General features: G+C 36.6%; 2 protein-coding genes across 12 annotated transcripts; both read left to right on the top strand.

The window, feature by feature from the left end:
• Window positions 1-7,275: 7,275 nt before the first annotated feature.
• On the top strand, window positions 7,276-41,498 carry LOC139821540 (luciferin 4-monooxygenase-like). 4 transcript variants are annotated; one of them, XM_071792640.1, is made up of 9 exons: window positions 7,276-7,800; window positions 37,619-37,786; window positions 37,872-37,997; window positions 38,355-38,562; window positions 38,763-39,253; window positions 39,802-39,979; window positions 40,185-40,406; window positions 40,662-40,891; window positions 41,167-41,498. In XM_071792640.1, exons 2-9 carry the CDS (start codon window positions 37,754-37,756, stop codon window positions 41,323-41,325), a joined length of 1,647 nt encoding a protein of 548 aa, XP_071648741.1. In that variant the 5' UTR covers window positions 7,276-7,800; window positions 37,619-37,753; the 3' UTR covers window positions 41,326-41,498. The 4 variants fall into 4 exon arrangements, with proteins under 4 accessions (XP_071648741.1, XP_071648742.1, XP_071648743.1 ...); XM_071792641.1 differs by having other exon boundaries at window positions 7,276-7,702; XM_071792642.1 differs by lacking the exons at window positions 37,619-37,786; window positions 37,872-37,997; window positions 38,355-38,562; ... (3 more) ...; window positions 40,662-40,891; window positions 41,167-41,498 and adding exons at window positions 27,074-27,202; window positions 27,325-27,532; window positions 27,882-28,369; ... (2 more) ...; window positions 29,666-29,895; window positions 30,382-30,764 and having other exon boundaries at window positions 7,291-7,800.
• Window positions 41,499-41,787: 289 nt separating this feature from the next.
• On the top strand, window positions 41,788-46,610 carry LOC139821541 (luciferin 4-monooxygenase-like). Of its 8 annotated transcripts, none has more exons than XM_071792646.1 (10): window positions 41,788-42,327; window positions 42,857-42,984; window positions 43,085-43,234; window positions 43,800-43,928; window positions 44,011-44,218; window positions 44,514-45,007; window positions 45,133-45,310; window positions 45,690-45,911; window positions 46,024-46,253; window positions 46,373-46,610. In XM_071792646.1, exons 3-10 carry the CDS (start codon window positions 43,199-43,201, stop codon window positions 46,520-46,522), a joined length of 1,647 nt encoding a protein of 548 aa, XP_071648747.1. In that variant the 5' UTR covers window positions 41,788-42,327; window positions 42,857-42,984; window positions 43,085-43,198; the 3' UTR covers window positions 46,523-46,610. The 8 variants fall into 8 exon arrangements, with proteins under 8 accessions (XP_071648747.1, XP_071648748.1, XP_071648752.1 ...); XM_071792647.1 differs by having other exon boundaries at window positions 42,857-42,903; window positions 42,985-43,234; XM_071792651.1 differs by having other exon boundaries at window positions 42,920-42,984.
• Window positions 46,611-72,089: the final 25,479 nt, after the last annotated feature.

The following is a 72,089-nucleotide window of genomic DNA, read 5'->3' on the forward strand; positions in this document are numbered from 1 at the left end:
CTTATACCAATTTTAATTTTATACAATAACGTTCTCTCTGGATGTTACGTCTAATGGGATTACAAGGAAGTATACTCAGCGAAGAAGCCAGTTTTTTTACTTCACATGTATCCGTATATACCCGTATATAACCGTATATACTGTGCTAGATTCGACGTACACGCAACAGTTTCTTCCCCATTCTTCCGTTGCATATACTTGCACACCCTCATCGTTAAGCTTACCGCCCTTGTGCCTCATTTTCCGATGTTTCGCCCCGGCAGCATAATTCTCAGCTTCAATGAAACGACTGGACGAACGTAGTCGAAAAAATCGCGTCCGTAGCCGGAAAGCTTATTCTCCGTGCTCTCGTGGAAATTGCTCGCCGATACGTAAGATAAAAAAAAAATGCTAAGTATAACGCGCGCTCGCGATCGTGTCCGCGCTCGTATACATGCAAATGCGGCTGGCACGAGTTTGCTCTCGAATTAATAACGCTTGGCCCGTAGCGCTGTCCGCTCTATTTTACGTGGGGAACGCTTGCACAGCAGTTCCCGTATCGGGCATTCCGATTTAACCCTATAATGTATGACGTTTTCAAATCACCGCAAAGAAAAACTCGCGAAACTGGCACGCAAAACATGCAAATTTTTAAGAGAAAGTAAAAAAAATCACTATATCTATCTTTCCATACTCTTTTTCTGTGTGCTCTTTTTTTTATTATAGAATCGACAAATTTAATCATTAACTGTCATAAATATAGAAATAACAAATTAAAGCCATAATAATCAAGAATAATTGAACGGTTTGCATTTAGCGTACGCGCAAAGTCGTATGTCCTTTTGAATTTCTTATCCTTCCACATTCTCTGACTCGTGTTTCTTTTGACAATCTGCAGGATTACCATAATTCCAAAGCTTTCCTTCTTATCCGACGCTTTTAAAGCGACAGGCGCAAAAACTTTGAGACAACGGACGAACAATCGTTGAAGAGGACGTTGGGAGAAAAAGAGGAGGGACACGTAAGAAAAAAAGAAAAAGTTTCGAGGCTCCGCCTCGGACTCGTAATTCATTTTCGTCCGCATTCGAGCCATAGAAAACGAAGAGAAGACCGCGACAAAACTTTCCCATGCCATTCGAGAAAGCGCCTTTTGATAAATGACGAAAGCGTCCCCCTAACCCGAATGCCGTGAAGATTCAACCCTTAATCCGGCGACTATCGTTCATACTGACGATATACTTTGAAAAATTCATCGGTCGCGAGGGTATCGTGATATGGTGCGAAAATATAGCTTGCATATATCACATATTTATCATTAAATGTGTAGAATGTATGGATCTAGATATTTTTCAACATATAATCGTTTAAAAATTAATTAAATAACAGTTTATTAATATGAGAAAATAATATGTAACTACTCTTTCAGATTCATTTGCTAACTGATATAAGATTAAGAATTAAATTGAAACATGTATGTTTTTTACAGTACAAAAGATATAAGAACAATCTAGGATTTTTGTGAAAAACTTCATATTTGCGGTTGATTCTTTCTCTAAAAATAGATATTACACAATAAATTCAGACCAGCTAACAAAGATTCATTGTGTTCGATAACTATTACGAGTTGGAAGAGATGTCGTTGCTCGCCATTACGAGGCTACGTGTAATCCCTATGGTGCCATATCGCCACGAAATAAGACTGCAAAGATTTCTTTTTAAAAGCTAAGACGGGATATCATTTGTCCGCATAACTCATCCATGATTGCTGATTGAAATGTTCAATGTGATTGAATATAGAATTTCTTACATTTTTTAAAACAATTAAAACCAGTTAAAATCTGAATATAAAAGAAAATAATATTAAAAAGATTCTATTAATGTATTAAAAAATAAAAGCCTGTTGTTTCCACATATGTATAAATAAATTTCTATTTAATAAAGAATACTATTTTCTATTTTGCGCCCTTAATTAAAAATAGCATTGACGAAACAAAAGAATGAATAATGCCTCTATTGATAGCAATCAAATTAATTTCTTATAATTTTCTCAAGATTAATTAAAGCTCGAGTTTTCTAGAAATAGTTTTTCATCTCGCGCCGCGCGCGCGTCGGGTGGATATATATTCCATTAACCACGAAATTATAGTCAACCGAGTGAATCGAACGCGGCTGCGAGGTTGCATCGATCAAATTAAGGATCGGGCTGCATGTTTAATTACGTCCCGTTCTTCCTATGTGCCCTATTTCTCCCCGCTCTTTCGTCAGCGCCTTCTTCCGTCGCTTTTCTTAATGGCTCTTTGATCGTCTCGCTATAAAATCGAGTCTCGTATTAACGCCTCTGCGCATTTCCTTACAGCCACCATAATTCGAAGCAAGTTTACGTGATCTCGCGCGTAAATGAGAATTTTTCAAGAAACGAGCAACAGCCTTATAGAAATTCATGCATATAAAAAAATTATATAAATATAAATAATTCATATAAGTTATTCTTTTCTCCCGTAATAAAACATAGTTATTCCAATAAATATATATCTTTTACTTTCTATAGTAAATAGAAAATGCTTTGTAATAATCGGAACACGAGTGATAAAATCATTAAACAAAATATTACAAAATTACATAAAGATAATTGCACAATAGTAACAAAAAAAACAATCATGCGAAATTACGAGAATCACAAGAATCACGTAAATTTTTTTCTTAATTTTAAGAGGTGTAAAAAAATAAATTCTAATTTTCCTTATCTTGTTCCATTTATCTCATATGCGTATAAAAGAGTTTAGTTTTTATTCTTACTCTTTTTATTATTTTTAAATTAAATTTTCTCTTGCTACCATTTTCCCTACCTATCCCGTTTATTGTTCTGTTATATTCACGAAAAAGTGTATGTATATCTATATTTGAGTGTACATGACGTGTAAATGTGTGTGAATGTCCACAGTGTATTGAGCTCGGATCCGTGGGTTCACTAAGCCCAAATGACTGTGCGGATCAGTCATCCTTGCTGGGAGGAATCACGTATAAATCTGCAGATGTCGGTGGCTCCAAGTTGCGGAACATTCCTGGCAACCGGCAACGACACAGCAACGGAATTGTTACCACGAGCAACGCCAGGAACACTAATATCATAACGGTGCTATCAGATCCATCTCGAGTGTTTCGGTGTTTTGTGCAACAAGCATCTTACATAAGGTATGAGCGTTTGCGTGGAGCACGTCGAAGTTCCACCGATCGAATTAAGCTCCGTACTACATGTTTAATTACATCTCACCGCAACGCGGGCGTCTTCCACACAACTCTGCGTGAGACCTACCCGTTCCTACTTTCCTTCCTTCCTTCCCGCCAGCTTGCACGACCCTGCATATGTTTGCCTTGTCAAATTCATTGAAAAACTGGATCTGTATCCCGAAAAGCTAGCGCGTGACCGAATCTCGTGCTCGCCTCAGTCGAGCAAATGTCACCGGATATAGAGTAAAGTAAAAAACCAGCTCACGAAATTTTCCCGTTATTGGAGGACGTCGAGATGTCCTCGGAGTTGCGACACGCGAGACAACTATATTGCCCAAGTAATACCGCCCGATTCGAAATAGCGTGCGCACGACTGGTTACGGTGTTGTTCTGTATTCGCAATGACTGGCAATGTAACAGCAAACATCTTCCGAACCCTCGCAAAAGAAAGATAAGAAGGAAGAAATAAAAGTTCAAGCTATCTTACACGAGGCTGGCGCAAATTTATGAATCAAACATATTAAAAGTTTGCATTTATTAAAATATAATTTTGATTTTCGATATTTTATTTTTGTACTAATTATTTGATAAGTTACATCGCTGAATTGTAAGAGTCGCAATGAAAAAATATTATCAAATAATGCTCTTAACGTCAAGATATCAATAACTTTTAAATTGAAACTTCCAGCGTACCTTATTAACTTAAAAAATCGAAGCAAAGTGAAACTATAATAGATAAATTGAATAGATTGTAAAGTAATAACTTTTACATCAACACATTATCGAGAAATTATGTATCATTTGTGACATTATTATTGCTCAATCAATTATTCTGCAATCTTGCCGGATGCTGAGCGTGTTTTCTTGTCGCCGCGTGATTTCATTACAGGACCGTAAGCGCATCAATCGAAAATATGCTACAGCTCGCGAAAATTTCTCTTCTTGATCAGAAAAGTTGCGAATAGTCTCCTCGCGGCGCGCTCCATCGAGTTCATCGTCGCGTCCGTGACTGGTCGATTCATTGATTTCTGCTGCTACTTTAGAAACTTTACTGTCTATTATTACGCCGGTCGTTCTCTTTGCCTAGCCGCAATCAAATACTCGCGACCGGATGTCGACCGATTTTATCATCAATTGCGCAAATCATCGATCCAATCTCGCTTTACGATGCATCACACAATAGCCACTCGAAAACTCTCGATTATATAGACACTCGAACATTGCTGGTACAATATCCTGTTTTTTATCGTTTTATTCCCAGAACTCATTGTGTTAATAGTCACGTCGCCGAGTCGATTGAGTAGAATCGTTTTTTATCAGATTGCTTGAAAAACTTATATTCCGTACGCTTGATAGCACCATAAAAAGTTGATAACGCGATACGCGATAGCCTCTATTTTTTTAAAGTTACTATAAGTTCAAGAACATTAGTTTCAACTTGGAAAACGAGCAATTATATAAATGTATTATTCTGTTCATTTGAAAAGAAGTGTGACATATTTGCAATTGTTTATTCCTCATTAAAATAAAATTTACAGAAAAAAACATAAAAGATACAAAAAGAGACTAACAATCTCATTAATATTATTCAGAAGAGAGGCAGATCGAAACTCGGTTCTACACATATCTCGAATTTGTAATCAAGCTGCGTTTAATCTACTCTTAATTAGCGAAATAGATATAATCGAAAATCTATTTTTATACTAATCTCTAAAATTCAATAAATAATTCTTTGCCAGTGATAAAAAATAAAACACGAAAATTTGTCGGCCTAACTGGCAATAAATTTATTCAAGACGACGTTTCGACCTCTACTTTGGGTCCTTATCAAGTTATAAATTATTTAGCAATGATTGAATTGCGCGTCAGATTCTGAATCTTATTATCATCGTTAAAACAATGTGGTCCGGAGGTATAACAGAGTGACCCGTCACGGTCATGTCTCTAATGTTCGCTCTGTTATACCTCCGGACCACATTGTTTTAACGATGATAATAAGATTCAGAATCTGACGCGCAATTCAATCATTGCTAAATAATTTATAACTTGATAAGAACCCAAAGTAGAGGTCGAAACGTCGTTTTAAATAAATTTATTGCCAGTTAGGCCGACGAATTTTCGTGTTTTATCTCTAAAAATTCTTTAAAAAAGTATTGAAGCACGAAACATCGCGTGGTGACAGAAGCGCCTTTTTATTTGCATCTCATCATGCTCCCACGCTTTAACGAAAATGTCATCTCTGCTCCTTAACGAGTGCTAAAGTGCCCGATGAGCTCCCCTTCACTAAAAAGCCTACTTTGCTGTGCCTATTACATATATTCTTTATGTTAGTTTGCTAGATGCGATTTCTTTGTAATTGATCTCGTTGAAATTCATCTGCATTTGTAACGCAAAATTTATGCAATGGCATTTCGCATAGCGGAATAATGGCCGGATTTCATTCAAATAAAATATAAATTGAAAAGGAACGAAATATCGCAGTGAGATAATTGTAAAATAATTTATTAACATTATTAAAATCAAATTATGCATATTAAAATAATTGGTCCGTAATGCAAATAAAATACTCACATCATACTGTACACATATATTTTATCAAACAAATGTGTTTTCCTATCCTCTCTTCCTATAATATTTGGAATTTTTGCCAGTAAAAAATATTAACTCTAATCGAACAAATTCAAGCATAATTGTTCCTGGTAGAAAATAAAATTTATGTTTATACTCACTTTAGTCAAATTTAAAATTGGTAAAAGTAACAATGCTGTAATTTCATCACTTCATTCTAAGGACTTTCTAATTCTAGTAACGCGCAATGAAACCCGACAGATGTTCTATGAAATAAATGCAACCGACAGAAAATAATTCATAAATATTTTAAATTGTTTACACGCTTTTTGGTACGGTTTTCCAAAGGATCCGCAATAAGACTCGTAAATGGGATAAATGAAAAGCGAGCGAGGTAGAAGTCTGGCTCGTTATGATCGTTTAAAGCGTTAGCATTTCTCTCACACGAAGCTCATTAATGATTGAGAAGGTGGGAAAGTGAAGTAATTCATTTTCGCCGCCGCGCGCGTGGTTTCATAATCTACAGGGTATAAGTCAGTCGGCTCTTTGGTACAGCAAAGATATAGTCACTTGAATCCCGCAAGGGTATTTGCCGGTATTTGCAATTAGCAAGAACAATGAACAATACCGCAGAGAAACACTGCTTTTATTATTTATTATATCCTGCATTATATCGTTCAAATATCGTAAAGTTTCTCGTTCAAATAACTTTTAACGTTACATAGTCCGCGAGAAATTTTACAAAATTTCGAAAACACGAAGCCAGATTAACACGTCATAAATTTTTGCGTGTGATGTGTGATAGTACAATATATATATATATACTAAATAAAATAATGCAATAAAATAATGAATTGCATGGCAGTTATCATAAATTTTCAAATAACTTTTTTATAAAAACAATTAGTTTGTCATGTGTGTGTTCGCATAATATAAATAATTTCATAAAAGGGCTAGCGAACAAAGCTCGTTTTTAGTGCTTATAATTATATATTACAAGCGACGAATATACATATATTATCCAATTTAAAATAGCGAGCCGATAAATGTCGGACTGAAACATATCAGCTATCGTTACCGCGACGATGGGGTCGGTGATAACCTCGGCAGGTCATATTTCGAAGCGCGAATTAATTGAACGTAGAAAACGTTGGATAACGGGCGTATGACGTCGTGCGACAGTCGAAGGATAATTGTGAGGCGCCGCATCCGAAACGGACGTAGAGTTCGGAGGCGACGCAGCCGGAAAACTTCATCGCATGTATAAAATATTGCTAGCGCATAAAAATATAATGTATTAATCACAAGGAGAACGGGTCACACTTTATAGAGCGGAAATTTCCACGTAAAAAAACGCGGAATGCGAGCCTATTCAAGCGGAGACAAGAAAAACTTGTTTTTCACGCTTCGACGTGCGATTACGTACGCGTAATTATAAATACACGACAATTATGCGTGATGGCACGGAGTGGGGCAACACAAGGATCCACGGTAAAGGCCTTCACACATAAAATTCCGTAAGGACATAAAACGTAAGCGTAAGAAGATCACACAATACTTGATTGGGATTGGTCGATTTTCTTACGCTTAGGTTTGACGTCCTTACGCGATTTTATGTGTGAAGGCCTTAACCAACGAACGAAAAGTTCCCCGCCGGGCAGCATACGGTGCAAACGTGCGTATGTCTTGTCCGCGATAACAACGGGTACCCCGCGAACAGCGCGATAGCCGAGACTGGTGATAGCGGCGAATATATTCGTTAGCGCGACATTATAATCGTCCGAGCAGTTAACGCAATTTACACGCGAACGCGATTCAAAAAGGCTTCGTAAATTTTGCACGATCAACGACCATACTCAGTCAACCCGAGTGCGGGAATTTGTACTTGAGATTTACAATAAATATTTTGTCTTAATTATCGTATACGGTGAGTGCAAGATCATTCTACATAATCCGTGTCACGTCCCCATCCACGACTTACCCACCTGTCGGCGTTCCAGATTCCAGATTCGAATCCTGGCTGAGGTAATATTTTTCGCAATAATTTCTTTACAGTTTTTAGATAATTAAATCGCGTCGATTTAATTCCGGGGAGGGAAGGGTTTTTAATGTTCCAACGATAGCTGTGTTTCAGTCCAACATTTATCGGCTCGCAGTTTTAAATTGGTATATATATGTATATTCGTCGCTTGTAATATATAATTATTGCACATGCGATCTTTGTTTAGAGTGCGTACTTAATTTACGTAATACAGACGTTCAAATAAGGCTTTACCTTGAATCCTGTACGAAAAATTTGACACTGATTAATTACGAGATACTAACTATTGATAATAGCGAACTACGTTTGTTTAATAGCTCAGTGGCATGTGATGCATCAAAACCGATAAAAACAGTTCAGCTTTCTACGTAGCTTGTAGAACTAGCGAATTGTACAATTGACGTACAAACACACGCGCGCAGAAAGACTGACAACGAACCGTAATCGAACCGCAGCGTAGCTGCGAATGAAAAAATAATCGGAAACTCTGACAGTGACGTGTTCACCTGTTCGAATTTTAGATTGACCTCGGGAAAGAAAAAAATTTCGATGCTGTGTTACAATCAGTCTTGATCGGGCAGTGATTATTTGCACATGCTCCTAGCTTAAATTTATTAGCTCATATTTGCAGCCTGAAGAAAGACGCGCGTCGATATAGTAATTATTTCGTAAATCTGTACACACATACACACACACACAGTAAATGTCTACATGGAGAACTTCATGAAAGTCTTTTAGCTTTAAAATATTTTTTATCGAAGATTCGCGATCATTTGTTTGTCTTTATTTTAGGAATTCACGGGAATTCATAAGAAGTTAGAGTTGAAATTAATAATATCATATACACAAGAATATCCTCCTTAAAGTTTCTTTTATTTCTTCTTTTGCTCTTTAAATCTCCTATATGCGGCAGAAATTAGAAATTTAAGTAGCACTCGAGAATTTTCGACAACGATACCGAAAGCGTGCGATATCGATCTGAGCATAAACGATAAGATGTCGGGAACGAGCCAAATTGCGAGTTAATAAAATTGGAAAACAAAAAAAGTTGCACGACTCACGGGACATAAAAGTCGTGCTTCCTTGACTAGCTTTCGCCGAAAGATTCGAAAACTTTCCACATCGGAACAACAACTTCACGGACCGCTTTAAAATGTAATTTGCACGACCAATTTAAGTCAAGTCACCGCGTGCACCGGCTCCGGCTCTTCTTCTAAGCGTAACTCTTCGAAATAATTAGCAACGTCTTGCGTCCGAGGTAAATCGTGCCCGGCGCGACTATTCGGAAAGAGAGCGAGCGATTTACGTTGGTCGTCTCGTTAAAATTCGCTCTCACCTTTCCGCTGCCTTCCTCGGGAGGTAACTTTTGTCGAGCGTGTAATTAAATTTCCGGATCCGCTCCGTTGGGGTCGGCCATCGGTTCTGTTTGCGGCCTTTATAATAGAGTTCCATGCGCGGAATAGAGAGAAAGAGAGAAATTATATGCCCGGGCCTCCCGCGCAACAACGAATAAATAACGACGCAGCGTAAACCTAAACACGCGGATAGGGACCAACAAACGCTATAATTGTTAATGCCGCAAATGGTGGTCGTTTGTCGAGACGGCCGATGGCTATTTAAACGGCAAACAATCTGTTTATACGTTGCATTTTATCGCATACATATACGTTTTCGCGCGGCACGGTCGTTCCTGGTAATTGTCCAGGCGCAAACTCGCACACGCGAACACGTTCGCAGCTTTCATACAATTCGATTTTGTTCACGCTGTTGCCGTCACACCACATCCCTCGCGGATTAGAACATCGGGGCGTGTATGCTTTCAATTCCATTAAACAGAGAGTATTGTATTTTAAGAATTATTGGCAAAAATGGTTATGTGTTTGAAAAAAATAATGGATTGTATTATCTTGATAATCTATAATTATTTAAAAGAATTTAAAAATTAATTAAAAGAATTAAGTTTTTATCTGTGCAAAAAAGGAGAAATAAAATACATCCTTTCTTAATAATCCCTTCTTTACTGCAACGACAATGACCTGATTGATCCTCAAATTAAATCTGTATTTATAGAATTTATTCATTTTTGAAAATGCAATCTCTCTATCTAATTTTTATCATAGTATGAGAATACTTTCCTTACTCCTCAACACACTCAAACTCAAAGTTAAAGAGATAGTAAATATCACAAGATAAGATGAATAAGCAATTATCAGTAATAAATATTTAATTACGAAATGACGAAATAAAAGTAGCATAACGACATTACTTTTTAACGAAAAAGTGTCGCTGGAATATTTCCTTAAGAAATACTTCGAGAAATGTACTTGGAGAATAGCGCAGCGACTATACGGAGTATTCGTCGACCTTCGAAAAATCTCCGTAACTCGGATAAAGCTCGCCCGCCGCTTGCAAATCGACCGTCGCGCATTTGACTATTCGAAGGCAGATATTAAATGAGTACCGTATCAAGCGAATTGAAAACGTGCCCGGAAAAGGCCGCGCGGAGAAGAAATCGGGGGCTCGCGAGCTTATTTCGCATTCGACGTTCCGGGTCGCGAATATTTCAGCGCGCTTAATGTTTGCGCGCACGAACGCGCGCGCACGTGAACCGGAAATATTTCACACTGCGCTGGGAATTGCGCCGAGTAAGAATCGCGGTTCTAACGAACGTTTGACGAGAGCTCCAGGGGATGAATTGCGGAGCTGTTTATGCTCCGAAATTAAAATAGTCGCGAAAGACGAAGCGTTTCCGTATACTTCTTCGCGCGAACGTTCCGCGTACGTGCAAGGTGTGCATGAAATGCATTTACATATCCGCGAATTGCAGGAATATGCATAATTGGATTTTCTGATTGAATCCACATATGGTGGCTTGCATTAAGATATCCAGATACTATGATGTTTGATAAGTTAAAAATACTGTTCTCAGCTCCAAAATCAGCTATTACACAAAAGTACCAGTTTTTTTTTTATAAAAAAATTTCATAAAGGGGCTAGCGAACCAAGCTCGTTCTTAGTGCTTATAACTTAAACTTGTTCCAGTTACAGAAAATAGAAAATAGTTTTTTAAAAAAACTGTTTCAGAATTTACCAAATATCTCGACGAATTTAAAATAAATAAAATTACATAAAATACTATTTGGCATTACATTAAAAATTTTATAAGTAAGCATTTGATAAAAATAACAAGACATTAACAAATAAGATTAGTATTTAATTTTTTATCAAGAAGGCAATTCGAAAATAACCTACTAAGAATTTTTTCTCCCGTTTTTTAATTTTTCATCTCGAGAATAACGTATAGGCCTACGCTTAAGCAAACAAGCATTTCTTTGCTTGTCGCTGTCTCTCGCAACAAAATCAGAAGGCGGCGGTTCGTCGAGCTGGAAGTAGGAGATGTCAGGAAAGGCGCGAATCCCCGGCAAGTAAGGAAGGAGATGTTTCTCTTTCAAACGCAAATCCTTGTAATTTACGGCAGGTCTTTAATGTCACAATGCTTCTTCGCTACATGAAAATTTGTGTCGGCAAGAAGGAAATGTCGTACGTCGAACAGAGGTCGAGGATGGGATGGCAGTAATGTGTGGTGGAAAATTGCAAGACAGTGAGAGAGATGTCCCTTTTACATAGGAAAGGGATGCACGCGATGGTGCTAAGAGGTAAGATCGAGACATCGGCGGTAAGGGGGTAAGGACGACGAGAAATGGAAATGCCAGATTGGTAGATGCTGATGAGAGAGGCGCCCGCCGCGTCGTTGCGCCGAAGGAGCCTGAAAGCGCGACGGGAATGAGCTTAACGGCGATGCAGCGCTCGTCCCCGCGTGTATTTTCAAAAACATCTTACTTTAGAGCGAGCAGAATAGAGAGAGATGGAGAACAACACGCGCCGCGCGACGCCATCAGGGAATTAATAATAAGCTGCTGCTGGATCATTCCGTCCTCGCCGTCGTGGGAGTTGCCTTGTTACGTCGTCGCTCGCTCAAATTTGTTCTTATAGATGCTGCAGAGCGTGGCTGTTCTGCGCGTCGAACTAATTCCGCGGAAGCGGCTTGACGAAAGCGATTTAATACGCTCAAACACGAAGCAATATAACAGATAGATACACGTAATAAAGAAAACGTTATGAGAAAAGATAGGAATTAAACGTTTCTCTGTTGTGATTTCCACGTTGATTTCAAATCTATTGTATAATAGATTTGAAATCCCGCTCGTCCCGCGTAATAGCAAACCTTGGTAAAATAGAAGCTACTGAGTATGATTTCGGTTTTATTTAACAAACGTGTAATTTTTATTATAGCAACTTAGCGTCGCTCGGAGTGGCTCAATTGAGCCAGTGCCTACTAATTAATTATTAAATGACTGACATTTAATGCGTCGGGAGAATTAACAGAAAGCAAGCGAATCCGCTGTAATTTATGACATTATCTTCTGCACCGCAATAATATAAGCAGTTCCATTAGGCCAATAATGATTAATTAGCAGGGTGATTATTCCGTCAAGCTCGGCCAATAATGCGAAACACTCATGGGGAGGAAGGACGTGTGATCGTAAATTACACAGATCCATTAAATTAATAATATGAAACATCTGGCGCGCATTTTAGTTCGTGTAAAAGAGTGGATGATAATTTTATCCGCGTGATTAATCCGACCGATAAGAATGGAAAATTCGTCGGAAATTTCTTGCCTGTTAAGTTTCAATAGTGACGTTAAATGCTATACAACGCTATGGCGTTCTCAAGTGTTGCTTAATTCCTCTACGTATCCTACGGGAAATCCTGCAGAACTGCCGATCCCCGTAGCTAGTCATTTATAAGTCGCTTGTGGCCGACGGCTCATTAAAAGAGATTTAGTAAGTCGTTAACTCGCCCGGCCGGGCCACAAATGAAATTTATACAGTTTATTTAAGGGACCGGGATTAAACTTTATTCACGACCGAGTCATGACAGCATTATTCAACGTCGGTTTGTTCAGAATTTTTGAATTACTGTTATTTCTGCTTGAATTATTCTCATGCAAGGTGCTGCCGCGACTATAATCTTAATAACATATTAACATCTATTTTACTAAAAATCTTCCATAATAAATGGTCAACTCCATTCAATATTTTCTCAAAATTAAGTGGATTTAGAGATTTCAAGGCACTTTCTATACATCGCGTTATACGTCATACGTTTAGGGAAAAATAATGCACAAAATATAAAAATATTTATAAATAAAAATGTTACAATACTATTTACATGTATTTCTTTTACATGTGACTTCATACTATGTAACTCATAATTAACGACGACATTACTATAAAGAAGTCTGAATATTACGTAGACAGATTAATCTTAAAACATCATTCTAAAAAAAGTTGAATCGCTTACGTAATTAACCCAGATTATTCTTCCCTTTTATAAAGGGAACCGTTATACTTAATTGGCATTAATTAAGAACGCCAAGGAATTCGTTATACCTGCCATCGTTACGTGAGGGATGTCATCGGCGTGAACGTTAATTAAAAAGGGTGTCCATGAAGAGAAGACGAAGGAGAATTGGATACACGCGAAAATCGATCCTCGACAAGCGTGAAATAAATCGTATATGAAAATCTAATAAAATACATTGTAACATCAAATTCTTTATATCGTATATATAAAAAATTCTAGATCTTATTCTACAGATATTTTATACAGCCTTAAAATTCAACAAATATTTATACGACGATTTGTACTCTTAAGGAAAGATCAACGCCAGAGAATTTATTCGGATAAAAAGAACAGCGGTGTATCATGCGAATTTATCATGTTTTACAAATCTGCACTACACTTTTGTTTCCCGGACTTTCCGATAGTTATCGAAACATATTGCAAAATCTCTCGATGCAATCGCGACGGTTGATGCGACGCAAAATGGAGATCGCGAGAGACAAACGTGCGCGGTCGCGCGTTTGTCAAACGAGAAACAAAAAAAAATCTAGGGGACGACACTGGACGACACGTGCTGGCCGTAAATCAGCAATCAGTCCAGTGGATCTAGCGTTATCGGCGAGAAATGAACAGTGACAAATCCGACGACGCTAATGAAAAATCACGAGCGATAGAAATCGTTCGCGAGGATGGCGGATTACACGAAGGGTAGTGTCGAAGGGAGTCGATGAAGGGTTCGGGTGCGACGTGCGACGGTAACGAGAGGGAGAAGGTCGATGGACGTCCAACGGGCTAGCATAAAGCAGACCACGCTGCTGACTTTATGGATTCGATTATTCGCGCTTGCTGCCTGTGCAGCAGTTCTCTCTCGACTCGGCATCGTCGATCGCTGTACGGAAACGAGAAGGGATGGGAAGGTGACTTCGTGGAGCATAATTTAAATTTATATCGAGCCCGGCCTTGGTGAGTTGGCAAGAATGCTCTACTAGTGCCATATAAAAGCGATTGTGACGGAACTTGACGAGTTTTTTTCGCAAGTTTCGAACCCGTTCTTCTCAGTGCCCCCTCTCCTCGTAATTATTATTCATTTTTTTCTCGCTGCAATTTCGCGCATCATGTTTTATGCAATATATTGTTATATATGGTATAGAAGACGGTCGACGAGAACGACGATAACGACGTGCGTTTACAATTCTGAACACAACAAGTAATGGAGACAACATGACGACATGCCGCTTATATAATTTATCACGCTCGACTTGATCCACGCGCAAACCTCACCACTCCGAATATAAATAAATGTATAAATTAATTAATACACGGTACTGAGCCATATCTCGGCTAATGCTTCAATTAATTTTACACGCTCCGTGTTCAACTATTTTCGCGAAATTATATCATACTTCTAGAATTTCGATAAATGACAGAATTATTACCTCGAAGAATCGATCGCTGATGTGTTTTAAAGAGTTTTGTGGTAATTAAATGTAAAAATAAGGTTCCGAAGATATACCTAAGGCGTCAATATTGCATTTTTATTATACGAAAATTATCACGTTCTTATTTCAGTTACTTTCAATTTAAAGCATTTTTAACAAAATTCTTGGAATACTATCTAAAATTTTCTATCTAGGTTTTAACAATTATCATACGATATATCTGTCCTTGTTAGATTGCAACATCATGTACACTGGGTGTGTACATAAAATCTGTTTGAATGAAAATCTTTCTTGGACTTTAATCTTTTAGTTTCAATGGTTCAACGCTATTCTTTGATCAAGTCCGATTAGTGAAACACTTTCGATTTGTATGCATAACCTATATAATTTGTATATTAATTAAGCAAAAGTTTCCATGAAGTGACAGCTTTATGTACAAAAGGTACAACATAAAGTAATATCAATTAAATATAATTTTTCCAATTTTTTTTAAGTTTTTATTCTTCAATTTACCATTCTATCCATTATTTCGGTATACGTACTTTAATCGTGTAAATGGGTTTTTATGGGTTTTAATTCTGTAAATCCAATTCGACGAAAATCGGGCACTTGTGAATATCGGTAATTGCCGTCACGCCAGGATCCCCTTAATACGCGACGTGCAGTTTATGAAACAGAAAAATAGCGTAAAATATTTGCTCGGATAAATATCCGTTGCTCGATATACATTTACGAGTCGTTAATCGCGAGAATTATTTAATTGGGCGAACCAATCGTTAATTGATCATAAGAAATTATCGCGTTTGGCGTGTGGCGTGTGAAACTTGTCGCGTTTTCGAGGGCAATAACGCGCGGCTCACGCCGTTACCTGCATGTCTGTTCGAGCGCGATAGGCATCACAAAAAATGAGTATCGAGCGTCGAGAGTCAAAAAACTGGGAAATATTAACCTATGAAATATTTAAATGTGTCATACTGCGAAAATGTGCCGGATATTGTACTCTCCGTGTTTCAGATTAAATATCAGCACGCGATCAATACATCACTTTTCGTTACTTGCGCGACACGATCTGATGATTCGTATATCATTTCGTTTATCGCCAGTCTCGAAAAATAATAAATAAATTTAACTTAAACTGACGAAAAACTTAAAGCACAATGCGAAATATTTTAAAATTGCAAAAAAAAAGAATAATTTCTAAAATTCCGATCTCTTTTCGCTACAATTCTTCCTTCGAATAAATAAATCGCGCGAAACATATATCTATGTCAGGAATTAGGTATTATCTCGATACACGCATAAAACGTTAATCATGAGAGAGATAATTAATTGCACAAACTGACATTCCTTAAGAGATTAGAGAAATGATCTCGTTTTCTCTTCACAATTGACGCGATCTTGAAAGGAGTATAAACACACAGTACGGAGAGCGGCTCGCTCCACTACCTGCCTGCTCGAGCGTCGTCGCACGAATGCAGAATGGTAACACAGCTTACACAGCAACCTTGTATATAAACAACATTCAGCACGCTACGTGCGTAAACAACAAATGCAACACGCTATCAACCGCTACGAAATATTTAACATATTGCAATCTAAATAGTAAGTGTGTGCCAAAATATATTTCGTTTCTTGTATTTCGTATTAATTTCGATGAATACATTATTATCGAACATTATATATATATGTACTTATATAAACTTATTTAAAGGAAAGTCAGAGCTCTATCAAAATTTCTGAAAATAAGTTATTAATTTTATAGAAGTCACTCCTTTTAATACTTCCAGTCATTTAATACTTGCACATTATTATGAAAATAAAATTACATATTATATAGATGTAAATTTAGATATATCATCTTCCATTATATAATGTATCTATCATCTATTAATTTCATTATCAAATGTTATCAATAAATAAATGTAATGTAACTTTTATATTTTACGTGTATAATGTCTGCATTAATTATCAATTTTTATTATTATTAGATTGCGGTATGATAAATAAATAAGTAATTTCTATTCATGCATAATTTATATGTATCTGCTACTAATTATTATTATTTATTTCTTTAAGTTATCATACTACATATATCTTGAGTTCCTAGCAATATTGTTCCACGCAAAATAACGTGTCGCTTAAATTATCGAACATCGTCTAATTAACCGCCGCTTTATTAATCACAAAGACAGATCGAATGCAGTATAATTGAAACGCGACACGCAACGTTGCACTGGAAATTTCTCTCGGTGTTTTCGCGAAATATGATTTCTCTCAACGGCAGCCTTTGCTTTCAGACCATTAGAGAGGCAAAAGGGACGAGAATAAAGACTTTTCAATCGGGTTTATTCAGACCGGCGGTATACACCCACAGACTAGCGCTTGGCTCACCTCTTTGGAGAAATTGGAAGAACACAGAGGAAACGGAACCTGAAACGCCGCGTCGTCTCGGAAAAATGGCGCACCGGAAATTGGGATTGTCCCCTCTAATTTTACGTGCCAGAAATGACTTGATCGCGAACCAATCGAGGGAGAACGCGACGTGACCATTCGAATACAAATATCTCACCGCAAAGGACTCCACTTAGCGCGGGATACAGTTAGCGAGATCACGTACGTGACTCGCTAGAAACTTTAAATAAAATACAAATTTTATCTATGTGTATCCTCTCGTTCCTTTTTACTTTTAAATAAGCAATTTCTATTCGCGCACAATTTACATTCATCTGGCTTTAAATATATTGCGCGTGGAATGATTTGCAGTTTAAAAAATATCGATTCTGCATTGCACATGCGACAAGATACTAAAAATGATCTTTAACAATCGAATAAAATAATTCCATGGATAAACTACAGTTTACTTCCTATTGCATCAAGTAAATTATGCAAAAGATATTCAAGATATATAAAGGATTCAATTTCGCTAAAATGCTAAGTTACGTTTTCTTGTTTCTTAGCAATGTGAATAAATTATGTCTCATAATCTTCCATAGATAACTTCTGGAACATGAATAAATTTACATCGCGATAACAATACCAATTCTAAGAAAGTATTATAAATTTTGATCAAAAGTATGAGCTTTGCACTCCGTTTCTTGCGTCGTGAAATTCGTATATGTTTGTTAAGGCTCTTCTCAATTTCCTTCTGCGCACTCTCTACTCAGATTATCTCAACCTCGAGTTCCGCCCTACGATGAAAACCGCCGTTCAAGCCTTCCGAGGGAAATCCACCGACAATCGGAGTTGCAACCCACTCCCGGCGATCCACTCGCAGCGTTTTCGATCCGCGTCTCGAGCCGGTTTAGCTGCGGAGTTTCGCGCGACGCTGATGGAGGGGCCGTCGTCGTTTCGTTTCGTGTAATCTAGCGCCGAGAGGAGAGAGGGCATCGAGACGCCGCAGCTACCGTTCGGTCCATCCCGCGGACAAAGAGGGATTAGCATGGGAATTACTTCCGGCCGAACGATAAAGCCCCGACGCGCGGAAAGTTCAAAGCCGGCAACGCGGCTCGTTCGTAAGCGCCCTTCGTTGCATGCCATGCACGGCAAGAGAACCCGACTACATTTCGACGGAGGAAATTGACGCTCGCCCCCGATATTATTCCAGTTGCGAAAGGGACTTCAGCTCTTCGCGCTGGATGTACCGGAGGGCCAGACCGATCGGATTCTCGATGCGGCGTGGCCTGGCTTTCGTCGCCGATGACGGGATCGTTCGATTGGAACGATCGGACGGAACGAGGCGGGCGGGAGATTGAATTCTCTTCTTTTCCTCCCGGCTTTTTACCTTTTCCATTTTCGCGTTTCGTATCCATCTCTTTTTTCTTTCTTTTATTTTTATGCGCGCATATAATACGACAACGATAAGAACCGCTTCATCGATCGTGTTATCATACGGGGATTGCGTTAGATAGTCGGACTTTTGGCGTCACTGTTACTGCGAGCGGACGAACTACGAGAGTAGAATAATAACATGCAGCGATCTCGTCTGTCGAACGAGAGGCTCGTGTGCTCTGTAAATTGCTTGTCGAGCGAGAATTTGATACTTTGCAGCATGTGCCATGTAAAACGCTGTTTGTTTGCATTGTCGTTTATTGCGAAACGTGACTGTGAGGAGGGAGGAATTCATTCGCATAGTCGATGATCACGCTGTCAGATTAATGACTTTTTACACCCTTGATTTCCTTTTGCTAGCTAACTGAGAAGAAATATGCAGGAAAAACTAAATAAAAAGGCATAAGTTATGCATAAAAACAAACTTGCTAAACTCTCCACTTTCCCTTTACTGTTATTCATTTAATAACTAACAGAAAACTCGATGTTTTATGGTATCTGTGTAAAAAGATTGGTTTAGTTCATCTATTCCATAGAGACAATATGCTTTTTCACCGGTCATTGCAAAGTTAAATATAAAACGCAACACAAACTTTTATTCAGTAAAAAAGTATACAATAATATCGCCGCAGATGACAAACTTTGTTCTTGCGTACTGCACGTAAAATACATAAAATGTACGTAAAAGATGTAAACTAAATAAAAAATAAAAAGATACCTTACGATTCTTCAGTATTCGCGTTTTGAATTTCACCTAACTCGTTTTTCCACCACAAATTTTATGTTCAAAGAGAAAAGTTCATGGAAGAAAGGAAAAATGTTATTACTCAGAGAGAATGACATCAGACATTTCATGAGCTCGGATCGGAAACGAGGGTTTCCGTAGAACGGGATCGAAGACCAAACACGCGGAAAATCGACGCGTAAAATACGAGAAACAAAGACGATAGATGAGTAAAATTTCATTCGATATGTAATCAGACGCCATTGCGGTCGTTACGGGGATATTGGCGAGAAATGAAGTTTATCGCCTCAAACTTCATCATCGTTTCACGATCAAGAGAGCTCGGATCAGTGGCCTGGTTTTATACAGAGAGATTCCCGAACGGCAAGGAATATCCTCGCGTTTAAATGGATTCGCGATGAGGGGATAAAAAAGCAGAGGAAAAGCGAGGAAAAACACGTCAGTACAAGTGAAGAGACGAGAATGGAGAAGCGAGTCGCACATGGTGACATTTGCGGAATATTATTCGAAATATAGCGCGACGTTAATATTCTGCTTTATATCGAACCGTATATAGAGACAAAGTGAAAAAGTTTTCCCTGGCGAAATGAGAAAGGCGTCGTTTCCTTCGCTCTTTCGAAAGTTCTGCTTTCCTTTGTTGCGACTTGTCGGGAAAAGAAGGACGTCGAAAGACGGCGATACAGTAATTAATGTTATCATAAAACGGGATTAATAAAGCGATATTGTTCGCGAATCTTCGCAGCAAATGTTATATTTGGCGAATCGATTCCTCGTTTTATTACATTATATTAAATTAAAGTACGGAATAAAATTCCCTTGGGTTTACAATACGTTCTAAACTTTAATATCAAAGATTTCCACCAGGAAACTATCATTATCTTAAGTTTTATGAGATTTTTTTTTCATAAATTCGCTATCGACATTCTCTTCTTCAATGAAAGAAAATATATGTAATAACCAACTCTTCTTGATCGTGGTGATCGTGGCGCAGAGAAATGTGCACTGGTCTTAATGAGCCGGAGATTCGAGTTAAAATTCGATCAAAAATTGTCGATTTTTATTAGACCGTCACCTGTCGCGAGGTGATGATAACCCATCGTGAATATCTTACCACGTAAACCTCTCTGTATCTGTAACGTACATTAACATTTCAGAGAAAGCTGAACTTGGTAATGTATGCACGTATATTGTATATTTCTTAAGATATTGCTACTTTACATTAGATATTAGATCAATACCAAAAGATAGTGATCTAATAACTAATGTAAAGTAGCAATATCTTCTAATAAGAAATATATATGCATGCATACATTAGCAAGTTCAACTTTCTCTAAAATTTTAATGTACGTTACAATTCGATTTCAACTAAATAACTAAAAAGTATCGACATGATCGTTATCGTGACTGGAATAAGCACAATAAATTTAATAGAGCTGATGGCTCCCTGTCGCGATTCGTTTATTTCGAGCGCGGTTCGTTCGAAAGATTCGGCGGGCTCGCGAAACGGCCTTTCTCACATAATTTATAACGTGTCGTTGCGAATGAGGAAAGTTAAGCGGTCGGCCGCGTCGTATCTCGGAGTTGGAAATGCCTCCGAGGTCTTTAAAAGTCCCGCAAACTTCATTAAGAAATTCGGCGCCCCGGGGCACGAGCGCATCCGTTCTCGCTATATAATATACGAAAAGTCCGGCGCGACGGAAAAAGAACTTTTAAATTTAGTTGGCTTAACTGACTCCGCCCGGCAGTTTAAATGAAATTACATGATTTCGGAACGGGACGAGAGACTTAACGACTTGCCACTCCCCCAGCGGCTCGCTCATAACGTAACTCCCCGGTTGATATACATCGAAACGAGCCGGATTCCCGGGATGAACTAGAAAAGTTGGCCCACCACCGACCGCCGTCATTAAGTCGACCCTGCTAACTAACTCGTAACATCTTTATCCATCCGACGATGATAACGGAATCGATAAAAGCCACTTAGCATGCTGCAAATTATTCAAATTGAGCTGAACATGATAAAATTAACTGTAACGAATTAAGATTAAGATAAATCGAGATTTACGGACATTTCTTATTATTTGATTTTCATTTATTACATTTCGTAAAAATTATGAAACTTTTTTATTATTGCTTGTAGCATCACTTCGAAGAGAATACGATATTCCTTGCTTCGAGGAATGTAACCAATGGACTGTACAGCACGACGACAATTTAAAAAATAAGTGTATCATTATTTTTCGAGATTTTATTTCATACTAATATAATGAAAAGATCCTTTCGTAGTTTAATTAAAAAAATTATCCGTTATGCAAAAAAAACAAATCAAATATATCTAGTGTCATCGCGTGCTTTCGAATCGTCGATTAATTTGTGGTCGATTCTGTTCCAACGACAAAATAAATATAAATTTTTTTCTCATAGTTTATCTACTTTTATTAAAATAATGTCAACTTGAAATAGCTCTATCTATAACTGTAATTTCAAAGTTAATAAAATTTGTTTAATTTCTTTAATGAAAATGGACATGATAAATAATACGTAAAAGAATTAATGCCTATTTTTTTTCAAATGGTATAATACTATCCTTATTTTATCTTTATAATCTCAAAAGCACGCGACGATATCCAGAACACTTTGCGTATATTCCAATTCATCTCACAGTCAACAGTGTTTTCGTCATATCGATTGCTCGTTGCAACCTATAACTCGATTTATGCTGCTCGAGAGCATTGCTTGTCCGTCGACAAAGCGGACGGCCAGCCGCGAAAAAAGCGAGAAACGAAACGGCAGTTCGACGAGACGAGACGCTCGTGTAATCAAGGAAGCGATCAAATTATAGCTGCTTGCTCGAAAGGCTGATTGCTCGTCCACGGGGAAATTACCCTCTCTTTGTTCGGTCGACGTTACTTGGCGGCTCGAACCTTTAATTGACACTCATAATTAAGCGTTTTCTTTTTCGTTCGACCCAATATGCGACACGATCGTTCCGGAACGGCGCATACATGAGAAATGCAATGCAAAAAACAAGACAGCGATGCAACGTGCTCAACGTCTGATGCTTGAAAGTGATCATACGCGATTTAGATCGATTACGCAAATTCATGAATCACCGTGACGCGCTGGATTTATTGCAATATGTGGCCAGTGTGAAATACAGCCTTATCTCTCTGACAAGCCTATACTGGAGTTATTTTATTTACTCAAATAAAACAAATCGCGCGAATCTTACTCTATCAGTACTACATTTCGTTATTGCTACTCAAAAGATATATCAGAAGAAAAGCAAATCTATTGATAAACTTATCTACATATATTAATAAGCTAATATCAATAATGTATTTGCTCAACAAGAGTTAATGTGCTGTTGTAAAAAATGTGTCTATTTCTGTCAGCATCTGCTATATACTTTAATTCGACGACATAATGCTACGTTGCTTTCAGAAAAGTGAAGCTAATAGCGTGAAATAATGAGAAATAAACAGTCGTTACAGCCGTAATCAGACTACGGATTGGGATTGAGATTGGATTGAAATTTAATCAATCAGAATAAAGAAAGCTAACTTCAAGTTTAGTGAACTTTGCTCTAATTGGTCAAATTTCAATCCAATCTCAATCCCAATCCGTAGTCTGATCACGGCTTTACAATTCCCGCTGTTATTTCGACTGTCGTCAATCGCGGATTGAATTTTTAGGTTTATAGGCAAAATTAATCGAAATTAATAACAATGAGAGGAGAGATAGACCGACCACGTGAGAAAATCGAGAAGTAGAATCCTCATTTCATGAATAAATTCTGACAGCGGTAAAGTATCCAAAAATTTCGAATTTTTCAACGCGAGTTTCTCATGCGTCATCATAAATCCAATTACTTAACACATTGAGCCGCGTGAATGGATTCGAAGTTTAGGAAACATTTGATCAGGCGACGAACGAGACCGTAAACCACGTGGAGAAGTGACGTGGAGAATTTTATTTCCGGTCGTTTCGTTTCTTTCCAATTAAACTAACGTACGTTCGCACTTTATGTATTAAAAGTATATTGCGCAATTTGCTCAGATATATAAAATCTCAGATCAATAAAGATGTCAGTGAAAATAATCGCTTTTGATTTTTCGTTCCGAAAATGTCGTATACAAAGTGATTTGAGAAAAGTAAAAAAGAACATTTAGGAAACGTTTAATATATTTATAAAAATACATAAAAACCTATGGACATTAATTAGATAGATGTTAGTGCGATAGAGCATCTATTTTCAGCGGAATTATCGAATTAACAGTGCAGCCTAAGTACATCCTCGTCTAATTAGCTGTCGTTGTGCGCGTCGCGTTGTCGTGTAAACATTCGAACATGCTTGTGTCGAACAAAGCGTGTCGAGACGATTAACGGCCTCGAATTGAATTCCGCCCTATCGCAAGGGTTTCAGGAGGGACACGAACCAACTTGGATGGCCGCGGGATACGCAAGGACCATAATTACGGACCGCGTAAGCGTATCGAAAGGGGCCGCGTATCGATAACGGGGAAGAGGGCACGGAAGCAATTCCACAGCCGTCAGCAAGCCGTAGTCCTAAGGCGGGTCAACTATCGGGCGGAAACGCATCTGATCGAAGGGAAATCCTAGATTTCCCCCGAGGACTTCTTCGGGAAACACCGATAGTCGGACAGACCGATGCCTTGCGCGAGTCCCTTCCTCCCCGCTGCTTTCATGTCGCACCACGTACTATCCAATACTCGAATTCAATTTGAACCCGCGTCAATAGTTTGCTTTGCCGTTCGAAAATGATCAAAAGCAAGTGATTTTTCAAGAAACAAAATTAAAAGACAGTGAATATAAAAATTCTTATATAATATACATATATGAACGTATAATATTTTATGCATTATGTTAACGTGCATTTTATTTAGCATTTATTTAGTATTCTTCAGTGCGTTTTGTATGTTATTTATATTGACCGCAATCTCAACAACCTTAAGATAGGTACATATTCATCGGAAACAGTTCGCTCGACAGTTCGCGAACTGCATTAGCAAACTATTTGTAAATATTACTCGATGTGTTCGCTAACAGCGCAAAAAATTTGCGGTCTTGAATAATTGTTATTGAATAAGAACGGATTTGAATAATTAAACGGGCACAATGACTGCTCGTGAATTCGCATTGTAATATGTCATTAAAGATATTACTCATTATAAACAACAAAAATCATATTGCACAATCGCAATAACACATTACAGTATTTTTTCATTTTAAATCTTTTAAAAAATTGCAAATTAATTCAGTAGGTAATTTAAATCATAAGTATTAAGAAACTTTGATTAATTTTATGTCTGCATTGAAAAAAGATTACGATACATATCGTTATACATAATATCATCATATTATATAAATATATTTTACCTATTACATACGGAACTATCCGTGCAATCAAACAATCGGAACAATAAAAGAAAGACAAAGATCAAGCTAATGCAACCTCAGATTGTTTGACGAATAGCCATGTGACATGCCCCGATGAATTAAATTCTTACGACCGTGAGATTTTCAAAGCTTGTTAGACTTTTTCTACTCTATACTATCTACGATTAATGAAAAATTTTGGTTTCTTTTGTGGATGAGCGGAATAATTCGCATCGAACAGGAATCGAATCTACAATAAAACAGAAATGAGCAAATGCACATGATACAGAAATTTGACAGGCTTGAATCATTTTGTTCATATTCGTCGAATAAAATAAGTTGCAACTCATTTATGCGATACGATCAATTGATAAGATCATTCTTTGTTTGATAAACGGAAACTCATATTAAGATAACTACATTCATAAGAATTTTTATTGCACGATTAACGTGTTTGTAATTTCATTGTGTTCTGTGAACGAGATATATATAATATCTATATATGTATATACGCATAATAAAAATCTTTCCGATGACAGTCTCGAGATTGTGCGAATAGTTTAAACATTAACGCTGTGAATAAATGGACGAGAATCGGCAGAAGGACAACGGCAGGATGAAGCGAGAACATCGAGATCATCGATACCAAAGGAAAGTTCGAGAAACAGAACATTCTCACCACCTTGAGTCGGTGGCCGAATAGTGCACTCTCGTGTCACGCTGCCGCATTCATAAATTGGTTAGAACTTAGTGGAACTGACTAACACTATCCAATTAGCTCTCCAATGTCGTTCAATGCAATAATAAACTATGCCGAAGTAATGAGTAGAAGGAAAGAAGTGTGACAATGCAATTACAAGTATATTTAAAGTATATATTGTCCGTCTAATTCTTGTTAATATTATAATTAATTAGATGTAATGTAAATCTTAACTTTTGTCATAATGAAAACAATTATACACAGTTGGAAAATTTGTGTTAAATATAACATAAATCACATGTCCAAAACGGTCCACTCAAATTTTTGTGTTAATTTAACATAATATGGATGTGTTAAGTGGTAACACTGATATTATGTTAAAATATTTCAACAGAAAGGAAATGTAATTCTGATCGTAATTTGAAGTTAATTATGTGTACAATTAACATAACTTTTATGTTGAAGTTGAGATTGTAAGATAAAATCAACACTCTATTTCTGTAAATTTTTATTCCTACTTCTTTTATAGAGTAAAATCAACATTCTTTTTCTGTAAATTTTAACACATTTAACAAATACGTTCAAATTGTGTTACTTTAACATATTTTTTAAGTTATTTTAATTATTTTACATTTTGAATTTGTAAAATTCAATTAACATAGCAGGCATATGTTAAATCTACACACGTATGTGTTGATTATTTTACACAAAAATTTTAACAAAAACTTTTTTTAACACACAGGACCTTTATTTTCAACAGTGTATATTTAAAAAAATATATATATTTTAGAAGTTTTCTAGAAATATTTTTATTATTATATATAAATATTAAAAATCTACAACTTCGCGAATTTAGCAGTTCTTTAGTAAAATAAATTTTTGTTTTTTGTTCCTTCCTTGTATATACAATTTTTAATTCTTTTTAAAGTACAGAGTTCTTTTCTCGGCATTTTATGGAGGCATGTTAGGAAAAAATGGAGTCAGTTACATTAAACGAATGGCTTGTTCCCGGGCCATAGAATTATAAAAATTCAAAATGTATATAAAGAAGGTAAACATTTAAGGATGGCACATTTAAATTTGCAAATATTTGTCTTTCTTCAGTGAACGTTTCTTCTTTATTTCGCAATGTGTTTGCAAATGGGGCATTTTTCGCGATAAATCATTCTGCAGTTTCTCATCTTAATAATATCAACAGTACAAACTAATTTCCATGTAAACATTCATCACGAAACCATTTATCTCCTTCCGTCTACATGTCAGAGGTGGGGTTTTTTCCATTGTATATATTTCGCGAAAGCGTATCTCATTGATATGTTATCGTAACTCATAATTGATGAAACATTCAATAGCTAGATATATAAGCTAGATAATAAAGCGATCGATCGTGAAGACACGGTTTAGTCAGTTTTACCTTATGCTATTAATCTTTTACGTGTATCAAGTAAGATTCCACGATGCACCTGAGAAATGAGAACAACACCGAGGAGGTATATGCAGCTATAATAAATTTTACTGAAAATTTGTGAAGTGTTCATTCGTGTTGGATTTAAACTCAAGATGTTTTTTAGACATCGCAGTCAGGTTTATCGAAGTTTATTGTTGCAATTTGAATACTGTAGAAGTGTATCAAGCTTATCACGTAGATTCATTTGCAATCTATTATTCGCAATCCATTATTGACGGCATTTGAACTATAACTTCTTAGTGGTCGGCTTATACACTCATATTTTCAGAAAAGTCTCATGTTCAGAACAGAGAACAACATTTTGATTGGCAAGGAGGTACCGATTCACAAGACATGCACAAATGTCGGTGCGTTGGTATTGGAGAAGATGCGAAGCAGGCCGGAGTTCGTCGCTCAAGTAAGTAGACACGGTCGACTTCCGCGAGAAGCTGTCGATAGAGGCATCGTCGAATCGATTTCAACATAAATTTCGCCATGATTCACCATTTAACCCTCGCTCGTTCGATCGTAATCCCGTAGGTGGAGGCGGTTACCGGCACGGAAACCACTTTCGCAGAAATGACGGAGAAAAGCGTGAAATGCGCGCTGTGGCTAAGAGAGCAAGCTGTTCAGCCGGGCGACATAATCGGCATTTGCACTCACAATCACTTGGAATCATACGTACCGCTGCTGGCGGCACTCTACGTTGGCGCCATTAGCAATCCTTGGGACAACGAACTTTCCCCAAGTACGTTACTTTCCTCCAGCTTTTCCCAGCTTGTTCTCGCTTTTTCTCGCGTCGTGCATTAAACCACCGAACGAAATCGGATTTCCGCGCATCAAGAGCTACGTCATTGCAAAGCATTCTGTTTTCATTTTTATTTTTTTCTATTTCTCTTAATCAAAAAAACATCATGAAAAAAGCATTCGTTGAAAAATAGTCGGACGCGCCTTTCTGCTTTTATCTGTGTTGCGAGTTCGAAACGTCGTCGCAATTAATTCGCGCAGATATAACAACAAAAATAGCAGCGCCGTCGAATTTCTGATATATATAAAATATTTACGGGAAATATTTACGAATCCTTCCTTCGTTTTAGCGACCGCACGTTATTTCCTCTTGCTGACAAAACCAAAAATAGTGTTCGTGAATGCCGAGTCGGCCAAGTGTCTAGCGCAGGTTGTCGAAGAAAACAATCTGAACACCAAGCTAGTAGTGTTCGGCGAACTGGCAGGCTTTGAGGATGCGTCTCTGACGAGCGTCTTGCGTTCTCAGGACGCCGCAGGGATCGACAAATTTGAGTGTGCGAGGCTGACCAGCCCCGATCATATCGCCACGATCGTTTGCTCGTCCGGTACCAGCGGCTTTCCGAAAGGCACCGAGATCAGCCACGCGTCCATGATCAATTACATGGCTCACGTCAAGATCCACGACCTCCGAGAACACGTGTCAATGTGGATGCCTTCTATGCGTTGGTACTGTGGTCTGTTCATTATTATTAAAGCTATTCTGGATTGCTCGAAGAGGGTCATAATTCCGGATTACGACGACGACGAGAAGATATGTTATTTCATCGAAAAATACGAGGCAAGTGACGAGAGATTGGCGGATATACTTAATTGCATATTAATGACAAATCGATACATCGTCTCTCTAGCACGTATCAATAATAATGATAAATTAATAAATGGTCATCAGATACATTTTTGTGAATACTCGTGCAATTTCGTGTGTACTTTTAGCGAGCGATCGTTCAATGTATCGGTTATTTAAAACGCTTTGTAAAGCATTCTTTTAATGACGCGCGCAGCTCGACGTAGAAATTAATTACAAGTTTATGCGATGGAGGTTTTAATATTTGGCAATATCACCTGATTTACCATACACTTTTCATCACGTAGCATCCACGTTATTATTTTCATTTGGGGGATATTCTTGCAACGGGGGTATTTCACACGATATTACCCTCGCGCGTTTGCGTTAATTTATGTTAATTTATGTCGCGCGGCGAATTTGCTAAAGGATAACATGGGCTCGAATTGAGGCGCATCTACAAACGGGCGTGATAGTTGTACCGCGTGATTTATTGCCTCGTGCAGGGGTAATACCGCGGGAGCGTTCGAGTTTAACGGCGCGGGCGTCGTTTTGCATTTAGGTATCCTGGTTTAGATGCGATTCCTGCTTCCCCATTCGACTAGTGAAGTTCGGCATATTAAGCAAGTACCGACTACCAACATTGAAAATCCTTTTGTTTGGCGGCGCGCATTTCCGGGGAGAGCTGCAGCAGACTCTGGTGAAACTTTTGCCACATACCAATGTCATACTGAGTTACGGTAAGTCCCGATAAAGACTCTTATCGAGATGATAAAACCGTGATCGTTATCGTAGTCCTATTTCGTTTATCGATCAATGATATCGATCAATGATTAGTTACACAATGCTAGTCAATGTTTCTATTTAAAATACATCCGTTGGACATGCAACGTGAAGGAAACTGATTTTTAAATTGCCCGCAGGAATGACAGATTACGGTGGATTATGCGCCCGTCAAACGAGACACAGTAAACCGGGCAGTTGCGGATTTGTGTGCGAAACAGGACGGTTGAAAGTGGTCGATCCTAACACGGGAGAGACCTTGGGGGTCAACAAAACCGGAGAAATATGGGCCAAATCGTCATACATGATGAATGGATACTACAACAATCCCGAAGCCACAAAGAACGCTATCGATTCGGATGGTAAGTATGAAATAGTTTGACATTTGTCATTATTTAGAGCAGAGATTTTAATTAATAAAATATACTAATATATATAAAAGCGATAATTTCCACGTTATATAAAAAATTACAAAACTTTAATATGCCCAACGTGTGTAATTTTCAGGATGGTTGCATACTGGTGATCTTGGTTATTACGATGACGAGGGCGAAATCTTCCTCGTCGACAGAATGTCGGAATTCATCAACTATAGAGCCATCAAGATATCGCCCGCGGAAATCGAAGCTTTGATTCAACAACATCCGGCAGTCCTCGAAGTCGCCGTAGTGCCAGTGCCGCATGCTGTCGAGGAGGAACACGCCATGGCTTTTATCGCGAAAGTACCCGGTAAAGAGGTAATCACTCTGACAAATATTCGCAATGCTTATTTAAATATTTGTCAATTGTTCTTATATCCTATGTGTTCTCTTAATCTGTTTATCATAGGAGATCTTTTGGATTAGCAGAAATGTCGGTCCTTTTTCCATAATAATATTAAAAATAATTTTCATCCGTCTAAATTTTTCTACATTAAATTATTAGCAAAATAATATATTAAACATTAGACTAGTAAAGTTTAGAGTTAAGTCCTATCTTTCATCTCAAATTTCCTGTACAGTTATCAAATATTTTGTGTAATATCCAAAGTTCACATATTTTATTAACTTATTCTCTTTTTCAAAGAAGAGATTAATTATAAGTAAATTTTTTATATTGATTTACATTTTATAAAAAAAAAGATCGACTTGCATTTGTGCGCGCAGCTTCAATTTACTGCAGGCCCTAAGTTTCACTGTCTTGCTCTACATACGTTACATTACAATTCCTCACGTAAATTTCAGGCGACGGAGCACAACATAACCGACTTGGTGGAGCAGAACATGCCGTGGTACTGCAGGTTGCATGCGGGAGTTAAATTCATGCAGAGGCTTCCTCGCACGGCTACAGGGAAGATCGCTAAGAAGGAACTCAAGCAGATCGCTAAGAGTTATGCGACAAATTAAAATAATATTGCAATTATTGTCATATTGCTGTTATATTTAAAATATATGTACTATTGTGGTAGTTACTGCCTTTTAATATTTGAATGATTTAAAATCGTTTAGTCTTTCTGTAATAATATTTTATAGTATGTAACACAATAATCTATGTGTACTACAACATAATGTGAAAATTCTCTTTATATACATCATATAATATCTAATAAAGTAATTTGATGCAACCATGCAGTGTGTTATAGAGATTCACCCTTTATCAAATTTATAGAGTATCGTTTTATCGCGTACTCGTGACTCATGTGTATTTGTTAAGTGATTATCAATGAAATATGATATTACGATAGTGTCATGATACATTAGAATACGTATCGCTATATACAGATTTATAATAAACCAATTAATAAAGCGATATCAGATAAACGGTTTCAATAGAAATAAACGATTTTCTGAAGAGCTGCACATAAATTGATTGCTATTCGTGTATATATGTATGTATGCATAAGCATAATACAAAACGCTATTCACAAATATAAAATGGGATTTAAAAAATAACTTTTGATATTTATTTTTATCGCTCGTTATCGTGAAACACAAATGAACAGCATAAGGTGCATAGGAAACATCGCCAGATAAAGTATCGTTATAAGCTTACAATTGAAAATAATGGAAATCTTTGTGGAAACGTTAGAACGAAACCCAAGAGATTTTTCCGAACGCGTCTTTGCTCGTCTATTTCGCTTGTCATTGTTGAGGGCGGATTTTTCCGTCGCAAGACATTCATGTTATATCGTCCCTATTACGTACGTCTGAGTACCACGATGTAACTCAGTATATGCATTAAAAAGAGAAATTCGAGCGAATCAAGAGGAGCTCTGTGCACAATACTGCAAAATACGTTCGACCTGATTGCTTCCAGTATAAAGGAGACAAAGAAATAAAATAAAAGTGAATTTTCTTATTCGACGAGAATGTGACAGCGTAAATGTACGGCGTGATATAATGCACGACTGCATTAACAAGTACTTGAAGGATTGCATTGCACTATAAGACACAAGCAATAGAAAGATGCATACGAGACACGATTAAAAGCCGATAAATTATATTTATCATCGTATTTTATATAATTAGCATAAATGGTTAATAAACGTGTATTAAAGTTCTCCATCGTTTAGTAATGCATTTGCAAAATTAATGTCAATTGCAATGAACCTCGTGGAACAAAATAATCTTTCCTCGTTTTAAAATATATCGGTTTAATTATTTTCATACCAATAAATAAACACATACGCCCCAGCATGTTTAATTTCTTGAAAATACTTGAGAGAAATGCACGCAAAGTGGCGGTTGCCGTGGTTATACCTCCAGTAATCGCCTTCAAATGTAAAGTACGCAAAACTGCGGCGAAGTTTTAATATTTGCTTTACGGCGTGTTTAGTCCGGCCACGCTCTCTTCGCTCGACAAGAAGAAAACTCAACTAAGTGTTCGCAAGTAAGTAAACGCGCGAGGCTCAAAAAGAAGCGCGCCGAGATAATTTCATTCTCTCGCGCAATCGCCCAGCTTTAAAATCAAAGTGGTTCAGCGCACCACGGCCGGGCTAGATTAAATAAGTCGGATTTAATTAAGTTATTGCGGCCCGCGCGGAACTAAAACAACCGTAAAATAAACTTCACGTCGCACGGTCGTCCGTGATTAAGAGCAAGATGATTACAGGTACCGGTTACAGGAAGAACGCAACGCTCTTCGCGCGAAGAAATCGCACCACAGTCGGTCTTCTTTAAGATAAATTTATCGTTTGCAAGTGACGGCCGAGAAATTGATGGAGCCGACGTAGGGAAATCGAGAGGATTTCTGCAGACTTCACGAGAACGTTAAATTCATCGAGACACTACCGCGTACGAAAAATTGATAAGAAAGATTGAAACAGCTTGCGCGGAAGATTCACCGATAGATTCAATAACTGTGCAAAAATACTACTATTATTAATTTATGAGATTGTATTTAACACTATGCAAAATATGTTCAATTTGTTTATTAATTTGTATATCATGTAATATCAATATTCGTAATTGTGCAATATTCATCACTCATACAAAATATCTCTTCATATGCAATATTCATTTATACAAAATATCTGTTTAATTAATGAAAATGGCTATTTTATCAGGTGTCATCGAAAATTTATTAACATTTTAATCTTGATTCTTATTATACAATAAATAATTAAAATATCCCGAATTTTATATGCTATTGAATTAAACATAACTTTTTTATTTCAATCAAAATTAATTTTTAATTATTCAGAATCATGAAACAGAAATATATCTTTGAGAGAAAGGCTGGGTTTCTTTTAAATATATATAAAATTCTTTTTCTTTTACTCTCTAAATTTTTTCGAGTGAAATATCATTCTAATCGAGTGGAAATTCACTTGAGCAAAGAGTGAAAATTGAACATATCTTATTGAGTGAATATTGACTCAGTTTGTCGAGTATAATTAAATCACACTCGCGCGCTCGAGCGAAATTTGACTCGTGTATTTTAGTGAGAACTTGCACTCGATCAGAGTGCCTTTTTTAGGTGTCTGATTTTGCTGTTCGCTCGTTCTTAGAGTAAAGTTTTACTTAAAAGGCGAACATGTTTCCTAAGGCTCACCACATAGCATTTCTACCTGTTATTTTAGAACGTTGATTACCTATTGATAAACTAACTAATAGTTAATTATAAGGAAAAACGAATCGTGAAGCCGCGAGTTGCGGTCGCACGCGAGGAGGAGGCTCTTCGTCGACATCAGGACGTGATGCACGACGATCCTGTCCACGGGGAGGCCCGCGAGGCCGTCGCGGCTACGATCTGCGCCCGCGGAATCACCACCGTGCGAACATGACCGCGACGTCGGTGACGAGCCTGACGGCCCTGACGGTGAGCACCTGGGTGTGCGACCAGTGCGACGGCCAGAAGCCGGGCACCTCGATCCTGTGGAAGACCGTCAAGGTCTTTCAGCAGCACTACACGGAGAACTTCGTGTAGGCGATACTGGACGACCTGGGCGATCAGCTGACCGGCTGCACCCTCGTCGTCGGCGGCGACGGGAGGCCTTAGCAAATTAACCTAATCAACGTTTTAAAATAACAGGTAGAAATGCCGTGTGGTGAGGTTATATCAACCTTAGAAAACATGTTCGTCTTTTAACACGATATTCACAAAATCCACGCACTAATATCCACAATTCTTCAAAATCTTTAGGCAGACAAACACAAATATACACGTAAGTCCGACACGTCACGTCTCTTGCACGGGCTACTCAACTGACATGAGCCACGTTCAAGTAAATTTTCACTCGTGTAATTCGAGTCACAGATTTCACTCGCTTCGAGCGAAAATGAGTGTAAAGTCACTCTGTGAAGAGTTGTTGATAGTGCATTCCCTCAAGTCAAGAATCAAATTTTCAATCAAAAAAATTTAGAGAGTAGAAAAGAACCAGAACTCCATCATTTATATTGAGATTTTGAAAATACAGATATTAAGTTAATAGAAATATTATAAGATATTAAAACATAAAATAGGTTGCTCAAAATATCTAGAAAATAATGTTATACGATTCGAATGATGGTTGCTGCCATAAAATTACTAGGAAATGCAACGTGCTTTTATCTCGGTTTAATATTGCTATCTAATTTTAAGACTGACATTTATAGTGACATATAATGCAATGATTTTAACCGAGTAATCTAAATATTTGATGCATGCAGCGACAAATATGATATCCTAAAATCTAACTAAAATTGTCTATTCTCGCTGGATAGTCAGAGGAAGAAGAGAGGAATGTGACAACAGCGAAGGACAAAACTACGTAAAAATGAAGAATCGAGAAAAGATGCGGCCATAAGGGTGAGAAATATGACATTTCACGTTAGTGTATTCGACAAGAGATCACGATTCGAATAAGAGCCTCTTGCGAAATCGATTTTTTACAATCTCACTGGAATTACATCGATAATTACCGGCGTAATTATCGATAAATACATATCGCGCAAATTTGCTGACAATAACAAAAACAACTGCATAAACGATAAGATACGTGATAGCAATAAAAAAATCTTCGTAAAGAGAGATAGATGGCTTATCTTGAGAGAGTGTTTTATAAGCAAGAGTTCTCAAAAACTCTTAATCGAAACTGGGTTTCTGATTTGCATCTAGAAGAAAAAGAGATATTTATATAAATGTAAATATAAATATAAAAGTAAAAGCATTAATTTTTATAATAATTCTAATAATTATACACGATCTGTCCTAAAAGTTCGAACTTTATTTAAAAAACCAATTTTATGTAATTTTTGAAATTTTATTTATTATTTATTCAAAATACGTTCTATCTGAAGCAATAATCTTTACAGCGTTCGTATAATTTCAGGGAACATTTTCAACTTCAAAACAGAAAATAGCTATACCGAGTGGCTGAAGCATGCATATGGTCGGTATTCATGGTCGCATCTTAATTTAAGACCGTCTTAAGTACAATCGTAAGATGTCATAAACTAATCACAAAAGCCGTATTAGCATCTTAAGACATTACTTAAGACGATCTTAAATATAAGATCCGACTATGGCCGGTATTCAGTCTTCAAGATCGTTTTAAGTAATGTCTTAAGATGCTAATACGGCTCTGTGATTGGTTCATGACATCTTGAGATTGAACTTAAGAAGGTCTTAAATAACTATGAATACCGGCCTATGAACCTTTACTTGAAAGGCCAAAACCTACTTTCTTCTGACGTCACAGCAAATGAATAATGTAACGTAAAGAAACGCAATTCTACATGATCAGAAACAAAGTGTCATAACAAATAATTCCATGTTTCAATAGATGGTCTAGTTGTACAGTTAGAAATAAAATTAAAAAATTTTTGGAACAGATATATGTCTTAAGTTGAAACAATAAGATTAGCAAATAAATAGCAAGTAAAAGTACTTTTAATGATATTGATAATGACGCGATTCTGAGAGACAGAATATTGCAGCTAATCTAATATATCGTTATTGATGTTTGGCAAATTCTACAGATTGCGAATTTATGATGAATGCACAGTATCAATAATACCTAGTAAACATTGGAAAACTAGATAAGATTTCGTTTGTTTCCTTGATTTCTCAATAAAGATGACAACTGGCTGAATTGATAATCAGTGTTTTCATAGTGATTCAAAATATTATCACGATAATCGATTTGTTCGATCAAATTTTCTAATCGATAATTTTAATATTAGGTGAAATGTGTGTGTATTAGTATTTAATATAAAAATATAAACATTTGTACATAATATAAAAGAATGTTTCATTATTAGGATCCGTAAAATTTGTCACATATTTCTGTAATAAACATAATCATATTATTCATACTAAATTCCGTAATTTCGACATTATTATATGTTCGACGTTATGTTCTCATTACAAATTTCTGCAATGTTGCAATATTATCTCTCATAAAATTAGAAGATAAATAATGTATTTCATTAATCTTCATTAAACCGTCAATTACTCATACTTAAACCATTAATTAATCTATTATTTACAATTGCCCCAAATAACTAATTAAACATATGTGCTTGAATTCTCTCGCGGATAGAAGCGTTTGCTATAATTATCTAGTATCACGAAAAACCACTTGAGAAATATCACATTTTACGCATCAGTAAAATGTCATTTGAGAATGAACGTTTATACGAGGCAATCGAAACGACATTTGTCAACGTTGTCAGGAAGGACAGTAGTAGCTCGCGAATGCAGCAGAAAAATTTCACAACCGCTGCGCACGGCTGCGATAAATTACCGTGGCGTCGAATCGGCGCGATGCATACAGCAGCGCCCAAATGCAACTCCGTTTCGATAAGCGTATTTTTATCGCCCGGCGCAAATGCATTTTGCAAACCGCCGAACGGGAATTCCTGCGACCTCATAAATTTATTATGCCGCCGAACAAAAATTTTCGAATAATTCGGTGCGGCCCGTATCTCTTGCGAACGTGCGCGTTTCAAAGTTAGATATTTATAAAAGATAATTGTGTGTGTGTGTGTGTGTGTGTGTGTGTGTGTGTGTGTGTGCGTGCGTGCGTGCGTGCGTGCGTGCGTGCGTGTGCAATAATTTAATTTAATTTAAGTAAAACGAATATATACACGATTTCACATAAAGATACACGATAACACATAAGGGAGAATTTTTGCTTTTGCTACTTGTTTATACTTGTATGCATATAAATATATTTAATATTTGTCAACAAATTAATAAACGGCGATACGAGTCAGGCGCGGTACGTGATGGTGCACAAGTAAAGAAATTAATAGTTACAGAAGTAACGAATTACAATGTATATAATATACATATTATACATCTATGCCAACTTGATAAACTGCGCGCTGATTATTTGTCCGACTTGAAACACAGCTATCGTTGAAACAGTAATAGCTTTCCTCCCCGGAATTAAATCGACGCGATTTAATTATTTTTTTTAAAACTGTAAAGACTGTATTGCGAAAAATATTACCTCAGCCAGGATTCGAACCTAGAACCTCCCTCATTCCGTAAAGGGCGTCGTACCAATTCGACTACCGAGGCATGTGGTAATATTTATTGCAATGACCGGTTAATAATAGTTACAAACGCATTGTTTTTAGCCTGCGTAAATTCAAATATGTAATTTAATATTTGTACTTTCATAAGAGAAATGCCTCATAACTATGATGCTTTCTAAAATTTCACACTTCCCCCAGAAATTTTAATTTTCTTTACTTTATCCATATATTCTTGGGTATATTTAAAAATTTTTCGTCTGAAAAATTACATTATAGTTTTGTTCCACAAGGAAAATGTAATGTATATATGGCAACATAAAACTATTCTAATCTTTTTTCGAAGACAAAAAATAATTTTAAAAAACAACTTAAAAGAGTACAAACTGTAACAAAGACATTATCATTCCACGTGTCGTTCCATTATTAAAAGAATAATTTGCTTCTAATTTTCCTATGCTGTGCTAAAGTGAATACAAATTAGCTAATTTATGATTGACCAAGAATTCGATTACAGGTTTGATTGTACATTAAATAGTGGTGGGATATTGATAAAAGCCTGATACAAAAGCATTCTGCCATCGATACCACGCGATAATATATTGTCCACGTGCCAAGCTGCGATTACAGTTGCCAAGAAATCTCTACAGACATGACGATAACCAACGAAAAAGCCAACAAGCAGGTAAGAACGCGTTATGGTAAAAATGATCGGAGTGACATTTGCGTCAGTGAAATTATTATCACGATATACCTTCGCTTTTTTCCAGTATGTACCGTCGTTCAGAATCGAGGATAACGTATTGATTGGCGCGGAGGAAACTCATCCAGGATGCACGAACATCGGAGAACTGATTCTCGATAAATTGAGGAATAAGCCGGATTTTGTCGGACAGGTACCGTCGCATGAAAATCTTATGATTGATTAGGCTCCATTGCGTTCATAGTTTCGTAAGTTTCAATTAAAATTATTCGATTCAATAAAACTAAGCAAACTTGGAAATGATATAGGTGATAAATAAAAAGGTAAAAAGATCTTTCTTATAATTTCTCGTATCAATTGATGATTATATAGATTATATTGGAGTTTACATAGATATAGTATTGTGTGTGATCAATAAACGTTTAAGAAAAATTAAGAAAAAAAGAATATTTTATGAATAACATAACGTCGAATAAAAAATAGATTTAATCGATGTAAAATTTATATATGTAAAACTAATTCCATTTTTTTAATTTTGTGAAATATTTAGATAGAGATTGCTCCGGGAAAAGAGAGTACCTACGCGGAAATGAAAGAACGAAGTATCAAATGTGCCCTCTGGTTAAGAAAGCACGGTATCCAAAAAGGTGATAAAGTTGGCATATGGACTGGCAATCACATTGACACCTACGTACCAGTATTCGCAAGTTTATATGTTGCCGCGATAATATGTCCGTGGGATGACAAAGTATCGAAAAGTACGTCATTCCTTATGTAAATATATAATTAACTGACTAAATAACTTATACAACTACATTAATTTAGCTATAATAAAACTATAAAATTTATATTGTGTTCTCTAATAGAAAATACAATTGCTGAACTGATCTTTAAATAATAATTGGCAAAAATGTGACTGTTAATAATTTAACTATATATAAGTATCATCATTTTTCAGTGTCGGCGCGGTACTGTCTGTCGTTAACGTCCCCGAAAATGGTTTTCGCGGACGCAGAGTCAGTCGAGAATCTGGTGGAAGCAGCAAAAGAAGAAAATCTAGAAGTTAAAATCGTAGTTATCGGGAGTTTACCAGGATTCGTGTCTTTGACGGATATTCTTCAAGATCGAGTCAACCCGTCAGAGATCGATGAATTCCGTTGCACCGTAGTCGATAATCCTCATGACACAGCGATGATCTGTGCTTCTTCCGGTACAACGGGTATGCCAAAAGGAACTGAACTGTCTTATGTGTCCCTTTACAACAGTATCACACCCATCGAAGAAATTCATATGATCAATGAAGTAACATTAACTGTACCTACGATACGATGGCACTACGGACTGACTGTGCTGTTCGAACTGATTATGTCGAACGCGAAATGGATTATTGTTTCAAATGAAGTAGCTATGGACAATGCGCAAATATGCAAAGTTGTTCAGGATTATGGGGTAAGCTTGAGAAACAAGTATAATAATTCAAATAATGGAGTAATAATTCAAACTGATATTAATTCTAAACAATGCCTTTTAAGCAATGTCTTAACATATTTCGCGAAATTGAATCCAATTTCAAATTCTTTATTGTACATATTTTTAAATATGGAAATATGCACTCAATAGAAATCATTCAATCTTTCATTAATATTACAAAGTATAATTGTTTAATATCGTGAATTATTTTTTTAAATATCAATTTTTGTTACGTATTTAAAATTTAATATATAAATATTAAACTTTATTAAAAACTCTTTTTCCAATTTTTTGCTTTTTAAAAATATTATTTCAATTCAAAATATTGTTTATTTCTTTATCTGCCGTCAAAGTTTAAAACTAATTTACTTACTATTTGCTTGTATTCATCATACTTGAAAATTAATTTCTTATTATTATTATTATTATTAAATAAAAGCAACTATTTAAGACAATATATGCCTTTTTCATTTTCTTAGTCAATAAAACATTTTTTCTAGTAACTAATTTTTTATACATATTCTCAGGTAACATGGTTAGGATGTGATATTTCTTTTCCGAATCGTGTACTCAAATACAACATCTTACAAAAATATCCTATGTTGTCTCTGAAAAAGCTCGTTATAACTGGTGGGCTACTTACAAAACAAACACAAGAAGCTATCGCGAAAATGTTGCCTCATACCCAAATATTAAATTGTTATGGTAAGATAAATTATATTGATAAATTAGAGCCCCGTGAATACTATGGATATATGATTCCATGCAAACAAAAATATTTTATATTATTATTTTAAAAGATGCTTACTAAAATAAAATATTATTACGTCAAGCTATACAAAGTCTTTATATAAAATTATTCAATTTTTCCTTCTAAAATATTTTTAATCATCTGAGAATATTTCTTCAGGCTTGACTGATGCCGGGGGATTGTGCGTGAGCCAAGCGAAAAATAGTAAGCCAGGTTCCTGTGGTTTTGTGACCAAGGGAATACGAATAAAGATAGTGGACGAAAAAACCGGCCAAGTTTTAGGGCCTAACGAGAGAGGTGAACTTTGTATAAAATCGGAATTTATAATGAATGGTTATCATAAAAATCCAGAAAAAACTAAAAGTGCTATTGATTCAAATGGTTAGTATATTCAGACAAATAAAATAACATCTGCTTTGATGATATCTTTGAATATTTTGTTATTACATATATATGAATTTCATTTAGCTATAAAAACAATTATTTTGATCAACTTTTCGTGCTCAATATAAATTATTACCATAAAAAATATGTTTCTATGTTATAATGAGATTGCCATGTAATATAAAAAATATCAAAGAAATTAAATTTCATATATATAAAGTAACCTAAATAAAGTTTTATTTACGCATATAGGCTGGCTGCATACTGAAGATATAGTATATTACGACGAGGAAGGTGAAATTTACTTTGTCAGCAGAAATTCGGATTTTATTAATTACGGGGGCATTAAATTATCACCCGCGGAAATAGAGGGTGTACTTGAAACTCATTCTTCAGTTCTCAGTGCCGTGGTAGTTCCAGTACCAAATGAAATGGATATAGAACATCCGATGGCGTTTATTCAGAAAGTAATCGGAAAAGAGGTACATCATAATTGCCTGATATTTAATTTAAAAATTTTGTTTTCCTTAAGAAATATATATAAATCTCCAAAGAAAAAGCTTTCTTAAAAATATATAAATAATTATATATTTTATATATAATAAGAACAAAATATTACTACTTATAATTAAAAATCTTAATTTTTCATCAAGATTATTACAACAAAAATGATAATTTAGATATATCGTATCCAACATTTTACTTAAAGATTTGAAAGAATGTAGAAAGATTGATAGAATATCAATTTATCTTTCAGGTAACAGAGGAGGAATTGCATGATTTAGTAAAAAAAAATTTACCAAACTATTGTAAGCTCGTAGGAGGGATCAAATTTATGGACAAGCTTCCACGTGTTAGTACTGGAAAAATTGATAGAAAACAATTAAAATTATTGGCACAAAATTATGCCAATTAAATTGAAAAAATATTATATATTCAAAGATAAAAATAGATATAGTATAGTATAAACTGTCTTTAAAAGAATGTGTGTGTGTGTGTGTGTAAGCGATAAAAAATGTTTACAAAATAAAAGTAAAGATAAAGATAAATATAAGTATTATTGTTGAAATACATCAGTTAAACTTTTAATATATATAGATTATTCTTTTCCCACTCCAGCTCTCAAAGATTATTTCCAGTATTATCAAATTAAATTTGATTGCACTTGATTCATATCAGACACATACATAAAGTTTACTATCTTTTAACTGCTTTTACAAAAAATTTATAAAATCAACTAAGTTTCATCATCAATTTATACAATCAAACTTCTCAATCCAATTCTTTTTTGAATGTATTACTCGTATATTAAAACCAATGTTTCCTTCTTTGAATATCATTCTGTCGTCGTCTTTTATATATATAAAAAGCATGTTTACAATTACTCGTTCTATAAAATTTTACGGTGTAGAGACTGTAGAGAACCTTATGAGAAATAATAAACTAACAATAAGTATATATAGGCTCTCCTGAATAAATCAAATAAAGGAAAGTGAGAGAGGCAATTTTGTTTACACGCTGAAGATGACACAAAAAAAGTGTCGAAACGTCTGAATATGTATTAACTAATATATTTTATCTTATTAACTATATTTTGATTGCGCATTAATTACCGCGCGTGGCTCCGATTGCCTCTCTCATTTTCCTTTATCTCATAAAAAATGTTTCTAAAAATATCTATCCAAGATTGATAAAAACAGATAGTAAGACATTGGGGACCTGGTTAGTGGACGTATGTGTGAGTGGGTGCGAAGAGCGAACGTAGCTTAGGATATTGCTAGCGATTGCGGCCACAGATAGGCTTTGAGTGTAGGATAGAGAGAGAGGGGAGGCGAATAGCGGAGGAAGCGATAAAAGTGGAGGAAAATAGCGAAACACGAGGAGTGAGGATTAATCAAAGGGGTAAAGACACGACTAGGTGAGAGGTTAGGATAGAGAGAATTCGTGCGATTTATCGGGCGTACGGCATAGAGTATAGAGTACGGCACAGAGTAGAGCGGCAAATGAGCGGTAGCGAGCCTGAGGCCTGATTTTCTAACGAGAAACGTATGCGCAAACTCTGCTCTAACAAAAAGGTTGTAAATTGATTGGCTATCGCACAGTTTTTAGCCAATAAGCTTGCAGCTTTTCTGTTAGAGCAGAGTTTACGCATACGTTTGTCGAAAGAGAATCAGGCCCCTGGGCGTATGATTGACTGCGAGATAGGAAATCGCGGGAAAAGCAAGGACGTACTGATATAACACCGCGCGGCATATAAAATAGGAGATAGTAAGACATTGATAACGTGATTTCCCTCTATCTCACAATCAGTCCTATTACTCGTTTCCGAGCGTGATGACTTCTCTTCATTGTGTTGCGCACGTGGATTATACACATTGTGATTTCCCTCTATTATCCTATATTTCAAGTATTGTAAAGTGGATTTTAATGCATTGTACTCCCTCCAGAAACTATTTTTCTTCAAGAAATATATCCCCACTTCACAAATTCAATAGTAAGTTTCTTTAAAGTGACCTATATGTAGTACCTCTTCCTTCTAATTCTACGCTGTCTGCCCGCCCGTGACAAATTTCAGGTAACAACTCCAATCATATTTCTTTCTTTTTATCTACAACACAAAAGCCTGATAGTCGTAATCTAAAACCCATGTTTATATACATTTCCATGTATATAAGTGTTTAAGTGGACAAGACAAATAATAAAACAAAAACGAACAAACTCAAATCATCAGTGATCATTCGGTCGTCGTGAAAGTAAATACGATAAAAATCATTGTATAATTTTTAAAAATGTGTGAACCGAACACAACGGCTCTTAAAAACAAGGTATAATAATTTATACTTTTATTCTTTATTTAACAGTGTGCTTTCATTTTTATTGCACGTAATAAATCTTTGCATTATTGTTATATTATTATTTCATTTATTTGCAAATCTGCTATCTTTAACATTTCTGTATTCATAGATATTTTTAATGTTAACATTTGCTTTTAAAAAACAAAGAATATAAAGGGGATTACGAACTAAGCAAGGTATGCGTGCTAATAATGTATTAATAATTAATATATATATTTCATCGATTTAGTAAGTGACGGTTATGTTATATCACACTGAGGATGACCTCATTATAGGTCGAAACGTACGTAGCATTATTATATAGCACGCATACCTTGCTATTGGTTCATAATCCTCTTTATATTCTTTATTTTAAAATTTTCGAACCTTTTTGTTTTTAATTGCTTTTTATTTACATTTATATTTATATTTATATTTATATTTATAGTTTATATTTTATAATTATATTAAAACTGTTAATGTTTATAAATTATAAAAACGGTTATTGTTACATTGTTTTAACAATAATTTTCTGATGAAATTTTGTATCATGAAGGAACCAAAATTAAAGCGAGTCAAAGATGACATCTTACTAGGACCAGAATTTCCAATACATAGAGAATCTGTCAATGTGGCTGAAACGATACTAAAGACCTTAAAAAGCAAGCCTGATTGCATCGGCCAGGTTCTGTACAACTTGATATTCTTCAATTGCATTTAATAACTTATCGTTATAAATGATTACCATGTAAATTGTTCGTCTATAGGTGGACGTTCTTACGGATCAACAATATACGTATGCCGAAATGAGTGAGCGCAGTATTAAGTGTGCGCTTTGGTTGAAGAAGCAGGGCGTAAAGCCGGGTGATATAATCGGTCTTTGCACCGACAATAATCTGGACGCGATTATAGTATTGTTGGGCATCATGTATTTAAACGGCAAATGTAATACGTGGGACCATGAACTCTCCTTAAGTATGTAATCTTGCTTATTATCGCTATTCCATTACAACTATGTCCTAAAAGATTATATCGTATAAAAATATATGCATTTTTAACTATATTTGTCTCGTACATAAAGTAAAAGAAAATTTAAACTTAGATTTATAAAACGTTATTTAGTAACATATATTTTAGAAAATTACAATAAAAGTTTAGAATTTATATAAAGTTTGTCAGATTCGCATTTTCTTTTGAAGAATTAAAAAAAAATCGATATAGTGTAACTTTTAACATTTTTCAATTAATCATTTATTTATTTATATTTTAGCGACGGCACGATATTTCCTCTCGTTGACATCACCAACCATAATTTTTACGATTCCGTTGTCAGCCGCGAATTTAACCGAAGCAGCGAAGGAATTGAAAATGGATGTAAAAATAGTGGTCATTGGCAAACTAGATGGATATGAATCAATAGACGATATCTTAAGGGATCACGATAGTCGCGAAATTGTCGAATTCAAATGTACTCCGATCAACAACCCGGACGAAGTTGGTCTTATTGTTTGTTCTTCGGGTACTACGGGTATGCCAAAAGCTATTGAGATGTCGCACTCTGCTATGCACAATCGTCTTCTTTCTATAAAAGTTAAATGGTTGAAAGGTCACGTTTGCATGTTTACACCGACATTACGTTGGCAATACGGCGTTATAGTTGCATTTAAGGTCATTTTGGCATATTCACCGAGAATTGTTGTACCAGACATTGTGACAGACGATAATGCGATTGATATGTATTGCCAGCTTATCGAAAAATATCGAGTAAGAGAAAAAAGAATAATTTCTAAGCAAAACTAGTTAAAGTTTAATGTTTAATTTCGATGGAATTAAAGTTAAAGAATAATGTGATTTTAATAATTAATATTATATTTCACGGTAACTTTCAGGTAACGTGGTTTGGTACTGACCCATTTATTCTAATCCCGTTGGTTAAGACGGACGTATTAGAGAAATATCGATTGTCAACATTAAAAATTATAATTACTTCCGGTGCTATTTTCGCAAAACAACACCAAGAAGCATTGAGAAAAAAATTACCACATGTTATAATTAATAATGGATATGGTAAATCATCAAATTCAATTTACAAAAATTACCTAATCAACCTTTTTTTATCAATTCAGTTTGTTTCTGGTCATATTAAAATTTATATATAACAAATTTTCCAAAAATATCTATCACAGATATTTCTTGCGTTTCTTAATTAATTATAACTATGTTAATTAATGAAATATTAGACATTGATATTAAAAATTAGATAATAATAAATACGTTAAATTCCGATTCTTCAAAAATGCTCTTTACTCGAATAAATTAAGAAAAAAAACATTAAAATCTTAATAAAAAATATAAGTAGATACCTTGAATTTATTTACAAGAATGCGAGATATCAATCTTAAGCTTTTGCTGTTAATATTACGTAAATATTAATGCTTTGTGCTAGGAACTACCGATGTAGGAGGTGAACTCACTGATCAAGATGAGCATAGTAAACCAGGATCTGTTGGTTATCCCGTATTTAACGTTCAAATAAAAGTAACAGATACAGAAACAGAAAAAATCTTGGGGGTTAATCAAGTTGGAGAAATACGTGCTAGAGCACCCTCTGTAATGAACGGTTACTATGGAAACCCTGAAGAAACCAAAAAAGCTTTCGATTCTGACGGTATGTAATTTAAACATTCAATCGAAATTGTCAATTAGCAATACTAATATTTAAATGACCAAAAACTGCAATAGAGAGACAATAAATAGCTAAAATCGGCAAAACGTTTCAGATTGGTTATGCACCGGCGACTTAGGTTACTACGACGATGATGGAGAGGTCTTTATCGTTGGTAGAATATCAGAGTTCATTAATTTTAGATCAATCAATGTCTCGCCCGCGGAAATCGAAAGTGTTTTAGAGACTCACCCTGCAGTATTCCAAGCGGCGGTAATAGGAATACCTCATGAAATCGATGAGCAGCACCCAATGGCTGTCGTCTCTGTAGTGCCACCTAAAACGGTAAGTGTATTGCGATCATTTTTAATTATATTAAATATCAAGCATTTAAAATAATAACTTTTTTGAGATTTATATTAGCAGACATTATATTCATTTATCAATTTATCTTCTGTTCACAGATAACGGAGCAAGAGCTTATCAGTTTAGTGGAAAAGAATCTGCCAGATCACTGCAGACTCCGAGCTGGTGTCAAGTTCATGGATGAACTTCCGCGTACAATTACCGGTAAAATCAGGAAGAAGCAGTTGCAAAGTATGTTCGCGAATTAAATTGCGTTAAACTATACATATACATTATTAAAAGATCATATATGTAAGCAAATAATAGTAAATAATAAATAAATAATAGTAAATAATCTCCATGAGACACGAGAAACGTGATAAGAAAGATACCGATTTAAAAATCAGACTCACCGAGCATCCTGTAAAATGGAGCAGCATCCCTCACTCATCTCAATCATCTCAATGGAGAAGCTGCAAATATAAGAAGCTGTTTAGAAGACGCCACGAATAATTATTATCACAATCTTAATAATATTTTCAGCAATTATTAAACATTCCTATACCCCGTCGGTTACTATAATATACTTACAATTTCAATAGCGACGATGATAGTTTGCCGTCGCTGGAGGGGAAGAGAGATCAAGACCGAAAATTCAAGGCGCGATTTACACTCGGCACTCCCGAGATTTTATTCGACGTATACCGGCGACATTACGCGACACTACACTACCGACCCGAAGACTCTAACATCAAAGATTGTCAGATTGCGAACGGGATAACTTCGTCCTGTCGACGAGAAGAGAAGTTACGATCGAACAATCACGATTTACATCGATCGTGCGCGTTAATGCCGTTAATTAATGCATGATACGATCGCCCGATATTTCATTCGGCACTCCCGAGACTTTATTCGACGTCGCGGCGACATTATATACGCGACACTCCCGACACCGACTCGAACGCGCGGATTACTTCACGCGGAAGCCTGCCAGGGCGAACGAGACAACTTCATCCTGGTCGACGAGAAGACAGGTTACGGCGGAGCAACCGCGATTCACATCGATCATGCACGTTAATTAACGCGTAAAGACGATCGCCCGATATCTCATTCGATGCTCCGGAGACATTATTCGATACTAGCGGTACTAATTTGCCCGAACGAGTCGCTTAAGACACGTAAAATCGCCGAAAAACGCGGAGCGATCTTACTCCGATAAGTAACTGACGGCGACGCGACGCGAGCGAGGAGAGGAGCGAGAGACCGATTGCAAGATGGCGGGGCGCGGGGCGCGGGGCGCTTGGCGCGTGGCGCGTGGCGCGAGGCGAGGGGCGCGGGACGCTCAGCCGAACATATATGTATATATACATATATTGCGATCTATAGACTATGCAAGGACTCTGTTTTTCGAGAACAATTAGCGTTCTAATGTATATAACGTTTATAATTTATAATTTTTCCATTAAGAAATCATTGTTACGATACAAATAGCTGCAAATACTCAAAATATGATGCGGGATTAATTGCTTTAAATAAATAAGTCCTTTTTCGGAATTTGAATTGATCGTAAACGGAGTTAACTTCGACCGAACGGCGCCGTTTTGCTATATATTAATGCGTTTTTGAGACGCGATACTTTTATAATCAATTTATATTTCGGAAGAGGGAATTAAATGAAGATAATCGACGAATCTCACGTCTTTTACTTTTAAATTATTATTATTATTATTATTTAGATTATTTGCAATACAATAGGCAACGATACTTTTTCACGGAGCTGCTTAGATGATCTCGACGTCGTTAATAAGAGCGTTTACAACGCAGTCGGAGAAACGCCTGTGCACGCCTACGTAGAACGTTAGTAGAGAATCTAGACAGCACTTCCGGCAAACAACGGAGCGGCAACTCAGTAACGCGAAGCGACTTTGCAACAATACATTCGGCTTAATCGGGCAGAACAGCGCGTTCCGCATAGGGACCCGTGTATATCCAACAGCGAGCTTAACTGCACCGTTCGTGCACGTCGAATGTACCACTCGACTCGGTTGGGTTTTCGGTCTTTCTTCTTCCAGAAGGAGAGAAAGGAACCTCTTTAATCCTTCGCGGTTCTACCACACAATAAATACGGCACGATATAATTGAAAGGTGTAGGAATCTTCCGCTTTTCAGGATTTGTGGGATTGAAACATTTCTCACATCCACTGATTTGTATAAATTGCCAGGATGTCTTTGATAGAAATAGAGATGTTAGTTTTTCAATATTACTACCTAAATCTGAATAGTCACTGATGCGTTAGTCTAAAGTATGCCACTCCAGTGACTTTTCACTAATTCAGATTTACAATTAGAGAGTATAGAGTTTCGCGAGGCGCTCGACAATTAATTCACGTCAACTAGCGTGAATTTATTGAAAGAATGAAGAATAAGCGAGACAGAGGATGAGTTTAGACGCATCTCGCACAACAATTGCGAGATCGAACGGAATTATTCTGGTTCGATCCTCTAGCAGTCTAGCTTCCTACATGACACAGGATCCACAACGAGTCATTATCAAACAATAGAACGGCGAAGGGTAGAGGAAGCGATTTGAAAGGCGCGACGTGCATTAGCGAGAGACAGCTCCTGTTCGCCAGACTTCGATTACTGTAGCTGTAGATTTACCGAATGTTCCATTCTAGAGAGATTCTAATGCCTAGCTTTCAACTGGGTTACCCTATTCCCGAATTCCCGTGAGATCCAATTCGATCACTGTTTAGCTATAGAACGCAGAAACCTGGCAATATGGTGTATTCTCTCAAGCCTTTAACTTAAACTGACAATGAGTAAAAGTCTCAAAAGCTTGTAATTTTCAGAAATATCCGAAAATTCTTTAGATTTAGAATTAGAAACGACAATGTGCCGAAATGTCATAATCCCGAAATCTTAGAAATAAGACAATGAATGTCCCGAAAAGTTATACCGTTCAATCGTATATATACTTTAACGACTGCCGTTAAATTAACCGTAACGATAAAAACCATATATAGTTTCACGATCGACATTATATAAAATTTATATTATAAATTGATAATATTAAGTGGTACAATGGCGTTTTTGGCGACAGTGAACAAACAATATAAATTTACCTTATATATCTTGACGAGAACATATTTATTCCATATAATTTTAACAAAAAATGACTCGGATTTTGATATAGTTCCGGAGTCGGCGCGCAACAAAAATACTTAACAAAAATCCATGAAATCAGCTTAAAAAAAACATTATAAACGAAAAAGAAGGCCAAAATTATCTTGTAGTGTTTTTCTATCATTTTTCTATATATCATTTATTGCCGAAATATATATACGATAAGAGTTTAATGAAGATAAAAAGTCGCTCGGCGCTCGTTTCGTTAAGACCTCGCGCGCTCTCTCGTCTTGGTAATCGGAACTGTAAAATTGCTAGTATTAATAATGACTAATTCCAATAGGACAGATTTCGAACTAACGAGTGCTTGTTGAATCGTCTTTCTATCGTCTGCGGTTGCCGAGATATAAGCGTTTAACGAAAATAAAAAATCGTTTAGCGCCCGAATCCTTAAAATTTTGCACGTTTTAATAAACGAAAATAAATAATTGCCAATAATAAAAGTGAGCAATTCTGATAGAGTAGAGCACGATCTAAAAAGTGCTGTTTAAATCATTTTTCTGTCTTTTACGATTGCCGAGATATAAGCGTTTAATGAAAATGATGAATGCGGCGAAGCGCGCGATTCTTTTGGCCAGCTCGCGCTTTATTGCTTTAATAAACGAAAGTACATGATTGCGAGTAATACAATTGAGTAATACCAATAGGGTAAAGTACGAAGTACAAAGTCTTTTTTTAATCATTTTTCTATCATTTACGGTTGCCGAGATATAAGCGTTTTATAAAAGTCAGAAATCATTTTTACGGCACGCGCGTACTACTTTATCATGTTAAATAAACGGAAGGACGGAATTGTTAGTAACAAAATCGAGATATTCCAATAGCGCAGAGTATAAACTGAACAGTCCTTTTGGAATCATCTTTATATCTTCGGTGGTTGCCCAGATATTTGCGATAAACGATAGGAAATAGGGAAGACTTTCTCGCGCCAAGCCAGCGACACATGGCCTTGACCTACTTGAGCGGCGGGCGGTTGTCACGAGCTGTACATTGACCTAGATTCTAGATTGTCCTTGACCTAGATCGCCGAGTCCAGGTGTGTGTGGTCACGACAAGAGTAAAGTACATTAATGCAATTAGTTGCACGGTCGACTTTGGTCTTGTCGTGACCATACTTTTTATGCATTTTTTAAACAATGAGCATCAAATTCCGGATTTGCATATTTTAAAAGCACACAGCATATTTAAAAACGGACGAGTCTATAATATTCATAAAATACAAATACGAAGATATTGATTATGTACCAAAGAAAACGCGTTTGACGCACAAACACAAAAGTTGTAAGCAAATTTTGCTTTTGCTAAATTATCTCAATTCTTTACAAGTATGCAAAAGCTTAGATGCTTTCATTTTTACAACTTCCTCGGATATAAATTCTCGATGTAGGCTTAACGAGTATTATCAACTCATTGCATCGATTTTAAAAGGATACTCATAGAACTCTAAATGTGTATTAAATTATATCAAAGAATACGTGCTTCGGTTTTTAGTATTTTCTACTGAAATTGTATATACATAGGCTTAATAATAGACTCGTCCACCCGTCCACAGAACGGTTCTTTTGGAAAGACATGAAAAATACGCGGAAAGAAAGTAGAGCCGAACGAGCAATGATTATACTGTTACTAATCTCAATATCTATCGTCAAATACATAGCCTTTTGTGGTCAAATTATTCTACGAGTTTCCCTCATTTATTGGCATCATCCCTATAACGCATATCTACATGCGAAATCAAAGGAATTTCTTGGTAAGTAAATGAGCTGGCCATGAAAATTAGATCCTACGACGCTCGCGATATCAAGATACTCTATCCCCTTTCTACGCGTAGAAAAATCGCGTGTTCCGCGGGCCAATCAGCGTTAAGCGTCGAGCGCCCCAAGTTATCACGGGATTAATGAGGTGATCTAGCCGCGTCACCGCGTCAGCATATTGCGAATGGCGACTGGCGAGGCGAGTCGCGCGTCGCGCGTCGTGTGTGTATTTTATGGCCGTTTACATCCGTGACGGAGCAAGTAAAAGCGCCACAAAATAGAAGAAGCGCGTCGTGTGTCGTGCGCCCGTTTTATGAGTAATCGTCGAAGTGGCGTATCATTTTCTCGGATTTCGTCAAATCGAGTGTGTTTCGGTCTCGAAAATGCGTTTCTCGGGTATACGGTGTTTCGGTAATGTGGCCGACGCATCTTTGCGGAAAAGTCGCGTTCGCTAAGCGAAGATATACGACGCCATGACGCGCGACGGTGCGTTCGTCGAATCGTCGCGGGACAACGCAACGACGTGAAGTTGCCCACCGTGTGTCGGCCGTCTCGCCCGTCGCTCATCGCCATCATTGTGAGTTCGTCCCCGATTCTCCGCCTTTGTCGCGTCGAAAGCCGCGTTAAAGTCTGACGGCTTCGAAAAGCTCACCGCGATTCCGACGGCCTCGCGCGCGGAAACCAGTCTCGCTGTCGGAATTCGTTTCCTCGTGTTTCCGCGCTTTCGGCACGCTCGCACCACGGCTCGCGAGCGTGCGTTGCAAAGTGAAGATGTGGCGTGGCCGGCGTGGCGTGGCGTGGCGCCTCGAAAACGCGAAAGAGGACGAGTGTTTCGCGTCGTCGTTACGTTTTCGGAGTGAGGTATTTTCGGTGCAATGAACGACAGCGGACAAGCATTTTCGCTTTTGTGCGACGCCGCTTCGAGGCGAATGTCGCGTCGCGGAGTGCCAGGCAGTGCCGGGATGCAGAAACGGGCCCGGACGGTGCCGTTTCGAACGTCGGTTACGAGAAGGAGTATGGATATGGAGTATGGACGGGAACGTCAAACACGATCGACGAGAGACTCATCGTAAGTAGTAAGTACGTTACGGCGGCGCCCCGGTTGCAATTGTCACGACAACGGTGAGTACCAGTTCAGAATAAAAATGATTGATTTGAACAAAATGTACGTATTATATATAAAAGCCGCAATTAACAGTTTTAATTAATTTTCTCGCTTTCAATGTAAATTGCATGAAAGGTAAAAGTGACGATTAAAATATTGTATAGTAAAATATTATATAGTTTAATAATAATAATTATTATCTTACGGTTTTTGTTACTTATATTTTAATACAATAATACTTTTTCTTACAACATTATGTGAGATATTATCTTATTCTGAACTGAACGCATAATCGTAATGGACGTAAAAGAAAAAGTAATTCATATTGTCGCGTGTACAAATTACTTTTACATAGCAATACTTAATAATGGAAAAGTATGAGCTTTGTATAATCAAAATAACTCAATATTTGACAGAGATTTGATTTCTTTAAATGTAATTAGGACGTGCATGTCTCCACTGGATGTAATGTTGATCGAATGCCTCAATTAAATATGAAATTGTTAAAATAATTAATTAATTCGTGGAATCTGAAGAAACCTTTATTTCAATTTTAATTATAAATTAAAGCCGGTGCAATCAATTTTGATTTGCGAATTTCCCATACTAAATTTTTTAATATTTTTGGAAAATATGCATACACACACACAACTTGCATATTTGTTATAGCAACTTGCATTTTGCCTAGGATTTTTTCTTCCATTACTTGTCTCAGAAACTCGTATTTCTCTCCCCGCATTGTGCCCCAGATATTGTGATTTTCTCGTCTTCCGTAACTAGCAGTTCTTTTTGTTTGCCCATACGATTTAGTATTGCGTATAAAAACTCTAGAACTGGGACAAAAGGCTCCATCAATTACCAAATTTTGAGGATAAGACGCTAGCTTATATAGATTAATAAATGTAAAATTAAATCCGCATATACCGGATAATCACAGGTGGAAATCTTGCTTCGTAACTTTACAATGTCGCCAAAATATTATACTTCCACGCGGGCTTCCACGTTATTACGGGAATCTCATCGAAAATTTAAGTCCATAATATCACCGGGCTAAGAGTACTTCCGTAACTTCGGCCGCCGTTGAGCTTGTTAATTTCACATGGGCGAGTCGCAGTAAGCAAGACAAATTAATTAAAGACAAAGTATATATTTCCATTTTACGCCCGCGCTCACACGTTTGCTTTTTTTTCCAATTCGCCGATGCAGACACAATATAAACGTCTCCTGTCTCTCTCAGCTCCTTTGGAGTTGTAATAGCCGGTATAAGGTCTTGGTACGCTGAGCCAGAATTACTTCAAACTGGTTCTTGGCGATAACGAGCTGAATTAGCTAAGACTATATTATAATAGCGTCGTAGACGGGGTTCGTATGAATATTTAACAGTCAACGCTTATAGTTTGTTGGCGACTCGCGTATACTTAGAAACCGAGAATCTCGCAGTTGTGACATTTGTTACGACATACATAATCTGGTTTATTATAAGATGTCTAAAGTGATTGTAAGTGATGCTTGAAATATCTCATCAATCGACAATTAGATAGATAAAATTGACACATTAAAAATTTTATATAATGATATTAATGAATGATAAAAACTACCTTGATATTAGATTCCATAATACAATAAGGCATCATGGATAATAATAAATTAGTAAGTAACTTGCATTTTTAGAAAGCGAATAACGTGGACGGCGACAGTTGATGTTTGATATTTCCATGAATGATTTAGCCGATATTGAATTCAAAGCAACTTTGATGCTTGCGAATGTAACGTAATGCTAAGTTAATGGCTTCATTATCGTGGCCCCTCGTCAGAAATTTAGATCCGTGGCTCAGAGGGTCATAAATCCTGCAATACGCGAATAATAATTTCTCTTCAGGCTGAAATTTGAATCACGAGAGGCGCCCGAGAATCGATTGTCGTGCTCGTTTTTCTCCAGACACGCGATACGACGATAGCTTCATCCAAGATGTTTGTTCTTTCCTTTCTTCTCCTCATTCTTCTCCATTTTTCTCCTTCGGTATTCACAATTATCGAATGATTTACGATATTTGAGCACTTAAAAGTCAAGTAATTATTTCAGTATTAATATTAAATAAAGATATGCGATTAAACCAAATTAAGTTACGATATACATATATAATAATATATGTGTATAATCTATGCATGCTTTACACTATTACTTGCGATATATGGTAGATAAAATACAATACTTGAAATTTACATTCGATTGTTATTGTTATAGTCAGCGCTGTTAGACATATTTAATCGCGGATATTGTGAACAGTCACGTTTTTCAAATTGTATAATATAATGTCATTCTTATTTTTATATTATATTTATTTAAATACCGGATATTATACGCAATTTCTGTTATAAAAATATATAATGGTCCTCTCTCTCTCTCTCTCTCTCTCTCTCTCTCTCTCTCTCTCTCTCTCTGCTTATAAATTTGTCAGGTTTCACAAAAATCCAATCGTAGATTTTTAAATATAAAACTCTGAAATTTTATTTATTAGCCGTGTAACCAACATTTAATATTTATATAATTAAAATTAAATTAATTAAAAGGACTATTATTCGTGAGATGCTTTTTTTGTCGTATTACTATTTAATAGAGAAAATTATGCCACTAATAAACGACAGTACTTTAGAAAACGAGATCATTTGGTAGTTTCCTATGTAACTCGGAATGATGAGGTCTCGTTCGTTAATCGACTCCCGTGGCTCTTCGCCAATATCGGATGTCTACGGGATAGTTTCCATTTAGTTACCCCATCTAAACTATTTCATAGTTGAAGTAGACAGGCAATAAATAGTGGTCATTGTCTATGGTATTATTTAGAGACTATTGATATTTCTATTAAATAATGCTGCAGTATTTGATGAAATTAATTAGTCTTTCTAAATACATTATCATTATTTTGTAATAATAGCTATAATAATAATACTGATCTCATTATTTAAAGAATATCATCATTACTTAATAGTATAAAAATTGAGCATTGCACTTTTGTTTCAATGTTTGAGTTATATTAATTATTCGCAAAAATACCGCAAAATAGAATTTTATTTTTAAATTTAAATTATTTATATGATTATACTTTATATATAATTTACGATATTTTTAAAAATAATCTCTATATATAAAGCATTTAACGTGCTACTTTTTTCATGCTGAAAATTTCAAGGATATACACACATCTTGAATAATTTTTACAACGAAAGTAATACGATAGAAATACTCATCAAAATAATTTTTTGATCAAGATACGACATTATTTTTCAATCATTTTTCAGCTTTAATTAAAATTGAGGAACTTCGCGATAATACACGGTGCATACATACATACGTATGTACATGCGATGTACATAAGCGGGGTTAATACGGACTGTTATAGGTGCTTTAACGTTCAGTGCCCCACCGCCGAATTAATGTCACCATTTTTACGGGGTCGTAGTCTGTGCATCGTAAAATTTATCTTCTGTCACGAATGACATTTCTCTGCGTTTCTCCACCCTTCACCCACGCTTTCATTTTACGCCATCGTCGACCTTTTGCCTTTTAGGGATTCGTCGAAACTTTGCACGTTACTGTCGTATACTATCTGACACTTTTATCAGTTCTATCAAAGATCTCTTTGGCTTCAATTGTCTCCTCATTCTCCTTTCGTTTCCGATTTTCTGCGTACGCCTAATTACGAAAAGCACCCGAGAAGTCTTTATAGATAGCGCATGCATTTGATAAGAAATTGTAGCTTTTAAATCTTAAAATTAAAAATCTTATATAGAATCTTAAATATATTTTTTGTTCACTGAAAACGCTTTCAAGTTTACAATTACAAAACCAGTGACATTAAACCAACCATGTTTTTAATTGCTCATGACGCAAGCTCCTTCTACGATTCTGTTTATTCGTGGTCGGAGAGCACGAAAGTCCGAAAACCACGAGATCGTATTTCTTGTTCTCAAATGTCGTGCGTGTCACTGATTTTGATGAAAGCATCGCTTCTGCGGAGTTTCCACTTCGCTTGAAGATGTTTTAACGGGATTTTAGCTAACGGAGTAATGTCCCCGCCATGTAAAATCAACCGAAAATGCCGGCGACTCTGCCCGTGACGCCGACTTAGGAGAAAACTGATTTTCGTAACGAAATTTTCATATAATTGGGTTGTCCGAACTTATACTGATGGCTGTCGCTTGTTTTCGCGGCGCCACGCCGCATTACTGCGCGCGCTAACTTTCGATGCTCCTTCGGAAAACATAGTGAAACCGTCTGATTCGAGTAACTTGTATCAATTTGTCTCGATAGTTACTTGCGGCGCCAATTAACGACCCGAGAATTTCTAACTCGAGTTTTTACAATCTCGCAAGGGCGACAGACTCGCATAATATAATCATTTAAGCTTAGCATATCTATGAATTTAAGCTCTCAGTACACTGACAACTCCCATATATTTACATATTAAACATACGGTTTTGTGATACTAGGACGATAAATAGTTAAGAATAATAATGAGATTAAGAAGAATAAAACAAGGCTCATATACATATAGATGTTTGATACAGAATAGATGGAGCAAAAGCTAAAGCTTTTTTTTCATTTATATCTTTTAATACCTTAATTAAAAAAGAAAGTTTATGCAAAAGGAAGACTATTATGTAGCAAATTCTTGTAAAAATTTATATATATATATTTTTTTCAAGATTTCCAGTGTATTTAATGGTTTTTAACGGATACTACTTTTAAACTGGACTATGTGGCCATGTACAACCATGTAGTTAAAACAGTACAAAAGCTTTTCATGGAATTTACGGAAATTGGCCTTTGTAACGCGATTTGAATTGCAATGATAATTGTCTGAGCTTTTTTTCGAGATTTAAGTACGAATTTTAATTATCTGTTTATCTGAGCTTTACGAATGCAAATTAACAAATTCTATAATCAGAAATTCTGATTATACAAACATTATAGGATTAGCTCGATGTTTTTTGTAAGGAATCTTTTGTATTACATTTAATTTGAGACCAATTAAAAAATTGTTTATCAGCAATTTTTTAACGTAATGTAAAAACTAATGCATTACTTATGTGGTGGAAAGATTTTTTAAAGCAATTTCTTGTTGCGCAAAACAATCCGTTAACAACATCGGGTAAGTTTATTTCCATGTTCTGTATAGCGAGCGTAATTAATTTCACCAGGACCGCTGCCCCTGACATAACATCCGCGTATCCTTCTCGAAGAAGCGAAATAAAAAGTTACCGCCCAGCAACTCTGGTTAATGTAGTTACGAACGGTAACGGCTTCGGACATCGTTACAAAAGATGAAAATTTACAAACCTTTAGGTTTGTCTAGACTTACTCTTTTTTTTGTAGCGTGAGTTTTAAGTTTTCATAACCTTCCTGCTATTTGTGAGAGATGAAAATTCATCTGTCGCTTTATGCACTTTTTTGAGCACGCTATAAAGATACCTACTTACCCTTTTCCGGCTCTGATTACGCAGATTACGAAGCAAAGCAATTATTGCGAAGAAACAAAATTACAGGAAAAATCGGTCATGCTGGGTACAGTTCTCGGGGAACCAAAGTTTACATCGTAATTTACATCGTGCGGGTGGAAAGAGACGCGCGGTGAAAAAAAAAAGCCGTGAGGAAGGCCAGGTAGCATTGCGAGTGATTTATTTGATTGGTGCACGAGCGTTTTTTCCTCGCTCGGTCCGACACATTTTCTCGTCCTGTTTCTCCTTCGGTACACGGCTCGTTGACCCATTCGTCCATTCGCCATATATACACCTTCGGCCCTTTTACACCCCATTAGACTTACCGGCGTCCGCGACGGATAAACACGCGCTACGTCCTCCGTGCTGCTTTGGGAGTGCGATCCAATCATAAATTTTCTCGACAAGGACACTCGTATCTCACGGGAGGAGGTCCATTACCTCGTTACATCAGGAATCGAGGAAGAAAAGACTGAGAGAGGATACAGTACTGTTACAACTGCGTAGATCCTTCCAAAGTATGGTTTAGTATGGTAGAAATAAAATATATAATTTATTAGTTGTTTTAATTATATATATATATATTAGATTTTCCGTGCAGCGTATTTTGATAGATGATATCTCAGTTAACAATTACGTATGTCGTGAATATTTGTTGTGGCACTAACCTTTTTACAGTTTATATTGAAAAAGTATGTCATTTATTATTTATTAAATTTATTAACTTTTGATCTTTTTTGAAAGGATATAATTATAACAAAATAATTTTTAACAGTTCCTTAAAGAAGACATTTTATTATTTTGTTAAATTTTTAACATTTATTGCAAAACATGTAATATTCAAGTAGATAGAAAATAAGACTTATACAGTCGGGCTGGAGATCTTTTGTGCTTAATAATATTTTTTATCTACTTGTGTTATTCACACATTGGTCAAGTTCACTTGTATATTGTACATATATTTATATATTTAAGTATTTCTACGAAACCATGCTCGATGATGCATTTGCCTCAATTATCGGGTAGAGGCTGTTAAACAGCGGTAGCACGAGATGCGCCTTGTGATGCCGGACGGAAGCACGTATTTCCGATTAATATTCCATTTGTCTGGCACGTCTAACGAAATCCACCTGCACGGCATGGTAATATATCTGGCCCCGTAAAATTGTAATTAGCCGCGATTCCACGAAACTGAATTGGCTACTGGCATTAGTCACGAGAGGCGCGAATTCACAGTGAGAGATTAGGCAATCTGTGACGCGCAAGTGCCTCATGTACCAAAGGACCAGGCTGTAATACAGTCATCGATCAAGCTTAGTTATAGGCCGTGCCACTCATGGCGTCTCATTTCCTTCCGAATTTCGTAATATCGAATCAATTCCACTTATGTCGAGAACACAACATTCACATATAATTGTCTGTTGGTATTAAATTGTATTAAATCTGCTATAATACAATATAAACTGCAATGTATACTATATATATTCCTCCGACGTTTGCATTACATTTATTAACCTTCTTCGAGGTTTGATTGTAAAAATAATGAAATTTGTTCTCCAATTGGTTTTCTCTCTCACGGTTTTATTTTCATAGAAATGCAAACGAATATTTTTAAGATATTTATATTGAATTAATATGGCATTGAAATAAAACAATATCAGTCAAATTTTTTTATATGTAAATTTAATTTGTATTACTGCGATTTTTATAGCATAATTAATATTTTCTTTATCAAATTTACCGTAAAAGACAATTTTAATTTTCAAACTTAATCTCTCTCACTCTCCACCGGCTCTACAGCCACTCGTGGGCCCTGGCCTTTACAACAATTTGCCTCCACGCCGTCCTGTCCATCGCCGTCGACCTCCATGTCTTTGTCCCCAGCACTCTCATGTCGTCTTCTACCTCATCGATACACCTCTCCCTCGGTCTACCTTTTTTCCGAGTCCCATACAGTTCGTTGTCTAGTATTCTTTTGACACTGTCGCTGTTTATCTGCATTATGTGTCCGGCCCATCTTATTGTCAGTCGGGCTGCTTTGGCGCTTCCAACGATATTAGGTTCCTTAAACAAGTCGTATAGTTCGAAATTATAGCGTATACGCCATCCATTAGGGCCATTTTTTATCGGGCCATAAATTTTCCTCAGAATTTTTCTTTCGAAGCAGGTGAGTCGGTTTTTGTCTTGTTCTGTTATTGTCCATGCCTCACATCCGTATAGTGCAACAGGACGAATCAGCGTTTTATAGATTTTTATCTTAGTTGATCTCAATGCCGAGCGAGATCTTATTATCAGTGTTGCCACATTAAAAAAATAGGAATCCCTAAATTTTATCCCTAAATTAGGCAAAAATCCCGAAATGTTTCAGATGAGGGAAATACACTATAATTATAAAGTACACATTAAATAATAGACAAATAATTTTATTTTGAAACTCTGGAATAAACTCTTTGCTAAATACATAAATAACAAATAAAATTAATATAATAAAATTAAATACAGTATTTATTTATTTAAAAAACACGTGATAATGAAGATAAAGTATTTTATACTTCATTTTTATTATCACTTAATTCTTGACATTCTTTGTGATGATCATACATTGATTTATTGTATAATGTTCGGTGTTTACTCGTAACAATAAAATCATAGCAGGAGTTAACTGCTCTTTTGGCATGTAGAATACCAACAATTGTATCCGTTTTTAAACGATTTCTTCGATCAGTTAAAATTAATTTTACATGGGAAAAAATTCGTTCAACACCAGCACTAGCATGGGGTAATGTTTTTTTTACAAAATTGCACAACTTAGGGCAAAGCAGAGAGTTATCTCCTTTTTGAAGCATACTAATTCTTCTCCAGCATTCACTAACAGACAATGACTCAATATTATACTCATCTTGATTTGCAAAAGTTTTTAATTGTCTCCATTCGTGGTCAATTGTATTGTAATCACTTTCTTTTACTAATAACGGAAAATGAGAATATACGTGTGCAATTAAACGAATAGTTTTTCCTTTAATAACTTCAGGAGTCAAAAAACTTAAAGCTGCAATGGATTCAAGTTTTTGTAAGGGAAATCGCCGATAAATTTGACTAGCACTTTCAATAAAAAAAGCCAAACAATCCAATCGAAATGTTTTTAGTTTATTATGATCTAATGAACTATTCGAAATTTTTGCCAATACTTTACCTCCTAAATAAATTTCTTCAAGAGGTAGATAATATGACGGATTTCTGAACTGAACATTTTCAATGGGAGTTTTCTCTAAATAATCTGGTTTTTTGTTAGATAACATTCAAGTATGGTTCTGTATAAGGTTTTTATACGAGAATATAGAATATGAATTTGAGGTTTCTCGCTTTGCATTTCTCTATTTAAATCTTGAAAAAAGGGCAAAGTGAATTCAAGAAAACTTAAGTATAAATAAGTAATTGGATCGTGAAGTCTATCTAAAATTTGTCTTGAATGATTTAACTCATTTTTTTCGGAAAATACTTGGTCTTGAAAAAAAAGTTTAAGAGCATCATAATGTTCAATAGCTCTACTAACTATACTGGTAATAAAGATAGCCAGCGAGTTTGGGCTGGATGTAACATTTTTAAGGGTTTTAAATCTAAAAATTTTTGAAACTCTCTAAAGGCTTCGGTTCTTTTAGGACTAGTATTTAAATAATTATGAATATCTCTAACTAGGGCTTCAATATATGCAGGATAATCACGAAGACGCGAACGTGACAAAAAGAACGAGGAGAAGAACAAAGTGCGATTGCCACGAATTGTTGGGGATGTTTTTCTGTTGCTGATTTCGGTCGTATCACTGCTGCGGGCGTTTCGGGACTTCTCGGAAAAGTGCCGTTCCGTGTTTTCCTGGGCGCGTTTTAGTGGCGAAATTCCGGACGCCGGTAATTCGCTGTAGTGGCGTTAATTAGAGTCGCTGGCGGGCAGCGTTTCTGGTCGTTTCAGCCGGTTTCTGTGGTTAATAAAGACGTAATCGTTACGAGCAGCAAACGCAGGAGACCTTCGATTGTGCGGCAATCCAGGTCGCATGTATTCCGAGATCGACTTTATTGGGAAACTGTGCGAACAAATGGTCTCGACGATTACGTTACGTTTATTTTTATTTAAGAACTTCGAGGTTGGATTAAAATTTTTATGAGATATTATAAAGCTAGATGATAATGAAATTTTTATTGAAAGATATAACACGAACGAATTAATAGATACTATAAGTAAAATATTAATTAATGTATTTTCTCATTTATTTGATAGCTCTAATTAGTAGTCTATTGGTATGATTTTCTTAACAAAGAGCTGTACACACAAACTCTAAACACGGCTCTCTGCATCGCTGACGCATTTAGGCTAATGACACTGGCTAAATGCAACTCCGGCGGATTATGAATGTTAACTCGAATCCTTTTGCACAGTTAACCCTCGACTATGATTAGGATCAAGCTCTTGCATTCACAGTATTTTAGGGCACGTTTATATAGATTACGCCAGACCTACCTTGATGTTCCATAATCTATAGACATTCTTTGTTCAAAGTTTAAAGCTGATACTTCTGTTGCAAAAAGCATCAGAAATTCGTTGCGCTAATAAATTTGTAATATTTCAAAATTGGTTTCCCTGTGAATAACTTAATTTCATTAGATTTATTGAAATATGACCGTGAAATAAATTGTGTACGTAAAAGTCAATTTTCAGATTTCACATAAATACTAATTTAGGTTTATCTTTTTTTAAAGATATCAAATAGTAATTCATACATATGTATATTGGAGTGATTCGGTTTATGTAGAGTTTAACAAATTTTCTTTGCAAATCTGTGAGGACAACATAAATTTTAGGGAGGTTTGGAAATCGCGGCGTTGTCAGATTGATACTAGCAACGCGCATCATTCGACAGCTGTCAAAGCCAGCATTGGATAGCGCCTAATGAGAGCTAGGCATACGTTGTAGGACACTTCATTGATACATGACGTAACCAAGCTCGCGTGCCGGTTTGGCTCGTGTCAGTTGCGGTTATCAACACCGTTCCTCATCAACCCATCCATTCTATATAAATTAACTGTCACGGATGCATTATTATTATTATCACTAGGGTCCGTTCGGGCAGGGAGAACCGCTGCGCGCCTTTCGGACATCGGGTCCTATCCGAGCGTCGAATTCTTCTGTGTGTACTAGAGTTCCTGATAGAAGAAAAAAATTTTTAATTTTTTCAAAAATAAAAAAAAATATAGAAGAAGTTTAATTTCAAGCCAGAATAGTTATAAGTAGCTCATTTCGAAAAGTTCTAGAGTTCCTGGCAAAATTTCAAAACCTTAGAATTGTTTTAAAAAATCATCAAAAGTTATGCAAATGACGTTTACGGCAGACCCTCGAAGTCGAACATTTTAACTAGTAACCGCGGATCGCTTTCGATCATTCTTTCAGAACTCTTAGAGTTCTACCCAAAACTCTTATCAGAACGTCTGGAACTTTTAAAACAATTTTTTATGCGGACTTAGTCGAATTTTACGCGTTGTATTCTCGAAGTCGAATATCTTCTTAACTAGCCATTAAGAAGTTAATATATTATGCCGGGTACTCAACGTGCAACACAACGGTTGCTGCAACTAGTGAGTATGTTTTATTCCGGAACAAACCTATTGTGAAAAAATTGTAGCAACCGTTGCGGCCAGCGTTGCACGTTGCACGTTGCATGTCTTTCTCAACATTTATAAATTAATTGGATCTGAAAATTAAATAATTTCCCTCCGCACGAGCCGAAATAATTAATAAGATATTTTCTTTTTTCTATTATATGCAAAATGAGATAAAGCTTTATATTCCACAAATTTAGATTTTGTATTAGACATTATTCTCATTTAATCATTCTTCTTAAGTGGAATAACTAATTCCACTAAATTTTTATTAACAATTAAAATTAAATTCATATAATTAATTGCATCTTTAAGCTTATTGATTAAATGAGTTTTGATAAATGATAGCATTTATCTTGTGTTCTTACTAAATCTAGAATTTATTGGTACTTACAGTATGTGATGAAATAGTTCACGAAAGAGTACTTTTTAATGAAAAGTAGATTACAGCGGATATACTGAATAGTTCGAGCTTTACAAAACCGAATTTTGTACCCGTACTATCGTTATCTATAATTTCAGCGTGGCCGACGTTACTTTGACGGTTATGAGCGTGAATAAATTGGATGTTATCTTTTTTAACCCTAGGTTACGGTCGTACACACGACCGTGCCCTAGATAGTCTTACTTTGCCTATTATATACACTGTAAAAAAATTTTGTAAAATTATAACTATTATAGTGGGTAATTTTGAGACCCACTATAATAGTTGTAATTTTACAAAATTACAGTACGGAAGAAAAAAGTAATTTTGTATTACAATTACACAAATTAAAAATGTGTGAAAATTTACACCTATTATAGTGGGTCTCAAAATTACCCACTATAATAGTAATTTTACAAAATTTTGTTACAGTGTAATGTAAAATGTATATAAAAGAAGTTGCCATTTGTACACGCATTATCTAATAATTTCTGCGAACGTTCTTGGAATATCATCGAATCATTAGAGAAAATCTTAAAATCTTGAGTTCGACTGATCGAGATTTAGCGGAAAGGCAAATATGTATAATAGATGAGAAGCAAATTTTTGAAGAAGTTTAGGATGTCTCTACTGAGATTACCCGGAAAAGGAATAGACAGTATTTGAACATTCTTACCTAATTCTCGTCGAGACCGTGAACGTGTTAGGACGTGTTTTATCCCGAAAAAATTTTCGAGGATTACTGATGCAATCAATCGCCTTTGTTTCCAAGTACCGACCGCTTTTGCTTTATCGATTTTGTATTTATAAATTATTACGAATGGAATAACGGCTGATTCAATCCCGAAAGGGAAAATGAACCAAAAAGCATAAGAAGAAGATTTTTATCTTCATTAAGGTATATCAAGAACTATTCTCGAACACATATTGAATCTATTGTACTTGACCACACATAAAAAATTGATCGATTTATGCATCTTTCTAAGATCATAGATACGATAAAGTCTCCATCGTTTCCAGAAACAGATCAATGTATGATTTAAATGAATGTTACGCGTCAAACTGGTTCGCAAATAAGTGTAATGAATATATGTATACTAGTGAAACATTTAACGGTTCATGTATCACTACCATAATGTATCCGTCTGAATCAGCTTTATCATCAAATTCCACTTTGGGTGATATATCAAATAATTAAAATCTCGACATTTATGTTTCAGTATCATTTCACAGATACGCTTATAATATATTGCAAGTTTGAAATTTTTCATGATCTAATAAATAAAACTATACGTATGAATTTACAATCATCCACAGTGGTATTTGAAGGGATGAAACGTCTTGAAGACTCGACCGTTGAATTTGAGTCTAAGGATGAGAAATCAGTGAAATTTATGGAGAAGAACAGTATGTTATATCAAAAGAATTGTTGTATGTTACCAACAATAACTATTTTAAGAATATATATTTTACACATGAAGGAAAAAGAAAGTTATGACAAATGGATTAGCAACGCGTAATGAGTTAATTTTTAAGTATTTATTTTAAAGTAGATTAGTGTAAAGTAGATTATGGCATTTAACATTATTATGTGAACATTATTTGTTACGCTTTGTGAATCGCTTATTACCTTTTGTGAATCGTGGCAGAAAGGATAAAAGGTTCATGGACATATTATAGTTATCTCACGAATCTCACGTGTTGGCGCTGAACGACCACCCCCTTTAACGGTTCCAAGCTCATTAAAGTATGCGATTATCTTTCACTTTAGCCGGGGTGTCGAAGTTGGCCGGCCTTGCATCGTGGGAGAAGCGGACGTGAATCCCGCCATCGTTGCGAGTCGATCCCCGGCGCCGGGCATGCTTGAAACACAGTGCTCGTGCACTGCGTTTGACACAGATGGATATCCATTCACGAAATAACTTATTACTATTTATTTCTATTTTAATTTGACACGGCTACTGGGGGCAAGTCTCGTCGAGACCGTGGACATGTTCGGACGTGTTTTGTCCTGAATAATTTTTGAAGATTGCTAATGCAATCAGCGCCGAGATTAGATTGAATCTTTCGAGTCTGTATTTATTATTATCTTTGACTTGTTCTTGGCCGTTATGTGATCCCGAGGGGGATTAGGCCATAAAATCAAAGAAGAAGAAGAAGGCTACTGGAATCCACGGCTACTCGTGGCACGAGTCTCGTGCGTCAAGAGGCGTAATCGTTTCTGTACACGATAACTGGCTTCTACTCTCGAGGGACCAGCTACGCACTCACTAGGTGTCTCCGACTTACTACCGAGAACCCGGGCGTGAAAATTTATTCTTGACTTTTTCATATTTACTACGTGTTGGAGAGCAAACGGATTGACAGCCGAGAGCTCCTAAGATAACCGTACTCTTTCTTGGCCCCACAACTCACCATGGACAGCGGTACTTGGACCCGTATCACTACAGGCCCTTAGGGGCGCTGAATGGCTCTGTGATTTAGTGTAAAATTCGTGTTCGCTATTGCGTCTCCGAGTAACCAAAGTGCGCCTGAGCCTCTCGCACGTCTCCGTGTTCGCGGTCGCTCATCTGCCTCGCGAGCAAGATATCCGTCGGTCGCGTGCAAGATCTCCGATCGTGAGGGCGGTTATTCATCGCTCTTCAAGATCTCCGTTTCGCGAGCCACGCAGAGAGACCGAGCGACTCAAGATTTCCGCCCGACATTTCCGCGAAGGCTCAGCCCGCTCGGGTGCGCGAGAGTGCGAGAACTGTGTATAAGGCTGTAAATAAATTGTGCTTGTCAATCACATCTAAAGGGCGTGCGTTATCTAAAACCACTCCTCGCTAACTCCTAGGCTCTTGCCCCGCGCCCTGGTCAGGGTGGTCCTGGCATTCATTCATGTCCCGAGGGCACCTCGGCAGAGCACGAAACATTCTGGTACTCTAGCACTCAGATCGCCATTGACGCCACTTGGTTACTGCAGAGCGCGCCGGCCAGCCGACATCAGATCTTGCGACCGAGCCGTACTGAGTCGGAACAGCCCCATTGCAGCGTTCCAGCGAGACCACTGGGAGGTGGGCGCATGACTTGACTGGGAGAGGCTATATATTCGCATCACCAGACCAGTAACTGACTCTAAACCCAGGCTCAAAGAGACTCGTGCAGAGAATCAAGGGCCTAAGACTCCTCCGATACAATATGACAGTGCCCGCACCAGCGCAGTTTTTAGGCCATTCGGATCCTCGGATCTTAACACGGATCACGCCACTTTTTTCGCGCTCCTTTCTGTCAAGATTCACAAAAGATATAGTACAGCCTTGCCACTGTTCACAACGCGGAGCGAGGCCGCCGTGGTCAGCGTGATTACTGGTAGTAGGTCCAACCGAGAGAATGAGTACGTGTATACGCGATCGCGTACTTAACGCGAATCGGCGAGCGACCGGTCGATTGGCCGCAGGTCCGGTGCACGGCCAACGATGCCTCCGATCACGTAATCTGACTGATCGTTTCTGGTTTCGCCGGCGTGAACTCGCTTCCAGTATTATGGCCACGCGAAATAATGTTAGACCATCTCCGCCCGTTCGCCGAGTGGGCGTTGATGATACGCTTCACTCGTCATACGTAAATGCGAATCTGTACGGTTCACTTGTGACGATCATCCCGGAAACATCGACCGGCAGGAGAGGAAGAAAGAAAGAAATTAATCTGTAATCAGTATGTGATATCACAAAGATTCACCCACATCGAATTAAAAATTATAGTAGTATGAGATTCGTCCTAGAACACTATCGAAAGTGATATATACAGTCATTTTGTTCGAAAGCACTGTATAAGCTTTGTTGCATGTACACTGTTAAATTTGTAGTGCCAAATTACACATTTGAGCTATTTTTAACCATTCTTATAAGTCGCTGCTCATAAGCACTTATAAGTGCTCGCTACTCAATATGTCGTTAATTTAATCAAAACAATGTTAATTTAATTACCAATTTGACTAACTAATAAGGTTAAAATAACACTCTTTGTGTTAAAATATTAAATTTTGACACACATGGTAATTAAAAATAACAAAATATTTTTTAACTCAAGGTATTGGTTTAAATTTTATTTTTTAATATTTAATAGTGTAGAGACAACTATTATACACTGTAAATCTAAGTGTGTTATTTCTACTCGTATAAACATTAAAAAATGACACATTTGACTGAAGCTCGTTCTACATGTTTTGTTGCGTGTTAAATTAACACATTTAAATCGTATTAATACGTTCAACCATGTTAAATGACGTCATTTAAAACGGCAAGAAATGTGTAAGAAGAGCTTCAGTTAAAATAATACACTTGGATTGACAGTGTATATCTTCGATTTAAGATCGATTTAGACATAACCGTGCCGTGCTTGTACGGGCCTATGCACAAGGATTGTCGCAATCGTTTATGACAGAGTCGTAAACAGTTATAAAATCAATGTTATGATAATACAAAATAAAAATAATTATTTGTACTGTAATTATTTTTATTTTTACTATAAAACACTTTTATAGTTAAAAAAACAGCATACTAAATGGCTGCGTTTAGCAGAATGTCTATTTTGCAACTAATAGAAGTTAAAAAAATTTTATGCGGACTTAGTCGAATTTTATCCGTTGCATCTTCGAATATTTTGTTAACTAGTGGCCGGATCGTCACTAGTTAGTGGAAGAGTTGCAGGCGTTCTGATTGGGAGTTGAAGGTCTGCCATGAACGTCATTTGCGTAATTTTTGATGATAATTTTTTAAAATAATTTTAAGGTTTTGCAATTTTTTACTTATCAAGAACTCTAGAATTTTTCGAAAGAAATCAAATGAGCTGCTTAGAACTATTCTGGCTTGAAATCAGACTTTTTCAACTTTTGTTTTTTGGAAAAAAAATAAAAAAAAATTTTTTTTTTTATTAGGAACTCTAGTACTCGTCAAAATGCTTTAGATGAGCTATTCAAAACTATTCAGTCTTAAAGTTGGGTGTAACGTTAGCACCCCATTTTTTAATTGTCTTTTTATAGTGTTAATCTCCGGAACTCTTTATAAACATAAAAATACTTCTATACTCTTCGAAAAGAAGCTGGAATTCCAATCAAAACTATCGAATTTTAAAGTACCGATTGCCAATTGCTGTCACCAAAAAAGTTAAAAGTTCGCCAACTCCCTTTTGACAACCACAATTGACAAGCACAACCGGAAGCAACACTTTTCAACTAACAATTGCCATCGTTTGCGACGTATCGAACGGCCCTAAGAGTTTGGTCCACCAGTGCCCGCGTCGATAGCGACATATATCTGCTTTAACGTTTAATACATTTTTTTCTTTAAATTTTGAAACAAATCCAGCAAAACTGATTTTCTTATTTGGAAGGGGGGCAGGTTTAACTTCAAAATCCTCTCTAGAATCCGCTCGTGCTTATCTATATATTACAACTATTTTAGCTATAGTAGCTAATCTTGTTTTTCTGTGTATAATATTCAATTTTAGGAATTTTACTCTTTGCTGTATCATTTTGTTTAACTCTCACCTATGTTGGAGCCTCTCTTTCGCAAAGAAGAGTGACGAGGCGGTAGACGGGTGGAAGATAGAACTGTGGCTACAGGTGAGGGGAAGAGGGAAGATCGGAAGAGTATCTGCGTCGCAAAATACTTTAAGCTCGCGCATTCACCTGCCGAGTGCGACCGTGCTTCATCCATATTCAGCGATTGCCGAGGAAACAAGTGGAAAGAACGGATGCTGCGGCGGCGAAGGCGAGCATTACTCGTTCACGATACTCTCCTCAAAGTGCGCCGCGTATGATCTATATTCCATTCCGCGACCCATTCGGAATGCCGTCTGCGTTCTCTTTTTTTTTCTATTTTTTTTTTTTTAATTTGCTTTTACTCACACCGTACAGTTCCGGTTTTCTTCAATGCGTGCGTTCCGCGTAGTCGGCCAGAGATTTCTTTTTTTTCCGCTAACGTCGATGGTCATTTTCTTTCGATATCGCACACATCTTTAATTCGTAATCATGCCTTATTCCGTTGTATCGTTATTCGTCAGACAAGCAATCGAGAGATCGAGATCGATGTTAACGGATATACGCGAGGAATATCTTTTGCGGAGAGATATTAAAACAACATTTACGCGTGTTTCTGAAGCCCGTCATATAGGTGCTATATCGCGTGAAATATCGATGTCAATTCTTCAAATTCTTACGTCAGAGTATCTTCGGAAGAAAACAGTTTTACACTCGAGACTGTTGCAATAAGAAAACTTCGAGCCGGTTGGGAATTTATGGGTTATTATAGCTCAGATATTTGTCTTCGGACGACAGAAATGGACATCCCAAGTATCCTCGAAATGAATGCGATCTATTTTCCATTTTGTGCTTCTTTTGGCGCAGAGTTCCAACTTCGTTACGCGGCATCTTTATAGTACACGCACGTCTTGCTTTAATTGCTGCTATTAATTCTCTTTATCGCCACCGAAGATTTATCTCGCGATTATTTTCGAAATTGTAATAACAAAAGGTTATATCAGACAATTCCGGAGCATAGTTATCCTATGTGCAAGCATATAGCCGGTAGTCTGAAATTAAAACGAGCAGGCCGGAGGCAAATATTTGCTCCTATATAAAATATGCGTTTCTTAATTCGCTACAGCCTATAATTTCCTTTCCGAAATATATATGAAAGTTTACTTTATCACGCGCGTTACATTAATCGATTACAAATATTCGTACAAAATTTCCAACTTATAAGATTGTATCGCGTTATATTTCTCAGTTTCTTAAGTATTTAGTCGGAGGTAATAAATATCTGTATAATTTAGCGTTCCTTTAACTTTACGCGCTTGAAAAATTCTAATTTCAAATCCGTCAAAGAGCATTATTAAATCATTTTCCAGTAATGGTGAGATTTGCAAGAGTGTCTGGTAATACACGGATGAAAGGAAAATCTATGCGATATGCGTAGGGAGGGGGAAGGATAGAAGGGAAAACTTGGTGAAGCCGACGGGATATAGATAGATCGTGTCTGCTTTGAGGATGCTTGCAACATCTCAGACGACTTTATTCGTTCTTGCGCGACTTAGAGGTATTTTCGTCTTTTCACGTTTGTCGTTTGATCGCTGAATATGGATGAGGAGGATGGAATTCGGATGTGAAGTACTTGTATGCCAGCCATCAGCAAAAGGCAAATAAGTTCGAAGCGCGAATAACGCGCATGATTGTATCGATATTCGCGTCGCCTTACGCAAAGCTCGTTATTTCTTGAGAAAAATATAGAGGCTAAAAAATGTCTTTCAGGATATTAGATGTCCCTCAACGTCTCATCGAATAATACTCCTTTTGCAAGCAATATCGACGCGACATACGTTTTAATATTTAACATTTAAAAGTTACTTCCTAGTAAAATAAATATATTGAAATATATAAGCGATTTTTAAAAAAGGATCTTATACATAAATAAATACTCTCATTATACAAAATAGTATAAAAAGATACTTAAGAATTGTATGAAGACAAATTTTCAGTATTCAAATTTAGCAACGCAAGATATTGCGAAACGTATATTTTAAAATTTTCTCAGAATCGATGGGATGAAGTGCGCCGTCATTATGCTGTTCAGTTCGCATTATGCGCACCGTGCTGCTTTAATACTGCGCGTATCCTTTCCTGAGCGCATATTTGAAGGCGCATACAGGTGACCGGATTGAACATGACCGTGCGAAAAGTTTGGATCGGAGACATACAATCGGTTTAGCTACGGAAGCGCTGAAATAGCAATCCATGCATCGCCTCGGGGGTTTTCGAGTCCGCTCTCCAAAACTCCAAATCGGAGTGGCGGTACCTCGAAAGCGATTGGACAGCGAAACTCCCCGGTGAGCTTCGGTCCGGCGTATAACCGCGGATTAACCCCGTAATGCATCTCGTGCCTTAACTTTACATACTAACTCGCAATACAACGCGTGTAAACTCGCCCCGGCTGTCCGGTCCACGCGCGTCGACGACGGGTAAAGTCCACCGCGCGCGAATTTACATAACACAGGTAAAGCGTATGGACCAATGATACGATCCGGTATCAGCTTCGCGAGAGTAATATGGCAGCGCGCGTATCAATGGTTCTATGCGTGTAAACTTGTTCCGACTGTCCAGCTTCCGCGTGATGGATGGAGGCCATCGCATACAAATTTATATTAGCCGCAAGCATGGTCAACTCGATCAATGGAAATTCC

This window comes from Temnothorax longispinosus, chromosome 11, assembly GCF_030848805.1.
Source record: "Temnothorax longispinosus isolate EJ_2023e chromosome 11, Tlon_JGU_v1, whole genome shotgun sequence".
NCBI classification, from domain to species: Eukaryota; Metazoa; Arthropoda; class Insecta; order Hymenoptera; family Formicidae; genus Temnothorax; species Temnothorax longispinosus.

Bases quoted from the DNA above. Each gene is read 5' to 3' on its own strand.
- LOC139821540 (XM_071792639.1), top strand. From the start codon at position 26,795: ATGCACCTGAGAAATGAGAACAACACCGAGGAG. The intron at 26,828-27,073 runs GTATATGCAGCT...TCATATTTTCAG, and splicing joins ATGAGAACAACACCGAGGAG to AAAAGTCTCATGTTCAGAAC. The intron at 28,370-28,937 runs GCAAGTGACGAG...TTTTGCATTTAG, and splicing joins ATTTCATCGAAAAATACGAG to GTATCCTGGTTTAGATGCGA.
- LOC139821541 (XM_071792643.1), top strand. From the start codon at position 43,199: ATGTGTGAACCGAACACAACGGCTCTTAAAAACAAG. The intron at 44,219-44,513 runs GTATGTAATCTT...TTTATATTTTAG, and splicing joins GGACCATGAACTCTCCTTAA to CGACGGCACGATATTTCCTC. The intron at 45,311-45,689 runs GTAAATCATCAA...GCTTTGTGCTAG, and splicing joins TATAATTAATAATGGATATG to GAACTACCGATGTAGGAGGT.